General features: G+C 41.7%; 1 long non-coding RNA gene across 1 annotated transcript; it reads right to left on the bottom strand.

Moving 5' to 3' along the window:
• Positions 1–2,202: 2,202 nt before the first annotated feature.
• On the bottom strand, positions 2,203–26,302 carry LOC113612542 (uncharacterized). The gene is made up of 4 exons (XR_003429870.1): positions 26,150–26,302; positions 13,721–13,725; positions 3,344–3,349; positions 2,203–2,217 (listed from the first exon to the last, which is right to left on the bottom strand). It is a non-coding gene; the product is annotated as an uncharacterized LOC113612542 (long non-coding RNA).
• Positions 26,303–60,948: the final 34,646 nt, after the last annotated feature.

Genomic DNA, 60,948 nt, shown 5'->3' with positions numbered 1-60,948 from the left:
AGTGCGTGGGCTTCTCTTGTTGCGGAGCATGGGCTCTACGCACGTGGGCTTCAGTAGTTGTGGCACACGGGCTCAGTAGTTGTGGCACATGGGCTTAGTTGCTCTGCAGCATGTGAGATCTTCAAGGACCAGGGCCCGAACCCGTGTCCCCTGCATTGGCAGGCAGATTCTTAACCACTGCTCCACCAGGGGAGTCCATCCTGAGCAAATTTTAAACCACACCATTCTCTTCTCAATAATCTACATTCATATAAACATCTCAACCTAGCTTTTCTGAGGAAAACTGGCTTTGGGATAAGGATGGATCCCCTTCTGGCACTTTTATGGGGAGCAGGAACTTTGAACAGCAAATAGGTCTCTAACTACAGAGACTCTAAGAAATGATGTGGTCTCACTTTGGTAATAATACCTGGGGAAAATACCTACTTTCTCTTTGCATTTGGTGACTTTAAAAAAAAAAAACCAACAAAAATCTAAAGGTCAGATTAGCAACCTAGAAATGAAACTAGAACGGAGGTGAGGAAAGGAGGAGTAGTGTAACACTTTACTCCACGGCTGAGAAGAGGAAACAGATCTAGTTATCCAAGCCTCTGGGAGTGAAATGTGGGCCCTTCATTAAAAACAGAAGGAATCCCTTTGCAAATAAACTCTTGGAAAGAAACCTGGGCTAAGCCTTCTCAGAGACTTTGAGTTTTCATTGATTCCTTTGCATTCTATTCAAGTTCCTTGTTTGCAAGGCACAGAAGTTCTTCAAGCTAGTTCAGATCAAGGATGGTGGGGACATTGGATTAACTCAGAAATATTTACTGAGCATTCCTATGCTCAATGTGGATTGAGCATGTCTGTGATATAAGCAGACATTGCTCCACTATGTGCCGGGTCGTGAGCTAGTAGTCCCAGAAGCAGTGACCAAACTGGACACAGGGCCTGTCCTTATAGAGCGTATAGTCTAGCAGAAGAAAAGCACTACACTCACAATTACACGATTTGTTATCTAATTCTTAGTGTGATGTGCACTGTGAGGGAAAGGTACGAGAGACTGTGAGATTTACTGGGGTGGAAGAAATTTTCCTCTAGCCTTTTAGATTCTTCTAGGTTCTTCTGGCTGGTCTAAGAATTCAATTGACATGAGACAGATTAACAGGAGAAAATCAAACAAAGTTTAAGAACACGTATACATGGGAGAGACCCAGGAAAACTAACTCCCAAAATGGACTAAACCCTCACCTTTAATACCAAACTTCAGCTAAAGACAAAAGAAGATACTCACGGTAGTGGTTTGGGGCTTCAAAGGGGAGAAAGACAATTCACATGGAGGTGGAAAAGAACATATTTTGTAAAAAAAAAAAAGTTTGCTGCTTCGTGCAGAGACAATGGGACACAGAGAGTAATTATAACAGACTTTGCTGTGTTCCTCCCTGTCTACACACCTAGTTCTCACTATAGTTACCAATGATGGTAGCCTCCTGCCTGGAACTGGTCCTCTATCTACACTCTTTAGGCAGCCAGGGGGAAGGCCAAAGCTTCTTCCTGAGTCTTTTTTAGACCTTGATTGTTTTCAGCTCGAAATAATCCACATGCCAAAGAGACATCTTGAGGTGGTAAATATTTCTCTCCTACAGATCCCATAAGGCCCCAACCTAATGAGACTGGAGGAAAGGTCAGAGAAAGAAGTGATATTGAGAAGGGTGAGCTGTGACAGGGCGAGAGAGAGTCATGGGCATATACACACTAACAAACGTAGTAAGGTAGATAGCTAGTGGGAAGCAGCCGCATGGCACAGGGATATTGGCTCGGTGCTTTGTGACCGCCTGGAGGGGTGGGATAGGGAGGGTGGGAGGGAGGGAGACGCAAGAGGGAAGACATATGGGAACATATGTTTATGTATGACTGATTCACTTTGTTATAAAGCAGAAACTAACACACCATTGTAAAGCAATTATACCCCAATAAAGATGTTTAAAAAAAAAAAAAAAGAAGTGATATTGAAAAGACTCAGGAGGGGACTTCCCTGGTGGTCCAGTGGTTAAGACTCTGCGCTCCCAATGCAGGGGGCCTGGCTTCCATCCCTCGTCAGGGGACTAGATCCCGCATACCGCAACTAAGACCTGGCATAGCCAAGTAAATAAATAAATAAATAAAAAGTTTTAAAAACCACTCAAGAGTATGCCTTTAGCTGGGATGAGGGGGGCTTATCTGGTACCTTTGTTTTTCTTCCTAATTCCCTTATCAGGCAATGCATTCCAAAATCTGCATGGAAATTGAAAAATTAAAACTCAGAGACAATGTCAAAGAATAATTCTCCAAATGTATTTTATATTCCCAAGATCCTTCAACCAGAGTGCTCAGGTATTTTCCCTGAACAGATGTTCCTGGATCTTCCATTCACCCAGGGGTTTATTTCTTGGCTGCTCCAGACAAAATGCTGTTTAACCTAACATTTAAAATGTGGGCGTCTATAGCACTATACCCAGAAGGCACCCCAGAAAGGAATTTTCATTGGTAAATGCATTGCCTTAGTCATGGGAATGGTATGACTAACAGGTTGTGTGAGTGCTGATTACTTAAGTATGACATTATTGAATTTTCAAGTTTTAATTTTCTATCTTCACAAACAACTGTCTTAGTCTGTTCAGGCTGCTATAACAAATTACCATAGACTGGGTGGCTTAAACAACAGAAATTTATTTCTCAGATTTATGGAGGCTGGGAAGTTCAAAATCAAGACACCAGCAGATTCAGTGTCTGGTGAGAGCCTGATTCTTGGTTCATAGACATTCTTGGTTCACAGCGTCATCTTGCTGTGTCCTCACATGGTAGAAGGGGCAAGGGAGCTCTCTGGGTCTCTTTTAAAGGGCACTAATCCCACTCGTGAGGGCTCCACCTTCATGGACCTAGTCACCTTCCAAATGCCTCACCTCCAAATACCCTCACAGTGGGGGGTTAGGATTTCAATGTATGAATTTGGGGGAGACACATTCAGTCTATTGCAGCAATTATCTATTTCTATAGTACTGTAGAACTAGTTACACTGTTGGCCTATGTTTCACACTTTACATAGAAGGTATCATGTGCTTTTGACAGTTCTATTGTGTTTGCACAGTTACTTCTGTTGGGACTCAAGGCAGGCCAACCCCCAAAATGTCACAGTGGCATATTGATTATTTTGAATTAAAGTTAATTAAGAAATGGTCAACGTAAGAGGGACACTCTGACCTCCTTTCTGTCTCCTTGAAAGCAGGAAATAAATCTCATGTGAAAGGTGCACGCTTATCACCAGAGATGGGGAATTCAGGCCAAGAAGACTGTAGAAACAAACCTTGTTACTTCTTTCATTGACTACCTCAAGCTCATACTCTGTTTAAATTCTTCTCTAATTGAGCACCCAAAATCTACATTTCTTTGTCCTGTCAATTCCTTACAAATTTATTGTTTCCTTGTCTAAAAAGTATAAAAGTTGCCTGCTCTGGCCACTTCTCACGTTCCATTTCTATGAGACCTCTGTGCGCATGAACTGAAATTTGTTTCTCTTTCTCCTGTGAATTCGTCTTGTGTCAATTTTATTATTAGTCCAGCCACAAGAACTCAAGCGGGGGAGAGGAGGAAATTTCCCCCTCCCCGACACTTTCCATCTGGGAAGTTGGAGAGGAGGCCCTTGCATTGACCCCTGCCCACTGCAGCCTCAGTCAAACATTGCCTCTGACTAAGAGCAACTGCCTAAAGGTGACAAAGCATCAGCAGACACTGAGCCTCTGGACAGAGTCCCATTTTACCCTTCCTACAACCATCTCTCCGTTATATCCAGGATAACTACTGGATAGAGGAGGGGCCTCTTCTCTTCCCACAGCCGTTTCTCTCTTGCACGCTTATGGCGCCACCAGTACAGGCAGAGTTGTCTGGACTAAGAAAGCAAACTTACCTCAAATTTGCCCAAAACTCAGCACTTTCCATTTTGCAGAAACTTTTTTCAGTTATAGTTGCATAAAAGAATATTTCCTCTTTAAATTTCACTTTGAACTCTACCTTTGGCTGAATCTAAATATCAGAATGAAACTCAGTGAAAACCACAGTGTAGACCCCAAAGAAGTAAAGGTTTACTTGAAACCTGAAGATTTTCTCAAAAGTTTTTGAGAGGGTGCAGATAGAAAGAACCAGCCTCACTCAGAATTACAATAAGGAGTGACATCTAAAACCACAGGTTCTAGGTCTTGGCCACCACGAGAGGTGGGTGGTGAAATAAGAATCATAATAATGATAATAATAATAATTATCACTACTACAACTACTCCTGTGTATTAAGTTTTTACTGTATGCCAGAAGGTGTTATGCGAGCAATTTTTCAAAATCTCATTGGCTCATGCCAGCAACCATCTGGGTAATTGTGATTAAGACCTCACTTTACAGATGAGGAAATGAGGCTTAGCGAATTCAACACAAATGGCCCATATTCTCACAGCCTGTAAGTGTCAGAGCTGGGATTTAGACCTACATTTACCTTATGTCAGTGCCCGTGTTCTTAACTGAGGCCAGGTAAAGTGGGAAATATTTGAAGTCATAATAAGCTGATTTCCAAATCAGGGGAGCAGAGTGTCCTTATTATGTCTGGATTCCTATAAATTAATGACAAACATCACACCCGTTATACATATACAATTGTATACATATATACTCTCTGAAGTTGAGGATGCTGGTGCTCTGGTTAACTCTTATTCTGACTACACGTGAGGCTCACCCTTATTGAAGTGCTTCTTACTGTGTTAATTAAAACATGTTTTATGGCCTGACCAGAAATGCTCTGTCTTGGAGCAAAGAAGGACTAGGGGGAGGCAGCCTGATAGAGGACTGTAAGCTTCAGCTAGGTTAACAAAAGTATTTTGGTTTTCTGTGGAGTGACTACAACGCACAAAACTGCTTATTTTGACGATACACTTTGGGGCTGTTGTACATGGAGAAAAGCTGGGACCAGGAAGGTAGATGAGTAATAACAGCACTAATAATAGGCATGTATGCAGCCCTTCTCAGTTGACGAAGGACTTCATATATGGAATCTCTCACTTGGTACAAATGTTTTTCATAATGGTTTATGTTGAAATAATTATAAATTCACAGGAGGTTGCAAAGAAATACACAAGGAAGTCCTGAGCAGCCTTCCCCTAGCTTCCCCCAAAGTTAACATCTTACACAACTATAGTACAATATCAAAGTCAAGAAAATTGCTACTGGTAAAATCCAGAGATCGTATTCAAGTTCTACTTGTTACATACATACGCTCTTGTGTTTCTGTGTGTGTGTGTGTGTGTGTGTGTGTGTGTGTATGAGTGTGGGGGTAAGACTCCATGCAATTTTATCACATGTGAAGGTTTGTATAATCATCACCACAATCGAGACGCTCAACTATGCAATTACCACAAAACTCTCTTGTGTTACACTATTATAGCCACACCCATCCTCTCTCTCCATCCCTGGCAACCACAAGTCTGTTCTCTATAACTATCATTATAGTTTTGTCATTCTGAGAATGTTATATAAATGGACCTATACAGTATTTATTCTTTTTAGATTGGCTTTTGCTCCCTCAGCATAATTCCCTTGAGACTCATCCAAGTTGTTGCGTATATCAGTGGTGCATTCCTTTGTATTGCTGAGTTGTATTCCACAGTATGGTTGTACCACAGTTTTTTTAACCATTCACCCACTGAAGGACATATGGATAGTTTCCAGTTTGGGACTATTAGAAATAAAGGTGCTATGAACATTTGTGTACAAGTTCCTGCATGTGAATTTAGGACCATAAAGTGGTTTGTAGTATTCCTTTATTATCCTTTTCATGATTACAGGATCTGCTGTGATATTTTTATTTTACTCCTGATGCTGGCTATTTGTTTCTTCTCTCTCTCTCTCTCTCTCTCTCTTTTTTTTTTTTTTTTTTTTTTTTTTTTTGCTGTACGCAGGCCTCTCACTGTTGTGGCCTCTCCCGTTGCGGAGCACAGGCTCCGGACACGCAGGCTCAGCAGCCATGGCTCACGAGCCCAGCCGCTCTGTGGCATGTGGGATCTTCCCGGACCGGGGCACGAACCCGTGTCCCCTGCATCGGCAGGCGGACTCTCAACCACTGCGCCACCAGGGAAGCCCTGTGTCTTCTCTCTTTGTACCTTTTCAAATTTGCTAGAGGTTTATCAATTTTATTGAGTTTTTTCAAAGAACCAGCTTTTTGTTTCATTAATTTTCCCTATTGATTCCATTTTCAATGTCATTGATTTCTGCTCTTATTATTATGTGCTTCCTTCCACTTTCTTTGGATTTATCTTGCTCTTCTTTTTCTGGGTTCTTAAAAAGATTAGCTTATTGATTTGAGACTTTTTTCCTTTTCCAATGTAAGCATTTAGTGATGTAAATTTCCCTCTCACCACTGCTTTAGATCCATCCCATATATGTTGCTACGTTGTATTTTCATTTTCATTCAGTTTTATGTGTTTTTAAAATTTCCTTTGAGACTGTCTCTTTGACTCATGGATTATTAAGTGTGTTGCTTAGTTTCCAAGTGTTTGGAGATTTCACTTTTATCTTTGTTATTGATTTCTAGTTTGATTTTGGCCAAAGAACATATGCTGTATGATTTTAATTCTTTTAAGTTTGTTAAGGGTTTTTTGTTTTGTTTTTTATGACCCAGGATATAGTTATATTTTTGAATGTCCCATGAGTGCTTGAAAAAGAAAAAGCGTATTCTGCTGTTATTAGTTGTAATGTTCTATATATGTCAATTAGATCCTGTTGGTTAATTGACTTAACATTGTCTATATCCTTGCTGATTATCTGTCTAGCAGTTCTATCAATTGTTAAGAGTGGGTTATTGAAGTCTCCAACTATTATTATGGATTTGTCTAGTCCTCCTTCATATCTATAGATTTTGCTCACATACTTTTCAGCTGTGTTTTTTGCTGGTTTTCTCCATGGAATGACCCTTTTATCATAACGTAATATCCTTCTTTGTCTCTGGTAATTTTCCTTGCTCTGAAGTTTACTTTATCTGGTATTAATATTGCTACTTCTGCTTTCTCTTGATTAATATTTGCAAGGTATATCTTTTTCCATCCTTTTACTTTCAAATTGACTATATTGTTATATTTGTAGATTATTGCTTAGAGACAACATATAGTTAGGTCATTTAAAAAAATCTATTCTGCTAATCTTTGTCTTTTAATTGCTGAATTTAGGCTATTTACATTTAAAGTAATAATTGAATTGTTAAGACTTAAGTCTGTTTTTTCAATATTTGTTTTATGTTTGTTCCCTATTTCTTTTTTTTTTTTTTTTTTTGCGGTACGTGGGCCTCTCACTGCTGTGGCCTCTCCGGCTGCGGAGCACAGGCTCCGGACGCGCAGGCTCAGTGGCCATGGCTCACGGGCCCAGCCGCTCCACGGCATGTGGGATCCTCCTGGACCGGGGCACGAACCCGCGTCCCCTGCATCAGCAGGCGGACTCTCAACCACTGCACCACCAGGGAAGCCCAATTTCTTGTTCTTCTTTTTCTTTCTTCTTTTCTTCCTGTGGGTTACTTGAACAACTTTTTGAATTCCACTTTATTTATTTATAATGCTTTTGAGCATATTGCTTTGTACAGTTTTTTTAGTGGTTGCTATAGGTATTACCACACACATACATAAATTATCACCTACCAATATTGGTGATATTTTACTACTTTGTTGACATTTTACTACTTTGAGTGAAGTACAGAAATTTTAATTCCATTTAGGTCTCTTTACCCTCCTCACTTTTAAAATATAATTGTCTTAAATATTTCCTCTGCATGCATTGAGCTCCATATCAGGTAGTGTTATATCATTTGCTTCAGTCATAAAATATAATTAAAGAATCATGTGGTGAAGGATAGCCTACAATGTTTACTTCTAGTTTTACCCATTACATGTTATGTTTTCCTTCCTGAAGATTTCTGCCTTCTTCTGGTATTTCCTTTCTCTTTAGAGACTTTTATTTAGCTACTCTTTCAAGGAAGGTTTGCTAGTGGCAAATTCTCTTAGTTCTCCTTAATCTGAGAATGGCTTGATTTCTCCTTTGTTCCTGAAGGATAATTTCTCTGGATACAGAATTTTTGATTGACATGTATTTTCTGCACTTGAAAAATATTGTTTTATTTCCTTTTGGCCTCCAGGCTATCATATAAGAAGCCCACTGTGATTTAAATTGGTGGTCCCCTATAAGATTACCTATATTCCTGTGATCTTCTTTGGTTGCTTTCAAGACTTCATCTTAAGTTTTTAGGAGTTTCATGATGCTGTGTCTTGGTGTGGACTTTTTTGGGTTTTATCCTAACTGATATTGGCTCAGCTTCTTGAATCTGTAGGTTTATATCTTTTATCAGCTGGGGGGCATTTTCATTCATTACTACTTTGAATGTTTTTTCAGTCCCACTCTCTCTTTCCTCTCTTTTTGGAACTCATAATTTTTTTATTTGTTTCAAGAGAATTTGTAAATTCAAGAGAATTTGTTATAGATTGTTGAAGCATTTTTATGACATTTGGTTTACAATTTTTGTCAGATAATTCCAACATGAGATTCATTTCAGTATTAATGTCTATTGATTGTTTTTTTCATTCAGATTGTAGTTTTCCTGGGTTTTGGTATGACAGGTGATTTTTTAAATTGTACCCTGTATGTTTTGATTATTATGTTAGGAGACTCTTGATTTTATTTAAATCTTCTATTTTAGCATGTAGTTGCCCTGCTTAGTTTAGTGTGTAGGTTTTGGCCTACATGTATGGGCTTTAGTTCCAATGAAAGTTAGTTTTCTGAGCCCTTAGAAGCCATAATCCTGTGGTCATCTGCTCTGGGTTTAGGCCATCTCTCAAGATTTTAGAAACCCCTAAAGGAACCTGATTGCAGTGTTGCAAGCTTCTATGAAGTCCCAGACGTTTCTATTCAACTACAATTTTCCAAGACCAGAGACATAGCTCAAAACCCACTGTTCTACTACTATAGTTACTACTATTTTGGCAAATTATATTGACTAAAGAGAAATGTCCTCACAATGGTTGATGTTGACATTTTTATCCTTTCTGCCTAAAATGGGTCTATGCTGCAAATTATACCTTCCTAAACAGCATGCATATACCTTTTCCTTACTAATATATTTTCTTACAGAGTTTGCTTTGAAACAGTTTGTCAACTTCATGAAATGATGCTAGTTCATCTGAAATATTTATTATAACAAATACATTTTAACTTTAACCTTTACATTTAACTTTACATTTTAACTTTCTTTTAACTTTAAGAATTTTAGAGGATAATCTTTTTTATTATCTCTAAGAATTTTATAGGATAGTTTCATTGATGGACTAAGAGAAGTAGTATAACTTTCCCATACCATTTTCATTTTTAAAAAGTAATTTCCTCCCTGTCATAAACAAAATGGTGGGTGCAGTTTTAGATAGGGTAGTCAAGGAATGCCTTCTCAAAAGAAGGTAATATTTGAACTGAGATGATACAATGAGAATCTAGCTATACAAACATCTGGGGGAATAGCCTCTAAGACAAAGGAAACAGAAGTGCAAAAGCTCTGAGATGGGAACATGATAAGTGTATTTGAGAAACAACAAGGAAAGAAGTGTAGCAGCATGAGTAAGGAGGCAAGTAATAGTGGAAGAGATCAAAGAGAATGACAGGAGTCATTCCTGTAGGGCCCTATAGGCTATAGTGAGGACATTGGATTTTATTCCAAGGGATTCCACTTAGATAGGTAATAAGGCTTTGGAGGGCTTTGAAAGGATTTTAAATGACGTGATCAGATTTTCATTTTAGAATGATCACTCCGGCTGTGATGTAGAGAATAAATTGAAGTGGGGTCAAGAGTATAATCAGGGAGAGCAATGAGGATGCTATTACAGTGGTCCAGGCAAGGATGACTATTTTCTCTGGACCATGCTTAAACATATAGCCCATTGGTTTGGATGTAAGTGATGAAGAAAATGTGAAGGGTTAAGAATGACTCTTAGGTTTTTGCTTGAGCCACTGTTGAATGGGGAAGTCATTTACTGAGATGGGGAAAACTGTAAGAAAAACATGTTTGTGATGATAGGGAATCAAGTGTTCCACTCTGGCCATGTTAAATTTGAAATGTCTTTTAGACATATAAAGGAAGTGGTTAAACAAGAGGTAAGATATATGAATGTGGAGCTCAGAGAAGAGGTCTGGACTAAAGATGAAAATGTGGGAGTCATCAGCATGCATAGATAATATATAAAGCCATGGGACTGAATGAAATCATTTAGAGAGCACAGACAGATGAAAGAGCCCAACCTTCAAACTCTAGAACACTCCAACATTTAGAGGTGGGATAAAAGGGGGAAAAGTAGCAACAAAACTGAAAAAAGTAACCAGTTGGGTAGGAAAATATGGTTCACTGAAGTTAGGAGAGGAAATTATTTCAAAAAAGAAGAAGTGTTCTGGGACTTCCCTGATGGCGCAGTGGTTAAGGATCTGCCTGCCAATGCGGGGGACATGGGTTCAAGCCCTGGTTCAGGAAGATCCCACATGCCACGGAGCAACTAAACCCATGCACCACAACAACTGAGCCTGCGCCCTAGAGCCCACAAGCCACAACTACCCAGCCCGCGTGCCACAACTAATGAAGCCCGCATGCTCCGCAACAAGAGAAGCCACCGCAATGAGAAACCCATGCACTGCAATGAAGAGTAGCCCCTGCTTGCCGCAACTAGAGAAAGACCACACGCAGTCAAAAATTAAAATTAATTAATTAATTAATTAAAAAGAAAGAAGTGTTCAATCATGTTGAATGCTTAAGAGGTTGAATAATATGAAAATAGCAAAATGACTATGGAGTTCAGTAATGTAGAATTTATTAGTGACTTTGACAAATGTATTTTCAGTGGCGTCGTGGGGAATAAAAGTCCAACTGGGGAAGATTGAAGACTGAATGGGTTAACAGATGAATGGATAAAAAAAATATGGCATGTCTGCACAATGGAATATTATTCAGCCATAAAAAGGAATGAAGTACTGATACATGCTACAACATGGATGAACCTTGAAACATTACACTAAATGAAAGAAGCCAGTCACAAAAGACCACATATTATATGATTACATTTAAATTAAATGTCCAGAATTGGCAATTCTACAGAGACAAAAAGTAGATCAGTGGTTTCTTAAGGTGTGGTAGGATGAGGGATATGGGGGTGATAGAAAAAGGGTACAGAGTTTGTTTTTGAGGATGAAAATGTTCCAATTCTATGATTATACTAAAAACCATTAAATTGTACTTAAAATGGATGAACTGTATGATATGTGAATTATAGCTTCAATAAAGCTATATTTTTTAGAAAAAAGAGTGAATGGGAAATGAGAAAGTGGAGAGAGTATAGACAATCCTGTGCAAACATTTTTTTTGCAAAAATTTTGCTTTGAAAAACAAATTTTACTTTAACAGGTAATAGCTGGAGGAGTATATAGCATCAAAAGAGAATTTGTTTTAAGATAGGAATTATTAGAATGTGTTTGTATGTTTATGGAATTGATGCAATAGGAAGGGAGAAATGAGTGATGCATGAAAGAGCGGTGATCTCTGAAGGTATTTCCAACTACCCACAGGGTAGATCCACCTGGAGGTTCTATTGGCTTTAACTCAAAATTATATCCCAAATCCATCTAGCTCTTTTCACCTCCACCACTACTACCTTGGTCCAAGTCATCGTCATTTCTCAGTGGACTACTGTAACAGCCTCCTAACTTGGTCTCTTGGCTGCCACTCTAGGTGCTCTCAAATCCATTCTCTACCGTGCAGCCAAAGTGATCTTTCTAAATCTTGATTCCCCTGATTAAAACCCTTCAATGACTCACCATTTCCCTTACAATATAGTCCAAGCTCCTTAAGTTGGCCTACAAGAATCTCCAAGATCTGACCCCAAGTCTATGTCCTCATCTCTGACCTTTCTCCCCTTTACACATTAGGTTCAATCATTGTGACCTTCTTTCTGATCCTGAAATTCATGGATATCCTCTCCTCTCACAACCCACTTCCCACCTCATCACCCTGTAGCATGCCTTACTTCTCCTCATCTTTTAAGACATTTTTTCTAGGTTGTCTTCTTTGACCACCAATATTAAATTATGTCCCCTTCTATGTATTCCCATAACCCCCTGAGCTCTTGCTCTCACTGTGCACTGCATACATTTTTGTATCTGTTCAATGATCTCTCTTCCCCAGTAAAGTATAAGCTCCAGGGTTATGAGCAGGGTTAGTTTCTTCTGTGGGCTGTGAGGGTGAATCTGTTCCAGACTTTTGGTGTTTTGTGGGCAATCTTTGGTGTTCCTCGGCCTGTAGAGCCATCATTTTGATCTCTGCCTTCATGTTCACATGGCATTCTCCCTGTGTCCAGATTTTCCTCTTTTATAAGGACACCTGTCATGTTGGATCAGGACCCACTCTAATAACTTAATTTTAACTATTACCTTTTTAAAGATCCTGTTTCCAAATAAGGTCACATTCTGAGTTAGTGGAGGATAGGACTTCAGTGTATCTTTTTTTGGTCAGGGGTGGGGTGGGGAGAAGCACACAATTCAACACATAATACTGTTCTATCTCCAGTACCTAACCCAGGGCTTGGCTCCTGGCCTCTAATTCCCACAATGAATACTGAATGAATGAATGCATGCATGCCTGCATCCATGGACGAGGCTTAGGGCATCTGTGAAATGATAAGAAATGTGGTGTGTGTGTATGTGTGCATGCACACACATGTGCGTGTGTCCATGCGTTTTCCTGGGGAGAGGCCCCCTAGCCTTTGGTCCAATTCTCAGTAAGCTATGACCGTAGAAAGGCTGAGACCCACTAGCTAATAGGGAAAACATGGCACATTTGCTATGGTATGGGGGTCCTTCATCATATGGCCCCACCTTGCTCTGCAGCCTGGCCTCTTAAACCTCAAACCTCATGTCTCCAGTCACACTGAACTACCTGTGGTGCCCTCCATGGGTCATTCTCTTGTTCACCTCTGAGCCTTTGCATATGCCATTCTCACCTCTGCCTCATCCAGGATCCACCCTTGTTCATCTGGCAGATTCCTACTCATCTTTTCAAAAATCAGCTATGGGGTTAACCCCTCCAGGAGAGCTTCCCTGGCCTCTCTGGGAAGCATATCCGCTTCTGGGATCCCATGTTCACACCTTCACTAAAGCACCTACCGCTGACAGATATGTCTGTTTCCTCCACCGTTTCCTCCGAGATCCTGGAGGACAGGGACAAATGCTTACTCACCTCTGAATCCCTACACTTAGGTAGGTGTCAGTCACAGAACATACCTTCAAGAGTGAATTAAAAAAAAAAGAATCACTGCCTGGGGAAGATGAATTCCAATGTAAAGAATAACCTTCCCATTTCAATAATAAAATGTGTTGCTTAGTGAGCTAAATAGTGTTCATCTTCTAGACATTGCATGGCCACTCATGATGGATGATGATCTAGGAAAAGGATATGCACAGATTGGAGGTTAGGCTGCATCTGATCTCCTAGTCCTCTACCATATCTGAGAGTCTCTGATTCCATAAAAGCACTACCTTCCTCTTCTCTTTACTTTTGAGTGGAATAGTGCTTCTGGACTGGAGGGCATATCACCTTTGAACTGGCTGAGTAGGCCAGGGTTAGAAAAGGTACTTTCCAGAAGTTCACCATCCCAGGCAGACTTACAGTGCCTGGCTTTGCCTTCTCAGCACCTCTGACTTCCCATCTGAAAACTGACTAATACTTGCTAATTGTATGTTCTGAGATCCTTTGATGAAAATGCCATAGTATGTAAGTATCAAGTACTGTTATGAATAATAAAAATGGATGAAGTTTCTGTTGCTTACTCCTTGAGAGACATTATAGAAAATGGTTGTTTCTTGCCAAATCACAAGTCATATCTGCATTGCAGAAAGGAGACTGATAAAACACAATAAACCCCTCAGTCCTTTACATTCAAGGTAGCAATGTATTTGCTTTTCCAAGACTCTCCTTAGTCCGTTCTGGCTGCTATAACAAATTACCATGGAATAGGCGGCTTATAAACAACAGAAATTTATTTCTTACACTTCTGGAGGCTGGGAAGTCCAAGATCAAGGCAGCAGCAAATTTGATGACTGGTGAGAGTCCACTTCCTGGTTTACAGATGGTGTCTTCTAGGTGTGTCCTCACATGGCTGAAGGAAATGAGGGATCTCTATGGGGTCTCTTTATAAGGGCACTAATCCCATTCATGAGGGCTTCACCCTCTTGACCTAATCACATTAAGGGTTAGGATTTCAACATACAAATTTTGATGGGGACACATTCAGTCCAAAGCATTTCCTGATTATAAAAATGCCATAGAACCTTTTGGTGTTATTGTGGGTTGTGCTCAGCAGTCTTTCATCAAAGACAATGAAGCCTCACTGCAGCCGCTGTCTAGTGTTTTGTCTACCTAGAGCAGCACTCCCCTTCTGGAAAGTGCTCCTTTCTCCACTCCCACCATGCGGTTGAAGGACCACTGCTATGTTCTTTCAAAACTCTGTTGCCTGGACAGTGATTGGTAAAGATGCAGGCGCCTGATCCAAGCTAGGCCAATCAAAATCTCTCCTGGTACTTCTAATACATTAGAGCCAGTAGAAATTCCTCTCTGACATCAACTCTGGGAGGCGTGAGTACAGATCTGGCCAGCTACCATGTATCCAGCTGTGTGAAAGGAATTAGTCTGAGAGTATGAGGCTGACACTCAGAAAGGCAGAGATGGGAGTCAGAAAAAGAAAGGGAGGGGGAAGGGAGAAAGAGAATCCTGTCAGTTAACAGAGGCTTTTGTTCCAGTTGTCCTTGACTTGCCCATGGCTTGGTTACATTAACCAATAAGTCTCACTTTTTTGCATAAGCAAAATCCAGCTGGGTTTAAGTGTCTGGCAGCCACAAGAGTCATGACTAATATACATATGGAACATGCTATTCGCTCCAAAAATGAATGAAGAGCCTTATAGTCTCCAAGTACTTTCAACTCAAGACAGAGTATTTTCTTTTTTTTTAAACCACTTTATTAAGGTATGATTGACATACTAAAAGCTGTACATTAAATATCAACATATACAACTTGATGAGTTTAGAGATAAGTACACACCTGTGAAACTATCATCACAACCTTTGCCATAAGCATATCCAACACCTCCAAAATTTCTTCCCACCTCCTTCACTATTATTATTATTTTGTGATAAGAACACTTAAACATAAGATTTACTCTCTTAGCAAGTTTTCCAGTATAGAATAGAGTATTGGTAACTACAGGTACCATGCTGTACAATAGATCTCTAGGACTTATCTTTTTTTTTTTTTGGAAGTATAGTTGATTTACAGTGTTGTGTTAATTTCTGCTGTACAGCAAAGGGATTCAGTTATATATATATATATATATATATATATATATATATATATATTCTTTTTTATATTCCTTTCCATTATGGTTTATCTCAGGATTTTGAATATAGTTCCCTGTTAAGACTTATTCATCTTATAACTGAAACTTAGTACATTTTGACTAATATTTCCTTCTTTCTCCATTCCCCCAGCCCCTGACAACCACCCTTCCATTCTCTGCTTCTATGAGTTTGACTATTTTCAATTCCCCATAGACGTGATATCGGGTGGTATTTGTCCTTCTGTCACTGCCTTAGTTCACTTAGCATAATGTCCTCCAGGTTCATGAGACAGGATATTTGCTATCAAACGGGCTTTTCTCAAGATCGTCCACTCTCCCTCCTGCAGTAATGACCTGGAGAGTAAAAGGAAAGAGAATGGACTGACTTGGACATGAAAGGGACTTTACAGGTCACAAGGTCAAACCTTCATTGTACAGAAGGGGAAATGGAACTCCAGAGAGGGGAAGGGACAATGCTCCCAAAGTCACACAGTAAGTTAGCAACTGGGCCAGAACTGGATTCCATTTTCCTTCTCTCTAGTTTTCCACAGGCCCTCAGTCTGAAATTATATAAATGAAATTGCAGTGCATTTTTCTTAAAACACCAAAGTTTATTTTCTTCATGAAATACACATCAACTCCCACCCCCCATTCATTCTATCCCTTCAAGTTTATGAATATGTAAAATGTCAAGAATTTCAAGTTATATATCTTCTGGAAAGTTATGGCCATGACACTTAAGATTTTAGTTCTACAAACTATTTTGATTCAAATCCATTTCTTGACTTAAGCATGAAGGGCTAATGAAGAATCGTCTCTAGTCTTTTCATTTTTCCTCTTGTAAAGCCACTGCTGTATGTAGCCTTAAAAAAAAATGATGTGACCAGCTTTCCTTTTGACAATTGTATCCTTAAGACTTTCACAAACTGATGACATTGTCATTGTTGTGAAATTGTCCTGCAGCCATTGTGAAAATATAGCACATATCTTGGAATTCATGATGAGATTCACATCACTGTCAGGCCCTTAAATATTTCTTCAGAAGGAAATGTATGCAAGTAACAGATCATTGCTGGTTACCAACCTCTCAGTTGATCAACCAAGCAATCAATCCCTGAGTGCCCATTAGGTATCTAGTACTCTTCTAGTTGTTTGGGTAACAAAAGAAATGTAAAGGCCCTGAGACACTTAAGATATATTACTATAGATATACTTTCCATTTTAAACTTGCAGCAGCTTCCTTATGGCAGTTACTCTTGTTTACAATAGGAAGCTACGTGCTACAGTGGAAAGAACACAGGCTTTGGAATTGGGCTGTGTTGGAACTGAATGCCCATTACTAATTGTGCAAACCTGGAGAAGTTACAGCCCACCACCGCCCCTCACTCTCCTCATCTGTAAAGTTATTATAATAAGCAATATATCTAGGGCTTCCCTGGTGGCGCAGTGGTTGAGAGTCCGCCTGCCGATGCAGGGGACGTGGGTTCGTGCCCCGGTCCGGGAAGATCCCACATGCCGCGGAGCGGCTGGGCCCGTGAGCCATGGCCGCTGAGCCTGCGCGTCCAGAGCCTGTGCTCCGCAACGGGAGGGGCCACAATAGTGAGAGGTCCGCGTACCGCAAAAAAACCCAAAACAAAACAAATAAGCAATATATCTATTCATAATACTATTAATTAATAAATAATATAACTCTTCTTAATAACTTACAATGTATACCATCAATTCATAATCAGTGTTAATGTTATTAATTAATGCTAATATTATTAATCAGCATTGTTAATGAATGTTAACATTAATAACTATTACCGTTAATGTTGATATTAATTAATGTTGATGCTATTGATATTTATACTTATAATAAATAAAGTTATTATTATTGTTATTATAGCAATAATACATATCTTTCAGGGTTGTTCTGGTAATGAAATCTTTTACCTGGCATATAGTAGGTGCTCAATAAACGCTAACTAGTATTATGATGGATAACCGACATATATTTAAGTCCAGTTGTTCAAGAAAATGTGGTAACTCAGGGAAGTTTAGCAGGCATTTTAGGCATCTGTAAAGTATAGGAATTAAGAGCCTGGGCTCTCAAATCTAACAGAACTTGGGTCCAATCCCAGCTGTAGCACTTTAGCTGTGTGACCTTGGACAGATCACTGAACTTCTCAAGCCTCAGTCTTCTCATCCCTCAAATGGGGATAACATAATCCACCACATAGAGTTGTTGGCACTATTTAATGAGATAACAACTGGAAAGAATTGATCACAGTGCATTTGCTCACGTGTGATGTTGTTAGGACCTGCTCTGTAGAAACACTATGGCCACTTCATAAATTCCTGTTATTTTTTAAAATTTATTCATTTTATTTACTTTTATTTTTGGCTGTGTTGGGTCTTCATCGCTGCGTGCAGGCTTTCTCTAGTTTTGGCGAGCCAGGGCTACTGTTCATTGCGGTGTGCAGGCTTCTCATTGCGGTGGCTTCTCTTGCTGCAGAGCACGGGCTCTAGGCACGTGGGTTTCAGTAGTTGTGGCTCGCAGGCTCAGTAGTTGTGGCTTGTGAGTTTTAGAGCACAGGCCCAGTAGTTGTGGCCCACGGGCTTAGTTGCTCCACGGCATGTGGGATCTTCCTGGACCAGGGCTCAAACCCGTGTCCCCTGCATTGGCAGGTGGATTCTTAAACAGTGCACCACAGGGAAACCCAAATTACTCTTATTTAGACATCATTTTTCTCTCCAGTATTCACAGGTAGAAACAACTGAGCCACTCTTTATATTCATCTGCTTTTGTCATAGGTGTCTGAAAATAGCATAAAAAAACAGAGATTTAAGGATTACTTTTTTTTTTTTTTTTTGCGGTATGCGGCCCTCTCACTGTTGTGGCCTCTCCCATTGCGGAGCACAGGCTCCGGATGCACAGGCTCAGCGGCCATGGGTCACGGGCCCAGCTGCTCCGCGGCATGTGGGATCTTCCCGGACCGGGGCACGAACCCGTGTCCCCTGCATTGGCAGGCGGACTCTCAACCACTGCGCCACCAGGGAAGCCCCAGGATTACTTTTAAGAAGCACTTAAAGATTTTCAGGATGATGCATCAGATTTCAAGAGGTCTCTATTATTTTTCAGAGCAAGAGATATAGGCATTCAGCAGTAACTTTTCTGGATACTAATGTACTAAGCAGTCTACTGTTTGGGGGACTTTCCAAGAGGAGACACATTGTAAATATATTAAAATGTTTACAATGAAATAAAATTAATCCTCTAGGTACTGTGAGATCGTGTGCAGCTAATATTTTATCATGAAAATACAACTGCTAGTATAGTTCTAAAGGAAAGAAAAGACAAGGTTGAAAGATTGCACTGTTTCAAATACATTTTGTAAAAAATAAAAATAAGATTAATTTAAAAATTTTTACTGCATTAAAGTTCTAAAGTTAAGTTTCTTACAATAAATATGTTTTTTTAATTAAAAAAAAAGATTGCACTGGACGTGGTGTCAAGGAGGAAGCAGAACAAGCTGACATTCGTTGACTGTTGGCCACATTACATGATCTCATTTAAACCTCATGACACCCCCATGAGGTGGATGCTCATGTTAGTCCCATATTACAGAGGGAAAAAACAGGCCCAGAGAGATCAAATAACTTGTCCAAGAGCACACAGTGAATTAGTGATTCAAACACGGGTCTAATAGAGAACAGACGTGTGGTTGCCAAGGGGGAGGTGGGGTGGGGGAGGGATGAAGTGGGAGTTTGGGATTAGCAGATGAAAACTCTGATATACAGAATGTATAAACAATGGATAACACAGGGTACTATATTCCATATCCTGTGATAAACCATAATGGAAAAGAATAGGAAAAAGAATATATATATACGTATAACTGAATCATTCTGCTGTACAGCAGAAATCAACACAACATTGTAAATCAACTATACTTCAATAAAATGAATTTTAAAAAAAAGCATGGGTCTATTTAATTCCAAACTCCACACTCATTCCAGATCTAGCCCTTGTACTGACGCCAATGACCTGAGTGCTCTTGGACATGTCATTCAGTTTATTTGTGTCTTGAATCAAGTAGGTAGCTTTGGGCTTCAAGGAGTAGAGTAACTAACACCAGTTTAAACGACAAATACATTTAATTTTCTCACATAATAAAAAGTTTGGAAATAGTTCCAGTGAAGAGACCGCAGCTCAAGCCCCACCCCCTTCTCTCTGTCTTTGCACGCTGCTACCTTCAGTGGGTAAGCATGGTCTCCCACTCAGCAGTGCACTCAGCTGCTCCAAGCATCACACAATCAATCACCTGCCAACTTCCAAAAGCAGCAAGTGGGTGTAGGGAAGAGACTTTCTATTTCTATGCCTCTCTCTCTGATCAGAGAGGAAAACCTTTTCCAGAAACCCCCCCAGTGGACTTCCGCTTTGTCTCATGGACCCAAACTAGGCCACATGGCCACCCATAACATAATATGAGAGATGAGTTTACCATGCTTGGCTTGAACCAGTAATGACAGTGGCTGGGGACGTCTTCCCTGAGATCAAGGGCTCTTGGCTTGAAAGCCGGACACTATCAGGAAGACATGGAGCTGAGAAGGCCGTTGAGCAGGTACCCAACAGCGCCTGACTCGGGCCTCCGTTTCCTTAACAGCAAATGAGTAAGTTGCTCTGGGCAAACTCTCAGTGAGATGGAAGAGGAGGCTCTAGCTGCATTAAAAGACAAAACAAAAGAAAACCACACTTAATCACCAAATACACTTAATCAGCATATGTATGGCCAACTCAAGCTCCTTCCCCATCCTTCAAACTACACTGGCCTTTTAAAGTTCTTTCCTCCATCAAAGCTGACCTTGATATTCCTTCTAAACTAAATGTTATGGATGGTGGTCCTAGGGGTGAGAGGGCATATGAAGGGCCTTGTCCTTCCCTGCCCTTTCCTCTCTCCCCTCCCCCCTCCCCCCATCTGAACATCTGATCGCAATCAATCTGGGTTTGGGAAGTTGTCCTGTTCCTATGCTGCTCATAGAATGTAATAAGATACAGTGGAAATAGTCCACTGCAGTAGCGTAAGAGATCCAGAACGGATTGGTTTTCTGTTAGATTTCTAAGTGAATTATACTTGACCTCAAGTCCATCTCAGTCAGAAAATTTTTTTTATTTAATTAATTTATTTATTTTTGGCTGTGTTGGGTCTTCGTTGCTGTGCGCAGGCTTTCTCTAGTTGCGGCGAGTGGGGGCTACTCTTTGTTGAGGTGCACAGGCTTCTCATTGCAGTGGCTTCTCTTGTTGCAGAGCACAGGCTCTAGGCTCACAGGCTTCAGTAGCTGTGGCACGTGGGTTCATTAGTTGTGGCTTAGTTTCTTAGAGGAAACAGCAATGAACAAGACAAAGATCTTTGACCTCAAGAAGTTTATACACACTCTCTGTTGGGGGAAATGAACATCCTCCAGTGAAAGCACAGAGGATGAGAGCATGAAGGAATTTTAAAGAGCCTCCAGGTTGGTTCACCCTCCTCAATGGATTGATGAAATCTTGGACCCAGAGGAGGTATGTTATTTATTGTACCTGAAGATACACAGCTGGTCCGTGGAACTGGAATATGAACCCATATCTCTTGAGTAATCATTGCCTAAGTTGCCTACATGGGAGGCTCCTCAATGGAGAAAGAATGCTTGGTGGTCTGTAGAGGTATCATCAAAGGTATCATCAGGGACTTCCCTGGTGGTGCAGTGGTTAAGAATCCGCCTGCCAATGCAGGGGACATGGGTTCGATCCCTGGTCCAGGAAGATCCCATATGCCACAGAGCAACTAAGCCTGTGCGCCACAACTACTGAGCCTGTGCTCTAGAGCCTGCGAGCCAAACTACTGAGCCTGTGTGCCACAACTACTGAAGTCCATGCGCCTAGAGCCCATGCTCTGGAACAAGAGAAGCCACCGCAATGAGAAGCCTGTGCACCTCAACAAAGAGTAGCCCCCGCTCGCCGCATCTAGAGAAAGCCCGCGTGCAGCAACAAAGACCCAGCACAGCCAAAAATAAATAAGTAAATTTATTTTTTAAAAAAAGGTGTTGTCAGATGAGTGCAGAAAGGGGGGAGGGGAATGTTGAAGTGGCTTATTCATCAGACAGTAGTATTCTCCCCAAATATCTCAGCTTATGCATTAATTTCCTAGGGTTGCCGTAATAAATTTCCACAAAGTGGGGGACTTGAAATGACGGAAATGGATTCTCTTGCGGTTCCAGAGGCCGGAAGTCTGAAGTCAAAGTGTAAGCAGGGTAGGCCCCTTTTTGGAGGTGCTGAAGGAGAATCAGGTCCATGCTTGTCTCCTAGCTTCTAGTAGTTGCTGCTAACCCTTGGCAGTCCTGGCTGCTTCCTAGCCCCTGGTGGCCAGCAGTCCTTGGCTTGTGGCTGCATCACTCCAGTCTCTGCCTCCAGCTTCACATGGCTCTCTTCCCTGTGTGTGCCTGTGTCATCACACAACCTTCTTATAAGGACACCGGACTTCAGACTTAGGGCCTACCCTAATCCAGTATGACCTCATCTTAACTAATTGTATCTGCAAAGACTCTATTTCCAAATAAGGTCAAGTTCTGAGAGGACATGAATTGGGGGTGGGCACTATTTAACTCAGTACACCTTATATTAGGATTTAGTACCAGCAGAATTAGGGTGGATGTTTGAATGATGTCTAGACTCTCCTTTAAATTTTTCTTCCTAGGGCAAAACAAACAAAAACAAAACTCCAGGTTTGGAAGGAATGTATGCAATAGCAGAATCTGAATGGAATGCTTCTTGTTGTTATTTGTAACTCCTCTTTTCTTGGAAAGTACCTAAGTGGGGAACTTGTTGATAGCTTCCTATTAGAAGATCATTTTAATGATTGGCCTCTGATTCTTCCTGGAATCAACTAGTCCATTCTTGAGACATCTTGGTATTGCCCCCCTTGCCTTTCTTTTTTCTTTTAAAAATTTTATTTATTTATTTATTGGCTGCGTTGGGTCTTTGTTGCTGCACGCAGGCTTTCTTTAGTTGCGGCGAGCGGGAGCTACTCTTCATTGTGGTGCTCGGGCTTCTCGTTGTGGTGGTTTCTCTTGTTGCGGAGCACAAGCTCTAAGTACATGGGCTTCAGTAGTTGTGGCACGTGGGCTCAGTAGTTGTGGCTCGCGGGCTTAGTTGCTCCACGGCGTGTGGAATCTTCCCGGACCAGGGCTCAAACCTGTGTCCCCTGAATTGGCAGGCAGATTCTTAACCACTGTGCCACCAGGGAAGCACCCCCTTTGCCTTTCTGCCAAGTCACATATTAACATACCAACTAGCTTCCAGCAACATCAGCAGGTGATCATCACAATTTCACGGAAAAGATAGCTGATCTCATCAACTTGGGCAAAGATTCTTGCAAGCAGATACCATGAATGGTCTCTTTACCAATTATTGACACAATTCAAGTAGAATTTATGTCCATCTACTCTCATGGTCACTGTTTCCAATCCTGCAGATCAAAACCAGCTCACGTGGGATTCTCTGACTAGGGAGCAAATTCCAGGGCTTCCCCATCCTGTGGCTCCTCTGAATTCCCTGAGGCCAGTTGAAGGGACCTGCTGGGGAGATGGCAGGACCTCATTCACAGCGCAGCTTTCCAGCTGCAGAGTTGAGGAAGATTGCACAACTCTGCTACCAAAAGAGCAAAGCCGTCTTACCATTGATTTCATCTTTGAAATAGAAATCTCAAAAAAGAGACTGCTGCTTCTGGTGAGAAGTACAGCAAAGGCCCTTGTCTTAGGTAAAGTAGGGGTAATGCGAATTCAAAATCAGATCATGATGAAAGTTTGAGCCCCTTAGATGATCTGGAGAATTTTCTTCTTTCTGCTCAGGATTATCTATTTTGTTTGCTTCATGACAACAAAAAGCCTCTCACCATATGCCAGGGAGAAAGCTGAATGACATGAAACCAACTGTTGAAATCCTTAGGTTTGCTCAGGTTCTGGTATAGAGGAAAAATTCTATTGCCTCTCAGTATTTTTTTTTAAACCAAGCATGTCCAGTTTGTTCTTCCCAAATATGCCAACCAGATAGATCACGGCACCAAATAAGAAATAAAGCTTCCTAGTAATTCCTAGGTAAAGAGTTGCACTGACAGATATTGCAGATTGATTTCGTCCTTATCAGCAGGCAAGTCGTTGGATCAGGATTTGTGCAAAAATAAGCCAGGGTCTAAAAGGTCTTCAGAAGATCTGTTTGTTGCTGGTGGTTTGTAATTATTTCTTTCATTGAAAGAGGAGAAACTTTTCCCCCACTGTGGCACAAATCTGAATATCCTTTCTCCACTCTGCACTCCTTACCCGGCCGGTCCTCCTCAAACAACGAATAGAGCTCCAAAATGAGTCCCAGGCTCCACTCCGATTGGCCTGCAATGTCCTTGAAGTGCAGTCATACATAATGAACATAATGATGGAGGTCAGGGGAGGGGGTGTAGCTCATTCTCTCCCTTTCCATTGATCTTTAAATAAACAGATGTGTTTTTACTACCTTTCTCACTTTGGGCAATTTTTTCTCCCTGTCATTTGCTGTATGGGAAAAATGTAGCTTCATTAAGCTTTTTCTTACAAAGCATGAGCTTGCAAATATCAATAGACATTTGTGTGTGTATGTGTTTGCTTCTCTTTTTCCAGCTCTATTGAAGCTAAATTGACATATAAAATTGTAATATATTTAAAGTGTACGGTGTGGTGATTTGACATACATAAATTGTGAAAGGAGTCTGACAATCAAGTTAATTAAGACATCCATCACCTCGTATAGTGAACTTTTATTTCACTTATTTATTTTTTGGGGCAGCAAGAAAACTTAAGTCCTACTCTCTTAGCAAATTTCAATTATGCAATACAGTATTATCAACTAGAGTCACCATGTTATACATTAGATCCTCAGAACTTATTCATCTTATAACTGAAATCTTGTACCCTTTTACCAATCCCTCCCCATTTCCCCACTTCCCTGTTCCTGGCAACCACTATTCTACTATCTATTTCTATGAGTTCAACTTTTTTATTTTTAAGATTGCACGTATGAGTGATACCATGCAGTATTTGTCTTTCTGGCTTATTTCACTTAGCAGAATGCCCTCCAGTTTTATCCATGTTGCTGCAAATGGCAGATTTCCTTCTTTTTTTAAGGCTGAGTAATATTCTGTTGTATATAGATATCACTTTTCTGTATTCATTCATCTGTTGATGGACACTTAAGTCATTTCAATACCTTGGCCATTGTACGTAATACCACAATGAACATGGGAGTACAGATATCTCTTCTAGATAATGGTTTTGTTTCCTTCATATACCTCCATACTGTTTTCCATAGTAGCTATACCAATTTGCATTCCCACCAACAGTGTACAAGGGTTCCCTTTCCTCCATCACCTCACCAACATTTGTTATCTCTTGTCTCTTTGCCAATAGTCATCCTAACAGATGTGAAGTGATATCTCACTGTGGTTTTGATTTGTATTTCCCTGATAATTAGTGATGTTGAGCACCTTTTCACATACCTGTTAGCCATTTGTATGTCTTCTTTGGGAAAATGTCTATTCAGGTCCTTTGCCCATTTTAAAATTGGGTTATTGGTGGGTTGGGGGAGAGGGGTTGCTACTGAGTTGTATGAGTTACTTGCATATTTAACCCTTTAATACATATGTAGTTTGCAAATATTTTCTCTCATTCTGTGGGTTGCACTTTCATTTTTTTGATGGTTTCCTTTTCTGTGAGAAGCTTTTTGGTTTGATGTAGTCCCCCTTATTTATTTTTGCTTTTGGTGTCAAATCCAAAATATCATTGCCAAGATCAGTGTCAAGAAGCATACCCCCCCTAGGTTTTCTTCTAGGAGTTTTATGGTTTCAGGTCTTACATTCAAGTCCTTAATCCATTTTGAGTTGATTTTTATGTATGGTTTAAGATAAGGGTCCAATTTCATTCTTTTGCCTGTGGCTATCCAGTTTTTTCAACACCATTTATTGAAGAGATTATCCTTTCCCCATTGTTTTTTTTTTTTTTTTAGTCTGCCCTACCATCTGTTGTGCTGGATATTACCACCATCTTGGCCCAATATGACCTTCCCACTTTTCTCTGGGTCTCCCTACTTTCCACCTCCATCCTCTCATTATATCTTACCTACACTTGGAAACAACTCTAGTTTCTCCACTTACCTTTATCAACAAGTAATCCAAATATCAACTGCATATATAAATCCTTAGAAATCTCAGGTCTGACTCAGTAATCTATGACCTTTGAAGTCCAAAGTTTTCCTAATTCTCTTTATTATTTTTTTTTCTAATTTCGATGTACTTACACTCTCAGGACCTCCACTCTTCTCAAGTTCGTCTTCCCTGCAAAACCTGTCAACCTAGACATAGACTTAAGGGCCACCCTCTAATTATCTCATTGGGAATATAGTTTTTTAAAAAGCCTCAGCAAGCCTTATGGACTTTATTAAGGACTCTTTAAGATAACCCATCCCCATTGTATATTCTTAACTCCTTTGTCAAAAATTAATTGACCATACATGCATGGGTTTACTTCTGGGCTTTGTTCCATTAATCTATGTGTCTGTTTTTATGCCAATATCATATGGTTTTGATTACTACAGCTTTGTAACACAGTTTGAAATCAGGAAGTATGATGCCTCCAGCTTCTCTTCTTTTTTCTCAAAACACTTTAGATATTCGGGGTCTTTTGTGGTTCCAAATAAATTTTAGGATTGCTTTATCTATTCCTGTGAAAAACGTCATTGGAATTTTGATAGGGATTACATTGAATCTGTGGATTGCTTTGGATAGTATGGGCATTTTAACAATATTAATTTTTCCAATGCAAGAACATGGAATATCTTTCCATTTATTTGTGTGTCTCCTTGGACTTAAACTACACTTTAGATCAGTTGAACCTGACACACATATACAGAACATTCCATCCAAGCGCAGCAGAATACACATTCTTATCAACTGTACATGGAGCATTCTCCAAAAGTAGATCATGTTAAGTCATAAAATGTCTTAATTCATTTAAGAAGACTGAAAGCATATTAAGCATCTTTCTTCCATCAATGTCTTATAGTTTTGAGTGCACAGATCTTTTACCTCGTAGTGTCCTTTTCTAGCTTTGGTACCAGGGTAATGCTGGCCTTGCAAAATGAGTTTGGAAGTGTTCTCTCCTCTTCAATTTTTTGGGAAGAGTTTGAGAAGGATTGGTATTAATTCTTTTTTAAATGTTTGATAGAATTTACCAGTGAAGCCATCTGGTCCTGTACTTTTTTGTTTGGGGGAGTTTTTTTTTTTTCTGATTCAATGTCCTCACTAGTAATTAGCCTGTTTAGATTTTCTATTTTCTTATGATTTAGTCTTGGTAGGTTGCATATTTCTAGGAGTCTAACCATTTCTTATAGGTTATCTAATTTGTGGTATATAATTGTTCATAGTAGTTTCCTATGATCCTTAGTACTTCTGTGTTATCAGTTGTACTGTCTCCTCTTTCATTTCTGATTTTATTTATTTGAGTCTTTTTTTTCCTTAATTAGTCTATCTAAAGGTTTGTCAATTTTGTTTCTTTTCAAAAAGCCAGCTCTTAATTTCATTGATCTTTTCTATTATCTTTTTAGGCTCTATTTAATTCCTCTCTAATCTTTTTTATTTCCTTCCTTCTAATAACTTTGGGCTTAGTTTTTTCTTCTTTTTTTAGTTCCTCAAGGTGTAAAGTTAGATTGTTTATGAGATCTTTCTTTTTTTCTTAATGTAGGTGTTTTTCACTATAATTGCCTTTTAGAGCTGTTTTTGCTGTATCCCATAAGTTTTGGAAAGTTGTGTTTCCATTTTCATTTGTCTCAAGATATTTTTTATTTCCCTTTTGATTTCTTCTCTGACCCATTGGTTATTCAAGGGCGAGTTGTTTAATGTCCACATATTTGTGAATCTTCCAGGTTTCTTCTTATAATTGATTTCTAACTTCATACCATTGTGGTCCATAAAGATGCTGGATATGCTTTCAGTATTCTTAAAGGTGTTAAGACTTTTTTTTGTGTGTGTGTGTGTGTGGTTTGCAGGCCTCTCACTGTTGTGGCCTCTCCCTTTGCGGAGCACAGGCTCTGGACACGCAGGCTCAGCAGCCATGGCTCACGGGCCCAGCTGCTCCATGGCATGTGGGATCTTCCTGGACCGAGGCATGAACCCATGTCCCCTGCATCGGCAGGCAGACTCTCAACCACTGCGCTGCCAGGGAAGCCCCTGTATTAAGACATTTTATGACTTAACATGATCTACTTTTGGAGAATGCTCCATGTACAGTTGATAAAAATGTGTATTCTGCTGCTCTTGGATGGAATGCTCTGTATGTGTGTTAGGTTCAACTGGTCTAAAGTGTAGTTTAAGTCCAAGGTCTCCTTATTGATTTTTCTGTCTGGATACTCTATCCATTGTTGAAAGTGGGTATTGAAATCCTCTACTATTATCATATTACTGTCTATTTCTGCCTTCAGATCTGTTAATATTGCCTTATATATTTATTTAGGTGCTCCAATGCTGGGTGCATAAATAATTACAATTGTTATATGCTCCTGATAATTTATCAATAGATATTTGGATAAATAAATTATGGTGGATCTTTCAAAGGAAGATTTTTTTTGGCTAAAAAGCCAATAAAAAGCAGGAAGACCTCTATGTATCCACATGGAAAAATCTTTTTTAATACAATTTTTAAAAAATATTTATATATTTATTTATTTGTCTGTGCTGGATCGTAGTTGTGGTATGCAGGATCTTCATTGCCGTGTGTGGAGTCTTCATTGCGGCATGCAGGATCTTTAGTTATGGCATGTGGGATCTTTAGTTGCAGCATGTGGGATTTAGTTCCCTGGCCAGGGATTGAACCCAGGCGCTCTGCATTGGGAGTGCGGAGTCTTAACCACTAGACCAGCAGGGAAGTCTCTTTTAATACAATTTTTAAAGGTTACTTCCCATTTACAGTTATTACAAAATATTGGCTATATTCCCTGCATGGTACAATACGTCCTTGAGCCTATCTTAACACATGTAGAGATCTTTGAGATATAATATTAAGTGAAGAAAAAAGGGGGACACAGAACAATATGCATACTATAATCCCATTTGTGTAAAAAGAAAAAAAAGGAAAGAAAGTCAAAGATATGTATATGTGAACAAGTAAAGTCTGTAAGAAAACACAAGAAGCCATTGACAGTGGGTATGACCTCTGGGGAGGTTGAGGGGATAGAGATGTTCTCATTTTGTACTTCTTTAATGTTTGAGGGGTTTTTATTCCTTACAGCTACTAGGTATTACTTTTGTAATCTTCATAAGCCTTTTAAACAGTTAAATATATACAAATATTTGCAATAATACGCAAGTGGAAAAAAGGGAAAGAGAGTTGAAGGATCCCAGAAATCTGTATTTTCAAGAAATATCCCAGAGAATTCTGATGCAGATGACCCAAGACATTTTGACACATTTGGTCTACCTCTTTATGTATGTGGGTGCGTGTGGGTGTAAATTGTGGGACACTTGAAAGTAAATTGCAGACATTTTACCAGCACTTCACTCTTATATACATCAGCATGTATCTTCTAAGAACAAAGATATTCTCCTACATAAGCACAGTGCTATAATTACACCTGAAACATTTAACATTGATGAAATATTAATAACAAACAGTCCAAACTAAGATTTCCTAAACTGTCTCATAATACTTTTTCTTATCTTTTCATTCTGATCTCCAGTCGAGAATCATGTATTGCATTTAGTTGTCTCTTTTGTCTCCTGTAAAACAGTCCTCCACCCCCTTTCATTCCCTACCTTTTGAGTTCCATATTTGGGGAAGAACTACCTGCTCTACAGGTGGAGTTCTTGTTACATTTTTCCCTCTCATTCTACTCTTTTTCTAGTGTTTGCAAAAATAAGTCTCCAATTTCTGCCATGATTCTCTATTGAACCCACCAAGATCAGGCTTTTGCTCCCACATTCCATATTCGTATCAAGGTCATCAATGACCTCCATGCTCTCCCACGGCCTCCACATTCCCCAGTGACCTCCATGTTTCCAAATCCAATCGTCAGTTTTCAAGTCTTATCTTCCTTGACCCATCAGTGGCATTTGATACAGTGAATTACTCCACTTCCTTGATAGACTTTCTTCCCTTAGCTTCCAAATCAACATTCCGCCCCCCTCCCCTTGGCTTTTTTTTCCCTACCTCACTGGCCATGCCTTAGTCTCCTTAGCTGGCTCCTCCTCACCTTCTCACCTTTAAACATTGGAGTGCCCCCAGCCTCAGACCTCTGTTTCTACCTTTACTCACTTGTCTGCTTCTACTCTAACCTCATACAGTCTATTCTCAAAACAGTAGCTGGAGTGAGCCTTTAAAACGCTTAAGTTAGACCATGTTCCTCCTCTTTTCTCCTCAAAACCCTCCAGTGGCTGTTATCACAGGGTCCTTCCTCCATAGTTCCAGCTCTCTTGGGGTTCCTGTAATGCTGTTTCCTCTCTTTGCTTCTTCAGGCCTAGGGTCACCTGCCCCTACCCCATCCCTGTGATCTCTGTGGCCTTGTCTCCTATTACCCTTCCCCTCGGGTCACTCCATTCCGGCCAGTAAGTCCCCTTGATGTTTCTCAAGTCTGTTTCTGCTTCAGGTCTTCACTCTTGCCCCAGATAACCACATCGGTTGCCTCCACTTAATTAAGGGCCCTTCCCAAGTGTCACCTTCTCTGAGAACCTTGCTTCTCCACCGTCTGTAAACTAGCGACCCGCCTCCACCCTGCTGGGCACTCCCCAGCTCTCTTATCCTGTCTTACTTTCTCCATATCATCACCTTGCATATTATGAATTTTTTGTTAATTTGTTTACTGCCTGTCTGTCTGCACTAAAATGCAAGTTCCAAAAAGGAAGAGGTTTTGTTTTTTTCACAGCTCCAAGCCCAGCGTCTAACCCGGCATATAGGAGGCCCTAAAGAAACATTTTTCTGAATGATGGAATGAATGAATCATGTATGTATATAAAGGCATAGAAGAAAATCTGTGTGAATACACACTGAACTGATCATAGCGGTACCTCTGGGGAGTAGGATTGTGGAAGGGGGACTTTCACGTCTGACTTCATACGCTTCTCTATTGTTTGAATTTTTATAGCCAGGACATATTATCTTTGTAATTAGAAAAATACAAACAATAGGCATTTTAAAAAGAACAAGAGCTTTAAAAAGCCAAAAAGCTGCTTAGGAGAACGGGTCGGGCAGCAGGTGGCAGAGTTGTTTCAACTTTTTCTTCTCTCTGCCATGCTTTTGTGCATCAGAGCCCACAGACGTGCCGGGCTGCTCCTGGCAGAATGCCAGTAAGAGTGGTGCGAATATAGGGGAAAAAGGCTGCAATTACCATACAGCATAATGTGACCAGTGGCTATATCTGTGTGTGGGGTTACCACAGATTTTTTTTTTAAATCTTCTTTACATTTTTGTGTATGTTTTGATTTTTTTCCATATGGACATGTAGTACTTGTGGAATATGAAAAAGAAAAGCACTTCGTTTTTTGGTTTGTTTGTTTGTTTAATTAATTAATTTATTTTTGGCTGCGTTGGGTCTTTGTTGCTGCGTGTGGGCTTTCTCTAGTTGTAGCGAGTGGGGGCTACTCTTCGTTGCAGTGTACGGGCTTCTCATTGCGGTGGCTTCTATTGTTGTGGAGCATGGACTCTAAGCGTGCAGGCTTCAGTAGTTGTGGCATGTGGACTCAGTAGTTGTGGCTTGTGGGCTCTAGAGCACAGGCTCATATGACGCACGAGCTTAGTTGCTCTGTGGCATGTGGGATCTTCCCGGACCAGGGCTCAAACCCATGTCCCCTGCATTGGCAGATGGATTCTTAACAACTGTGCCACCAGGGAAGCCCTAGCACTTCGTTTTTTTTTTTTTTTTTTTTTTTGTTTGTTTGTTTGTTTTTGCGGTACGCGGGCCTCTCGCTGCTGTGGCCTCTCCCACTGCGGAGCACAGGCTCCGGACGTGCAGGCCCAGCGGCCATGGCTCACGGGCCCAGCCGCTCCGCGGCATGCGGGATCCTCCCGGACCGGGACACGAACCCGTGTCCCCTGCATCGGCAGGCGGACCCTCAACCACTGCGCCACCAGGGAAGCCCAGCACTTCGTTTTTTAAAAGAAAAAATTTAACGGATGTCAAGTCCTGCCTCCACAAGCAGGAGGCTTCCCCAGGCCCAGATTTTCGACTCTTCTACTGCATTGCCCTGCCCATGAGAGCACCAAGGATGTGTCTTCAGCTAACTTCAGAACAATAAGCTGGGCGTTCAAACTTATCAATGTCAGTAGACTGAGGAATCACCTCTGCTTCCAGTTACTAAAAATTTCCCAGGACTTAGCTGAGGAGTTTGGAGTTATTGTTCTGAAGCCTTAATAGGTTCACAACTACAGCCTGTGTACACTTCCATAGATACATATCTAAAGAAGAAAATCTAGGAAAATGTTTTCATCAGACACTTTTCCCTTACCCTTCTCCCCAAGCTTTTCTCTGCTTTAGAACAGCTGTTCTCACCAGAGGCAGTTCTAAGCAGCATGGTTTTGTCCCTGCTAACATCAACCAATGATTAAATGAAGTGTGCAGCTCTACGTGGCTGAGACGAGAGGCAGGAGGGCCAGGCAGTGCTCATGCTGCCAGCTGAGTGTGACCGTCACTTGTATCACTGGACCTCCAGGGTCTACATGCTTATTTCACCTTCGGTTTAAGATTTTGTTGTTAGTGCCCCACCCCAGCCCTGTACACATTAATGTTCACCAACAGAGGAATGGATAAAGAAGATGTGGTGCATATATACAATGGAATACTACTCAGCCATAAAAAAGAATGAAATAATGCCATTTACAGCAACGTGGATGGACCTAGAGACTGTCATACTGAGTGAAGTAAGTCAGACAGAGAAAGACAAGTATCATATGATATCACTTATATGTGGAATCTAAAATATGACACAAATGAATCTGTCTATGAAACAGAAACAGACTCATAGATATGGAGAACAGACTAAGTAGAATTTAATCCAAGAACACAAAGTTGATTCAAATTCAAAGACCAATGGATAAAGAAGATATGGTGTATATATATATACAATGGAATATTACTCAGCCATAAAAAAGAACGAACTAATGCCATTTGCAGCAACACGGATGGACTTAGAGATTATCATACTAAGTGAAGTAAGTCAGGCAGAGAAAGACAAATATCATATGATATCACTTATATGTGTAATCTAAAAAAATGATACAAGTGAACTTATTTACAAAACAGAAATATTGTTAAAGATGTAGAAAGTAAATTTATGGTTACCGGGGAATGATGGGGTGGGGAGGGACAAATTGGAAGATGGGATTGACACATACACACTACTATATATAAAATAGATAACTAATAAGGACCTACTGTATAGCACAGGGAACTTTACTCAATACTCTGTAATGACCAATATGGGAAAAGAATCTAAAAAAGAGTGGATATATGTATACGTATAACTGATTCACTTTGCTGTACACCTGAAACTAACACAGCATTGTAAATCAGCTATACTCCAACATAAAATAAAAATTAAATTAAAAAAAAGATTTTGCTGTTAGTGTCCTACCCCTGTACACCTACCACACACAGACATGCACACATGTGTACACACGTGCAAGTGCACAAACACGTAGCTCTGGACAGGAAGCACATGAGGCACCTCTGCCCCTCTGTATTTTCACCTGTTACCAGGCACCTCTTCCATCTCCCAACTCATGCTGCCGGATCCCCCCAGGGCTGCCTGGCTAATGTCCATCATCCTATTGAACTTCCAGGGCCCCAACTCTCCTCCATTCCCACTCCCAGCCCCTCACGCTATCCATACCATTCTTCACGTATTAATATTTCAGTCAGAGCTCCTTTGGATGCAAGGAACAGAGACCCACTCAAGCTGGTTTAACAACAAAGTGTGTGAGGGAACAGAAAGGTGGGCACAATTATTGTGAGGAGACACAGATCTCATGGCACTCCCAAGAGAGCTGCCACAGTGGGACCTGGGATAGGAAATGAGGCAGCTGCAATTTTTGACTTTCCTTCCAGAGGCCTACGTTGTCTCTCTTGGTGTCTCTGCTCCTCTCCGCATATCTGTTCCATTCTTCTCTTTCTCTTGACTTGTTTCCTCCTAACTTTTGCTCAGGGATGGTCCCTCACATTTGGTCCAGCTCCAAGTCTGTCTTACAGCCTTTAGGTACCATCTTAGATGATAGCCCAGACTCTCGGCTCCCCAATACCATATTCCCAAGAGGGGAATCTGATTGCTCAAGTTCATCTTCTTCAGCCAGACCACAGGAGTCCTGCATAGGGCACTAACCTGCCTATGAAGAGGCCATCATTGCTCAAATGCCCACCAATCCAGCTGCAATCAGACAAGACTGGAAAGGGTGTGGTCTCATGGACATTTAGGGTCACAGGAGCCATGGGCTGGGCAGATTCCCTGTGGGTGGGCAGGCAAATTATTAGCATCTCTAGTACAGCAAGCCTGGAAACTGTGCTCTGATGATAACCTAGACCAAAGGGCTCTGTCTATCTGCAAGGACTTGCAAATCCTGCATGATATTCTTGTGCACAGTCTATTTTCAGAGACTCTTACAATTGTCCTAAGGTCCATCAGGTCTACTAATACCTGTCCTAGCCCCTGTCACCAGTCCCACACCTCCTCTATTTAAGCATCTTTGTTGAAACAAAATGTGGTATATTCATACAATGGAATATAATTCAGCCATACAAAGGAATGAAGTAATGACCTGTACAAAAACAGGGAGGAACCTTGAAAACATTATGCTAAGGAAAAGACACCCATCACAAATGACCACATACTATATGATTCCATTCATATGGAAGTCCAGAATAGAGACATCTATAGAGACAGAAAGATTAGTGGTGGCCCAGGACTGGGAGCGGGGGTGGGGTAGGGGAGTGAGAGCTAAACGGTACCGAGTTTCTTTTTGAGGTCTTGAAACTTCTAAAATTCTAGAATTTACTGTGGTGATAGTGGCCCATATCTGTGAATCTACTAAAAGTCACATTTCCCCAAAACTCAAAGTGGCAGAACTGCAGAAAGACTTTTTCTTGGACTAGTGAGAAATTGTTCAAATGAGGGAAAAATATTAGACACCCTAACTTCCAGTTAACTTTGCCTCATCACAAGATGAGTCATGAAATACACAAAGATACAAATCCCAGCAAAAGATAGTCAAGCGTGGTAGTGAAATTCCATCCCAGAGCGCTCGGTCTTCCCACACGAGTGTGAAGAATGAAAGCATAAGGGGATACATGCGTGGATGATGGCGTTAGATTCTGCCAAGGAGTCATTAGAGTTTAACAGAGCAATTTCTGTCGTTTGTGGGAAGTGGCACATTTAGATGTGGGACAGGCTGTGGCCAGTAAGTCAGAACTAGTTTTGGAAACTCGAAAGTGGCCCAGCTTGTTTGACGGGCCCACAAGTGATGTTCCGTATCACAGCTGCATTTGTAGAACTTGTAGGGTATTATCTCAAAGTATTTTTAAGGATAAACAGAGCAGTAAAATGTTTCCAAAACTAATAGCGTAAAGAAACATAGGGAAAAGACCAGTGCAGCCGTATAGGAAAGAACCAACGGTAGGGCAAGCTTTTTCAAGGCTGACCTTCATAGAAGCTAATTTATATTATTCAGCTCTCCTTTTGAAAGTTCAGTGTCTCCTTTAGAAGTTTTCAAACGTATTTAACCATTAAATATTTTGAAAATGATAACCTATAGCTAGCACTCCAACATGGGCTTACGGATCACTCATGCAAATAGTAGAAAACATTACGTGGTTTTCACAATTAGTTGGTGCTAAAAAAACTGATTTATATGAAAAATATGATTTATATGGTTTATATGCTGATTTAGCCATTATTACAAAATTTGAAAATGGAGAAACTAAATCACTCTACTTGCCACTAAAAAGTACAACATATAACAAGAAAAAGCAATACTTATTTACATTTTTGTACAAAATATGATACATATCACAAGATATTTAAACATGAGAACAGTGAGGTATTCTTTTAAAGCATTCCCCACAACACTCACTTTATATTAGGAATGAAGTCCCATGATCCCTGTGTTAAGTATATTAATGTTAATAATAAAATATTAAGTTTCTTCTTGAACTTGTTTTCTTGCCTGGTGATGTGAAAATCCTGTTTTACAAAGGTCTGCCTGGCAAAAGAAAGTACACAAATTGGCAGCATTTGGAAACGCTTAGAATAGACTGCTCTGACATTCATGAATTGTTTGGTATGCTATAGTTGTTTCCCTCCGATTTTTAGAAATTGGGTTGGGATGGGCCATCCTCACTTTGAAGTATTCTGGCTTCTTATTTGCTTGATGCAGGTACAGTTTGAAGACATAAATCTCTGCTTCTGGTGTCAAACTTCCTTCTTTCTGTCACAAGCTCACAGGAAATGAGCGGATGAAATAGACACACCGAATAGATAAGATATAATAAATAATAATATCACAAATACATGCCACCGGAAGGACAGACACTGCCCGTTCTGTCACCTCTACACCCCAGAAGAATTAGTAAATCCTCACCCAGCTTCCCTTTTCAGAGACTGTAGGAGGTAGTCCTGCCCTGGAATTTGACCCAGCCTCGAAAATAAAGAAAAAAACTTTCCATTTCCAAGCTTCTACCAGCTCTTGGAGTAGGTGGCTCTGTGATAGGTTTGCACAGTCTGAAAGCAGAAGGGGAAACAAAACACAGGCACTCGCTTTGGGTGACAGTGGAAGTTGGCGGGGCCAGCTGGACAGGTTTCGAGAACCTTTGGAAAATGTTCCTCTTCCTCAGTTTGAATTAGACTGGACCGTCCTTGATAATTAATGGGGACCTATGTTGATCCCAAGAGGGGCAGATCACGTCCTAAAGGTATAGGCTTTTGAACCCGCCTGCCTAGGTTCACAATTACCATTCACTAGCTGTGTGACTTGGAGCCTCAAATACGTCACCTGTATAATGTTGATAAAAATAGTCCTTACGTGATGCAGTCGTTGTGAGGATTAAATTTCCATGTCTCACTGAGACTAAGACATCATCATCTGTAGGATAGACCGTTATTTTATGTGCTATAAAAGAGAAAAAACCAAACTACCCCTTAAACTCCATACGTCACTGATTTTGAGACATCCTGGTGGCAGAAATGTTAAAGTGTGAAATGTGCACATTTCCTAATTGTTGAAGTCCACAGTTAATACTGATAAGGTGCTTACAGCAGTGCTTGGCCTATAGGAGGTGCTCAAAGTTTGCTATCACGGGGTGGAATCTCCAGGAAGATAGTCATTCCCGTCTTGAAAATGGGGGCCTTATTTAGAAAGGAAGCCCACAGCCTTCAATAGGGCAGAGTGAGACTAGGAACCGGGACGTGTCCACAAAGGACCCTTATGGAGGGGTTAATTCTTTCATGCTTTTCTGTTGAACACCACAAAGGCCAAAGCCACTTTTAGTGTACAGTTTTGCATCCTCTCTCCGTCATTGTAATCTGTCTAGTCACCCTCATCCCCAACCCTCCAATACTCCTACAGAACTCTGCGTGGTGGAGCTCGTGAGGACTAGAAGGGGAACAGGGCCTGCTCCATTTTCAGCTCTGAGCTCGGGCCCAGGCAGAAGAGTGGCAGCACACTGGGAAGGACCATTGTCCAAGAGCCCCACGTGGTGACAGGCTCAGCCGTGAGCAGTGGCCTATGTGGGAGAATGGCTGACCCACACCCAGAGAAGTGGCTGATCAATGGACATCCGACTGAAGAGCAAACGTGAGGGGGCAAAGCTTCTTCCTCGGACTTTAGGAAAAAAGTGATCCTGGGGGTGGCAGAAGTGACTAATGCTTAGGACACAGAGCTGATGAAATTAGAAGACATCTTACACAATCCATGGCAGCAGTCATTGAATCAGATCATATCTTCTCTATTTTGTCACTTTTAAAAAGTACGTTTCCACGTTTCATCATTTCTGAAATCAGAATGTGTGATTATGATGATGGTGAGATGTGATGACGATGATGATGATAATAACGATGGCTAACACTTATATACAACTTAATGTGTGCCAGGTGTCATTCTGAGCGCTTTATCTATATTAACTCATTTATAACCCTAGGGATTAGATTATCCCCTCTTTGACAGTTGAGGAATCTGAGGCACAAAAAGGTGAAGTCAGTTCTCCAAGATGTCTCACGGGCACACCTACTAAGTGGTGGAGTCACGACCCTAACCTTGACACTGTCATGCAATTTACCAAAACCATGGGATTTATGTTCTTTCCCCAGAGCTCTTTCTAAACCAATGGTGCCTCTTAAGCTACCCAATAGTACCTTAGAATCGAGGAAATCCAAGTGGTGGTTAAATGGTGCCTACAGTCCGATTCCAGCCCCACCTTCATGCACTGGGGACCGCTGAGGGACAGTGTAGGACAGTGCCAGAAGACACAGCCAGGGGCCTCTCCGTGCATTTGAGCCCCGTATGCCCTCTGATCCTCGGCTTCTTATAAAATGAGGACATTCATAACATTTTCTACCTCACAGAGCTGCTGTGATGATAAAAAGAGCTAATCCATGGGAAGTTCCTAGAACACAGCAAGTGCTCCTTAAATGGAGACCATTTCCATCTTTCATTTGACCTCCTGGTGTGCTCAGATGATGGGCCTTCCCCTCAGTGTTCAGTGAAGGGAGTGGTTCTTACTCAGTGAAGACTAGCATCTTTAACTAGTGCCACCCTTCAGTCAGCCCAGGCTCTATAGACTCTTCCAGTAGTTTAGAGAGTGCAGCACTAGTGGAAAGCACTAGTGCAGCGAAGGCCACGAGGCACCCGGGGAACCATCGCTACCCCATGCCAGGCGCAACTTCGTTCCAGATGGGAATGTATGACATTTGCTTACTTAAACTCGAAAACAACTCCTCTAGATTTTTGTTTCACGTCGTTCACCTTTTTCGAATGTTTCAAACCTGACTTAGGTCTGTGAGACGCCCCAAAGGGCTTTGTTAGGAAACACAAATACTCAGGTCAATGGAAAACAGACACTGCCATCTTGAAGCAATGGGTGACCATGCCAAGAAACACACTCGAAATTAATGATCAACGTGCTGAAGTGGACCGGAGGGGATGTTGGGCGTGAGCCCATGGTAAGCAGACAAAGCCCCTTCTCCCAAGCTTATTTCCTCCCGTTCTCTCCGTGGAATAGAAGACAAGGTTTTAATCCTCCCCAAGGTAAAAACCCTTTGTTATGGGTTACTATCATGGAATCAGTGAATTTTAAGAAGGGGTTGGAGAAAAAAAGTGTGGTCAAGAAGGGAGAGAAAAAGGTGCCGGACGACCCTAGTGGTAGGACATCTCTGTGGAGGAAGGGGAAATAGAATTCGAGGTTGCACTGTTGTTGCGTTTTCTTTTATAGGAGACATCTTTTTTTTTTTTTTTTTTTTTTTTTTTGCGGTACGCGGGCCTCTCACTGTTGTGGCCTCTCCCATTGCAGAGCACAGGCTCCGGACGTGCAGGCCCAGTGGCCATGGCTCACGGGCCCAGCTGCTCCGCGGCATGTGGGATCTTCCCGGACCAGGGCATGAACCCGTGGCCCCTGCATCGGCAGGCGGACTCTCAACCACTGCGCCACCAGGGAAACCGCTATGGGAGACATCTTGAAATTGACCTGCGGATTATTGTAAATAAGTACAAGTTTGGCACCTAGCTCCCAGAGACTATCTCATCCCATTTTGCTACAAAGGTCAGTTAGGATGTGCCTCGCTGGTTTCTATTTTCACTTTGACCTACTCCTCTGGGAATGTACATGGATCTTTGGTTTGAAGATTTCAGATTCTCCCCCTCAGCAAGTGTCTCTAGGAGCAAGACCCAAACCACACCCAGCCATCATATTTTTGCCCCTAGTAGCAAACTCATGACCCTGTCATTATAAGCACACTGCTTCAACCAGCTAACCAGGTACAACTAAGCCAGCTAAGGCGTCAAGTCCTGCCTAAGAGCCCCAGGTAGGATTTCTTCCTCTATATAATAGCCGAACTCTGGGATCTCATCCCAGTATTCAGCAAAATTTTGCTTTGGCTCAGCTTTTCTGAAAATGAAATCAGTCATCTCTGAAAGGTAAAGTGTCTGCTAGGGCCACCTCTGGGCATGGTGCCCACCCAACTCATAGTTTCCAGATAGTACTATGGTGCTCATTTGGCCTTCAGAAGTTGACAGCCTTGATTCTCTGAGGGAGAGGCAGGTATGAAAAACACTTGGGGGAAATGTGTGGGTGGGTAACAAATAATTATAAGCCAGACATTTGGTGAACTATTGTTCTAGGTGTGTTGAATCCTTAGAGGCTAAGTCACCACCTCCAATCTTTTCTGGAAGTAGCTGGGGAGAAGATAAATAATACGTGAAATGAGCGTCACAGGTAGAGTTTAACAAAAACACACAAGAGCAGCTAGAAACACTGAGAGCTGGGTAACAGTCGTCACAGACAGTGGGAGAAACAAGAATAGCATAATGATTAAGAGATAGGCAGTGGAAGGGCGCTGCCTAGGTTTAGATCCTGCCTTGCTATCCATAGGTCAGTAAGTTAATTAACCTCCTTGGGCCTCAGTTTCCCAATCTGTAAAATGGGTATAGTAAGAGGAGAGCTACCTTAAGGAATTATTGGAAGATTAAATGTGTTATTATATAGAAAATGATTCCAACACAGCTAAGCATATGATAAGTGCTCTATATCATTGTTTCTGAGTTCCAAATGTTTCTAGAATGTTCAACTGACTTTGGCTGCTATGCCAGTTTAGTGAGCAGCCATTACAAACAGAGCAATTCAAAGGCGGATGAGAGGAGAGCTGCTGTGAGTAAAACTTCCAAATTCAGGTCACCGATTACCGCCCGCAAAGTCTTATTCTACACACCCACATTTTGGGGGCAGGGGAGAGTGGGGAGTGTTTCCGCATGGAAATTAAAGATTGAAATTGCTTATTTCAGGAAAAGCAAAATTAAACAACATGGAGATACAACTGGGGCCGTCCCCCACCTACTTCCTAGGCAGCTTCATAGGAAGCTGGCATTGGCCCTTTGAGCAGTGCGGGGTCATCTGGGTCTGGTTCTGTCACACACCTACTCTTTTCTATTCCACCATGTAACAAAGAACCAAGTCACCATTCTTCGGTTGCCGATCACTTTGATGAGTGCAACTCTTCATTTCCTAGTAACCGTTTCCTTCCTCATTACTAAGCCCTACCACCCGAAGGCCTCTGAGCTCTTCCACTCTGACTCAGAACAAGAAGCCCGCATGGCAAGCCCGACGCCATGAATCAGAGCTTTTCCAGTGTTTGTTGATAGGAAGGGAAGAATGCAGATATGGCAACAGTGATCACAATGTCGACGGCTTTGGAAACCTCTCAAACCAATTTCTAGTTGCTCGTCATCTAAAGATTGTTCCTGAGGGGTAAAGCACCTTGATGTGAAGGCGGAAACGATGATGCAGAGACTACGAAGGGCTCCCTCTCTACCCCACCTCATCCTATGCCCCCACTCACTCCCCTGGCCCATGTGTTCTTCGTCCCTCTGGACAGGAGGAAAGGAGTCAACACCAAATTCGCGTGAAGGTATTGGTGGTCCTAAGTGTGATTCCCTTAGGTAGGATTTACAAATTATTTTTGGCCTCACCACGTAGCTTGTGGGATCTTAGTTCCCCAACCAGGGATTGAACCCGGCCCCCAGCAGTGGAAGCATGGAGTCCTAACCACTGGACCGCCAGGGAATTTGCTGTATTTACAATTTGAAGGGAATCCCAGCTAGGCTAAGGAATATATAGTGGTGGACACCCAAACCTCTGTGACCTCTAGTTCCCAAACCCCAGAATGACATGAGCTAGTCTAGATGAGACCTTTCTCAATGATCCCAACTAAACCATTTCCCCCACCCTGGTCGTTCTCTAACCAATGACCCCTCTTCATTTTCTTCATAAGTCTCATTACTATCTAAAATCGTCTTAATAATTTATCTATTTATTTGATTACCGTTTGCCTATCCTGTCAAGTATGGTTTGTTCATTCCTGTATCCTTTAGGGCCCAAAACAGTGTCTGTCACATAATAGGTGCTCAGTAAATATTTGGAAAGCGAGTGAAAGAATAATGAACTGAAATGATTTTTTTAAAAGTTCTCCTGAAAATAAATTGTTCACCTCCCCATAGCCTTTGATAATTCAGACTCCATACATTTTTTTACGGGGCAAACAAGACTACCCTCTGTCCCACCTGTACATTAAATTGCATATGGCTGTGGCTATGATAAGGAGCACCCATTATATTGTCACCATCGTCACTCAAGGTACTTTTGGCGAGAGGTAAGCTGGAGTACCGGCCGCCAGAGGCCAGAACGCTCTCCTGGATCTGTACACACCAGCTTGGGGCTGGAAGGTAACACTTCACTTCTAACGTAATTGAAAGGCTGAAGAGGAGTTTGAAAGATGAAGATAACAGGTCTCCACACGACAACCCCACAGAGCTGAAAGTTCAAAGGTTTCCACTTTGTTAGATGTACATCTTCTAATGATCCCCCGCTCTCTATGGCCTTTGCGTACAATAACCCTCACAACAGCAATAAAGTGTGTAGGTGGCGAGTATTATTAGGCACATGTGCAGGTGGAGAAAGTGAGGCACGGCCAAGGCAGGGTGAGGTGAATCAACAAGCTGGCTTCTTGCGTACTCCGTTCAAGTCACCGCTCATTGAGTGCCTGCCTTGTACAAGGCATGATTCTCCAGCCATGTTAACCAATAACCCATGTTATTGCTCCCTTTCAGACAGACCCGGGCTTGCTTGGCTCAGGACTGGAAGAGGCTTTTCTGACAACCTACGAGCTGAGCATACGGCCAGAAACGAACAGAGCCGGGAAGACCAGAGCCCCTGAGATGACACACAGTGCTTAAGAGTGGTGGGTTTCCTGTGTAGAATGAAAGGAAGCTTCTGATTGGTTCATGAACACAAGGCTCACTCTGGAGCCAGGCACTGTGCTTCCCCTGCATTATCTCACTGGGTTCTCATAACCCTGAAGATATAAAGTATCTTTATCCCCCTTTTACAGATGAGGAAACTGAAGTTTACTGACTTGCCCGAGATCACAGAGCTAGTAAGTGGCAGAGCCACTTGAACATGAATCACCGTGTCTCCCTGATTCTGGAGTCATCCTTAAGGCATCTGTGTTTCCAGCTGAAGACATGCCAACCGGTTTGCTACAGCATTCGGGCAGGGCACTGGGAATCTGTCATCCTACACAGACCAGAAATCTCATTCAGCTGGAGCTCCACCATCACTGTTGGCTTCAATGGCCGCATGAACAGCACAAGCGCTCAAATGAGGAACGAACGCATGAATCATGTCGGTCTTGAATTTAATCTTTGAGAAGATGGAACCACGTGTTTAGAGTCTTCTGCTGGAAATTAACATTTTATGACGATTTCTAGCCAACAGCAGGTATAATTTGTAAGTTCCCACACATAAAGGGCTGGCCTTCAGCTGTGCGATAAATGAGCCTCTCTAGGAAAGTTTTCCCCCAATGGTTCTGGAAAGTTGGGATTGCTTGCCTCCACTGTCTTCTCTTGTATGCAGTGACTAAGCAGGAGTAAGTTGCAGCGATCATGAGCAAAGTCTCTGCAGTCAGGCTGCCTGGATTCTGTTCTTGGCTCTGATTCTCGTTAGCACTATAATCTTAGGCAAGTTACTTCATCTTTGGGTACCTCCATTTCCTCCTCTGTCTCGTGGATTAACTGAGTTATTGTTTGTAAAGCACTTAGAACCTGGCCTGTAGCAACACTCCATAAGTTACCATGCTGCTTCAAGTAAGGAATGATCCTGTGATGAACTGGCCTGCCGACAGACCACCACATAAAAGAAGCAGAAGCGCCAAGTTGAAGGTTAAGCCTACGAGTTAAAACTTCCGTGCACCAAGTATTTCTCTTTCGCCTTTCCAGTGTTTGTTGTTGAATTCCAGAGTATTAGTTAGATTGTGCCCCACCAGAAGCCATACTCTGTGACACCAAAACTCAGAATTGCCCACCTCCGTCTTCTAGCAACTCTGCCTAGGTGACTCAGCACTCACTTTCTAATTCCCCCATAGAACTCTAAACCCGAGGCTGGCCTGAACCACAACAGTGGGTGACATTGGCAGTGTACTTTGGGTGGCCCCTCTCACTCCTTCCTTCAGCATCTCCCTCCTCCGATTCTCCCTGATACTCTGTGCCCTTGTAATGACCCTGCCTGGGCAGGGCTCCTTGCAAAGAGACACCCATCAGGCTATTGGTCTAGGGCTCCAGACCTTCCCCAAATGGGATTCTCGTTGAGCAAAGCCTACATCCCCAGTAGCTAGTTGGATTCAAATAGCCTAACCCCGCATTCACGAAACAAATGGGCTCCACCTAAAATTGCTTCCTAGGGACTTCCCTGGTGGTCCAGTGGGTAAAACTCCACGCTCCCAATGCAGGGGGCCAGGGTTCGATCCCTGGTTGGGGAAGTAGGTCCCACATGCATGCCACAACTAAGGAGTCCGAAAGCTGCAACTAAGGATCCTGCAGGCCACAACTAAGACCCAGCACATCCTAAATAAATAAATATTTAAAAAAATAGCTTCCTAATCTTTGTGAACTGCAGGACTGATCCAAGACAATTTTGTCATCACCAAGTTGTTTTTCTCCATCCCCCCCTCATGATGGACTCCTTCCTCTTGCCAGTCCACCCTTGATAGGTAAGACCTCTATTTTTTCAAGGTCAGCCATAGCAAACCACATCTTAGGAGCATCTGAATAGGAGGTCTATAACATCTCTATTATGTTCTCAGTGGTGAAATATTTGCTGCCATTATATCTTTTTTTTAATTTCTGAGATAATCTGTTACCATTTTTTCCCTGAAAGTTAAGAGCTTTGGGGAATTTTATATTGGAAAGCTCCAAAAGATTGAAAAAAAAAAAGGCATGGTTATCTTTTCATGGATTCAGAAGAGCACATATTTTCAGTAAAATATAATATCAATTCATGCATGTGGAGAGTTTTCATGAAACATTCATCTATTCTTATGAAATGTTGGGTTTTGTGCAAATAGAACTATATGGTGCATGATTTTAGTATTGAATTGATGGATCTCCTCCCTGAGATCTGAGTTCTCTTACTTAACAAACACTTTTCCCTTCACTCGGCAGCCCTATACTTGGATTTGTTTGCACTCTTCCGCTCCTCTACACTGCTCCCATCCCACTCCAATATCAGTTGCTCATTCCTGTTTATTGTAGAAACAAAGAAAGACGGGACTTCCCTGGTGGTCCAGTGGGTAAGACACCACGCTCCCAATGCAGGGGCTCCGGGGTTCGATCCCTGGTCGGGGAACTAGATCCTGCATGCATGCCACAACTAAGGTCCGGAGCAGCCAGAATAAATAAATAACTATTTTTTAAACAAAGAAATAACGACAACATGCTATGGGGTAAATTATGTCCCTCAAAATTCATATGTTGAAGTCCTAACCCCCAGTACTTATGACTGTATTTGGAGATGGGGGTCTTTAAAGAAGTAGTTAAGTTAAAAAAGGTCATGGGTGTGGCCCTGATCCAATATGACTGGTGTTCCCTATGAGAAGAGATTAGGACACAGAGGCACACAGAGGGAAGACTATGTGGAGACATGAGAGGAGATGGTCATCTACAAGCCACGAGGATAATCCTCAGAAGAAACCAACCCTGCAGACACCTTGATTTTGTATGTCTAGCCTCCAGAACTGTTAGATAATAAATTTATGTTGTTTAATCACCCAGTCTGTGGTACTTTGTTACGGCAGTCTACAGTCAATTAATATTATTCTTTTTGGATAGGAAAGGTGATCAAATATCCAAGTCTTTAATGACCTGTATATGCCAAGGGGCCAGGTATCCTGGGGCAAGTCCTCAAGAGGACAGATATATTCCAGGGCTCAGGGTCACTGATGTGAAATAGCTGTGGTTCAACCAATGGTGACTACACAGCTCAGCACTTTGTCCTCACAGCCTGGGACTCTGGCCCCAGGAAAGTCTATGTTGTGATCCACTCAGTTTATGGGGAACAGTGAAGCTCAGGGGGGCACATCCATTTTGTGGATGCCCCTCCCTTCCCAGCACAGCCCACCTAGTCTGAGGCATGTAGTGAAAAGAGGTACCAGCTGCAACTGGAAACAATAGGCCTGATTGCCTTGGCCATTGACACAGACTCAGGTGAAGAGCCCAGAATAAAGGAAAAGAACTCTCTCTAGGACCACAGCAGAGAGACAAGGCCCTGGACTGAGAAACCTGGCTTCTTAATCTTGTTCTCAAGGACCTTGAGCAAATTACCCAACCTCTCAGGGCCTCTTTTTCCTTATCTGTAAAAATGAATGGGTTGTACCCCCTTCCTGCTAAGGCAGGATTTCTCAAGGTGGGATCAGCATGAACCAGCTGCAGCCCAATCATCTGGGATACCTGTTCCCAATAGCATCCTGGGCCCTAACACGGACAAACCAAATCAGAATCTCCTGTGTTGGAATCTGCATTTTAGCCCATTGCTCCAAGGTCTCTTTCAACCCAGTATCTCACGAGTCTATGACCTGTTACCTACTCCACCATCCCCATCATCCCTTTAGAAACAGGATGACTTTCTCCCTGGACCCTTCGCTGCTCTTAGCTTCCGGTTTGATCCTTAGTGCAGCTAGTATTGTGCTTTCTGGCTCTAAAAGCCATATTTCTCCTTCCAGCAAAGGATGGCCCAGAGCAAGGAGAAAAGCAAAAATAAAAGTTTGGTGGGAAATAATTTCGAAACTTCTAAGTTAACATAAACTTTTGATATTGTCTGGCTTTTAATTTTCCAGAACTTGTTTGTCCTTCATGAACACAAATAATCAGTAGGTAGCCTCACTAAAAATTTCCTTGAACTGGTTCCTTTGACTGAAAAAACAACGGAGAGAAGGGTAGGTTCGCTAATCATTTGAGTTCTACCTCGCATAATTGTTTTGCATATCAGTATTTTGGCCTTTCCTGCTAAAGGTCTTTCCTTGGGTTTGCAAACAGGAGTTTGAGAAGAGTCCTGGTACTGACTGAGCTTTCTTGGTAATGTCACATAATTTCCAACCACAAAGTCAATTTTCATTTGAGTCAGAGCAATTAGAGGAAGACAATGGCTGTGGACAAAACGACTGAAATATTTTATCGAGGAAGCCAAATAGGTAATTCGAATGGGAAAAGGTCTTTTTTACAATGATGGGGTACAAGCTGCCACCTTTTAGCAGCGAGAGGCCCAGACGATGTTCTTAAAGAAGAGGAGAAAATATGAGTATTCAAGACTCCCTCTCCACAGGTTATAGGGAATGGCATTGAAGGCTGCTTCCCTGGGTCCTTCTGTAACATCTGTTTCTATAATTCAAAGTTGAAACCTTGATTTCCAGTTGATTTAGCACTGCCCGTATTCCAGTGCCTGGGTTGGTGCCTCAGGGAAAGATGTTTATTTCAACTGGTCCAGCTACTATTGATCACAAGATCACAAATACACATGATCTTGGCCTCAGTATAAAAACATACTGTAGAGTTAGCTAGAAGAGTGCAGAACACTCATTTTTAGCCAAGCTGAGCTTTAACTAAAGGCGTGGTACGCTGTTTAGAGGACAGAACAGCTAAAGCCACCAAATGTTTAAATGGCTCTTTTCACTGAGAATACTGTCGCTGGAAGCTTTGTTACTTCCTGAATCTGGGCAGCCAGCGATGAAGAATTCTTTGGATGAAGGTCATGCTTTATTCATGAAATTCAGGATACTTTAGAGGGTCCATACTTTTTCCAAGAGGACCACAATGCAAATGATTTGGATTGATAATGCTTGTGGAAATCAACAAACACAAATTATAGATCACAAGAACGTCTAAACGTTTACTGGTCTCGAAGTAAAAGGTAGGGTTGGAAGTTTTCAACGACGTGACAAAATGCAGTAACCCTTATCAGAACTACAGAGTCTGGATGACACCTCCATCAGCTGAGCCACTTAGAGTCAGAGAGTTTCCGCTTCTCACCTTAAGGTGTAATGTGATACCCTTCAAGAGGCTAGCATCTTCTCACTTGGTTACCACAGAGGAGGTAGGGTATAAACCCATCAGGTCACCTTCTCCATCAAACCCACCAACCAGATTAAAAGGTGTGGGAGAAGCGTCCACATATACAAGCCCCACATCAAGGCCATCGAAACAGCTCTTTAGCTGGGAGTAGGTCATATAGGTGCCAATACAGAGGATGGCAGATGTGGGTCACTGAAAATGACTCGTCCCTTGGCACTCACATGCATCCCATTGCTCATGGAGGGGTACCTGTGTAGACAATCCTGAACCTGACGCTACTCAGGCCTTGGAGCTCCAACTTAAGGGTCTTTGAAGAAATAACTATCTCCACCAGAAAGAATAGAAGCGCTTTGAGAGCAGCAGCCATGTCTTAAACCTCTTAACTCTGCACTTACTGCAGAGCAATAGGAGAAAAACCACAGTCTCACAGTGGTGTGATGTTACTAAAGGAAGCATTCTATCATGTTGCCTTTTAAAACGGTGGTTATTAAAATGTGGGGTAACATAGAAAAATGCTTATTAGGAAAGGGTAAGTAAAGATAAACACATGAGGTGATGGAGGTGTTAATTAACTAGCTGGGGGAATCCTTTCACAAGGTATACGTATATCAAATCATCACAACATATACGCTAAATATCGTACAACATTGTCACTGATACCTCAAAAAAGCTTAAAAAACAAAGGTAAGTTTAAAAAGCAGGATACAAACATGTGGGTTCTATAATTACAAGGAACATTTTTATGTGAAGAAAAGATGAAGGAACTATGACAACAATGGCGATGCTAGAAAGGTAGGTTTGTGATTCATTTATTCCTTTTCTCTTTCTTTTCTTTGGCAATATCATTAAAGAATGTGTTTTCAGCATTTTATTTAAGAGAAGGGTTTCTGTCCAGTTATTGTAAAGCTAAGTCCCCAGGCTGGCAGCATGAGTTGATTTTTTCTCTTGCCTAACTCAGTCTTCCAGAAATGGAGAATCTCAGCGAGGTGAGCAATGCTTCATCCTAAAAAGGTTGCCTAGGAGAGGGGCTCCGCTGGGCTCTTGGCTGGCGATGAGTAGGCTCAGAGAAACTCTGAATCACCCCAGAATGAGACGATCAGCCTCAGTCCCGTCAGTTGCTCTAAATTGAGGTCACGGTGCAGCCCATTCTTCCGTGTGCCTGTCAGTGCAGTCTCAGCTGAGCCAAAGGAGGAGGATAAGGTCCAGACGGAGGCCCCTGATTTCAGCGCCAAGGGCATGGGCCTGAGGTAGGGAAAAGGGACGTGGAGGCTGCTGGGTGCGAGCTGGTACCTCCATTTCTCGGGAAGGAATATGACCTTCGTGGCTAGGACTTGCCGCTTAGAGCTTTCCCCGGTCCCCACAGGTCATCCAGTGAATCTAGGTTGACCAAAATATTTTGTGAGGGCTGCTTACTACATTGACAAAAAAAAAAAATCTCGAAAATACATTTGAATCAATCCAGCAATTGTTTATTGCAAAAAATGAGGGGTGGAGGAACAGGGCACCCAAGAAGCTTAATACCTAGTACTTGCTGAGGACAAAAGAAACAGGTAAGTACCAGTGCCTGGTGCTACAGAGTGAAGTGCCACATGAATGGAAGAGAACTCCAAGGCTACCATGACAACCTCCAAATTTCTCTGCCACCCGCAGGGCACTGGAGTTGATTTCATTTGATTATTAGGCTTTGGTATGTGATAGTTATGGAATTTGCCTCTGAGAGCCAGGGCCCTCTACATATGATTTACAGAATCAGTTCCTCATAGGGACAAATTGGGAAACAGCTTAAGTAGAAAGATGCTCACACAGTGTTCAGGGAAAAAAGGGGTCATAAACTTACACATTCAGTTGGAGTCCAGTGATGCCTTATGTATGCATATTTATTTCTTTATTGAGAGAGAGAGCATGCAAGCTGGCGAGCCTGGAAGGAAACACTCCAAAATGTTATCAGTGGTTATCTTTGGGTTGTGGGTGCTTCTTGTTTCCTCCTTTATATTTTTCTGCATTTTAAAGTTTCCCACAATGAGCACTTATCACTTTTCTCATCAGAAAACCAGAGCTCCATCAGGCATCGGTGGGTGAAGCATTCTAAAATGTAGAGGTGTCTGTGAAAAATAATAAAATGGGTTTAAGAACAATTTTAAAGAAATCCCTGGCTAACTGAAAATGAATTCTTAACAGCAATTAAGCCTCTTGGGGTAAACTTTTTTCCACTGAGATCCAGGGCGGCAGCCACACCCTCCCATAAAGCTGCTCTAGTATCTGAGCATCTTGACAGAGGGCCCAGGGCCTGAGCAAACAGGAGCTGAGGGCCTACTGTGTGCCCAGCAGTGCATGGGGAGGGCTGGGGCTGCCGTTTCTGCTCTCCATTGTCAGTGAACCCAACGCCCACTACTTAGAGGAGTAATTTGCATTTTATCTGACTACATCCCTTTCAGCATCTTCTACTGTAGTGAGAGCCACCGTAGCACAGAGGTTAAAAGCACAAACCCAGGAATCAGACAGATTTGGATTTTCGTCTGCTTTGGGCTGCTTACTAGCTTGGCCAGTTAACTGGACCCTTCCCGGCTTGGATTCTTTTCACAAGTGGCTGCTGGGAGCTTCTAATGAGGTAAAGCACATCAACTCCTCAGCATGGACTGGGCATGTAGTAAGTAGTCAGCCCATGTTCGTCCCATCCTATTTCCTTCCCACTCTCACCCCAGGTTCTGAAGTATTGCGGTATCTTGTCAAGGGTCAAAGAGGAAAGAATCTCAAAAACATAGCCATACAAGGCACCGGGTGAAGAAGGAGGATGGCAATGTGGGATGCAGTGAAAATATTTGATACCGTTTCCTGGCCATCCACAAGAAGCACAGATTTTCTCTGTGTAAGGGAGGGCCATGTTGTGTGGTAGATGATTCCGTTGCCATGGAGTTTAGAGAAAAGAGAGCTTCTGGAGGAGCTAATGCTGGGGCTGGCTCTTGGAGGGAGGGGTATGAAGGAGGTGTGAAAGGAGAGGGGGATATGGCAGGTAAGGTGAATGAGAGTGAAGGCACAATGGGGCAAGAGGGATGCTGGGCTGTCGGCCTAAATAAACAGCTTACTTACAGCAGCAGTTGGTGGGTAGAATATAGGAACAGCAGAGACCCTCGGGGAACATTCTGTGGTCCAAACTTCTCATTTTACATCAAGAAAAACTGAGACCCAGAAAGGGAAGGCCACGCGGCGACACAACTGGTCAGGAGCACAGCCAGGACGAGAAGCTTGGACTGGGACAGCCTTGGGGGCAGGGCTCCCGCCTTAGTCAAAATTGAGTGGGGGGGAATAGAGGGAAAATGGGGCATGACTGCTAAAGGGAATGTTCTAGAATTTGAGGGTGGTGATGGTTGCACAATTTGTGAATATACCAGAAAGCCCTGAACTACACACGTTAAATGCACCCAATTATATGCTATGGGAATTATATCTGAATCAAGGTGTTATAAAAATACTGAAACCCCAGGGCCCATCCTGGGTCGTGGCCCAGGACGGGGGTTCAGCGGCTGGGAGAGGAATGGGGCAGGTGAACGGCAGGACAGCAGAGTGCGGTACCGTTCAGACCATTTCGCCACTGCGAAACCACTCACACCAAGCAGAAAAGCCTGGGTGCCTCCTAGGTGAGGTATTGAATTCATTCTCTGAAGTTCTCAGGTCTGGCCTTAGATGCCATTTCTCCCCCTCCTTCCCTTGCTCAGGATGCCCTTGATCTCTTCATAAACACTTGAGATCAGAGGGTGCCCTGATCGTAGGGGCACCAGGTGTTAGGTTCCGGGTGCTGGCAGGGCGCTAGCTGGGGCTGTGGAGACCCTGGGGTTTGGGAACTACTTGGGCCAACAGAAGCCCCAGGCAGCTCCCCCATGGCCTCTGGCAACACAACAAACCCCAAAGAGGGGTTCAGCCTTGATGTTCACCTGGGTTATACAACTTTGCAACTTTCCACAACTTTTTGTGAAGTTATAAGGGCTCCCTCTTGACTATAGTGGTAAAGTTTTTGGTGAATCAAATCACATATCCCCACAACTATTTTTCCTTAGTTCTCTTTCATTTTTCATTCACTCACTCATCCCCCCAAACAGAAATGGCCCTTGCCCTTGTGGACTTTAGGATCTAGTGGAAGAAAGATCAATCAAATCATCACGGTGGTAGGCAGAATTCTAAGATGGCCCCCCAAGATTCCCATGCCCTGGTGTACATGCCTTCTGTAAATCCCCTGCCCTTGCACGTCAGCAGGACCTGTGACTACGATGGGACATCACTCCTGTGATTAGGTTACATTATACTGCAGAGGTGAAGGGATTTTGCAAATGTAATTAAAGTCCCAAATCAGTTGGCTTTGAGTTATTCAAAAGAGAGTTTATCCTGGTGGACCTGACAATGCATCACCAAAAGAAATTGTAAGATGACAATTCGGACAAATGCTACAGCAGGGGAACGCATGGTGCTATGAGGGTCTGCAATGGGGATCTTTGAAACAACAATCTAATACTCAGCACATTATGTTCTGTTTTCCAGGTGCTGTTCTTGGTGCCCTGTTTAGGGCTCACAATAGCCCTAGGAGCAGAGACCCATTGTTGGCCCATTTCACAGGTGATGAGATGACGGCATAGAGAGTTTAGTAACTTGTCCAATGTGGTGTGCTTAGAGAATAATGGAGTTGGGATTTGAAGCCAGGAAGTGTGGCTCTTGTTCTGAGGGTCCAACCAAGCTGCTTAGCCCAGAAAAACATTCCTTGGGTGGGCAGGTGGGCAGTGCTTGAGGGCAAACAAGAAGTTTGAGCTTAATCTTTCTTGCATCTTTCCCCCTCTTTGGTTTCTATGGTACTGCCCAATCCTGAGTCTCTATTCTTTGACCCTGCCTTGCTTCTCTTCTTTCTTGTACCTAATTGTGAGATTCCTCCAAGTTATGGTTACTTGCTCTCCGCCCTCTCTTTTTTTAAGTTGTCTTTCTTTCTGAAAGTGCATTCACTCTAATGAATGATCTTTTAGGTACTGTGAGTCACTCAGTTAATTTTTAGTCATGAATCAAAGCTGATTTCAGAATCAAATGATGTACAGTCGACCCTCTGTATCCTCATCTGTGGAATCCGCAGGGTTCTACACCTGCGGATTCAACTAACCACTGACCGAATATTGACCCTCTCTATCCACAGATGCAGAGCCACAGAGCATCCACGGATACAGAGGGGGATCACTGTAAAGGACTTGAGCATCTGTGGGTTTTGGTATCCGAGGGGAGTTCTGGAACAAATACCCTGTGGATACTGAGGAGTGACTGTATATGTCAATTTGTGTAGAGGTAGTAAAAGTAACTTGAGTGAAGTGACTACTACACCAGTTTGCAATTCTAGCTACTCAGTAGCATCACGTGGGGAAGCTGCCCAGGTGATTCTAATGTGCAAATGGGGCTGGGAACCAATGGTTAATACAACCAGTGAAGCCAATCAGTACAATCTTCCTAAAGACCTTCTTAAAAGAGGGTCTAGGAGTTAGCATAGAGGGGTAGTCAGGAAGTGTTACTTTGTTTACAAGACCATGCATGAACAAACAAGCTAGAGCGGCAGTAAAAACATTCTACATCCACTGGTGCAAATGAAGAAACCAGGAAAACTGAAAATTGACAGTATATCACTTACCCTAGTGTGCTGCACACAGTGTTAATGAGTGTTACACAGGTGAGAAAAAAGGCAGTAAGAGGTGGAGGGGGAGCTGAGTGTACTGTGATAGCACTTCATATATATATATATATATATATATAAAACTGAATCGTCAGACACTGAGAAGTATATATTATTATCACTATTTAAAATATTAGGAAACTGAAGCACATAAATGTATGACATGCCCGAAGTTAGAGATAGTAAGGCTGAACTATAAATTAACTTATGAATGAAGACTGTCACTATTCTTTCTCTTCTAAAAGCATTATCAGGGGGACTTCCCTGGAGGTCCAGTGGTTAGGACTCCACGCTCCCAATGCAGGGGGCGCGGGTTCAGTCCCTGGTTGGGGAAATAAGATCTGGCATGCCGCATGGTGAGGCATAAAAATAAATAAATAAAATAAAAGCATTATCAGAAATTGATGTTGAATTGTTTTGCTTCTTCACCATTTATCACAATAGTGTTCTGTTACTAAAGGGAATTCAAATAATAGATTTTCTAATATTAAGCGATTTTTGCATCTTGAATGAGTCCCTCTTGGTGAAGGTATGAGTATATTAACATACTGCTAGATTCCATTTACTAGTATTTTACTTAGCATAGTTTCAGAAAATATTTATGTGTGAAACTGATAGGCAGTTCAATTTTCCATGTTCTTTGTGAGGTTTTTAAAATTTTATTTTAACACAACACTGTTAATCAACTGTGCTCCAATATAAAATAAAAATTTTTTAAATTAATTAAAAATTTTTTATTTTATTGTGGTAAGAACACCTAACATGAGATTTACCCTCTTAACAATTTTTTAAGTGTACACAATTTTTAAAGCGTACCTATTGTCAGTATAGGTACAATATTGTACAGCAGATCTCTAGAGCTCATTCATCTTGCTTAACTGAAACTTTTGCCCATTGATTAGTAACTCCCCATTTCCCCCATCCCAACCGCTGGCAAACACCATTCCACTCTTTGATTCTATGATTTTAACTATTTTAGATACCTTATATAAGTGGAGTCATGCAGTATTTGTCTGTCTTTCTGTGACTGACTTACTTCCACTTAGCATAATTTCCTCAAGGTTCATCTATGTTGTCCCATACTGCAGAAGTTCCTTCTTTTTTAAGGCTGCATAGTATTCCGTTATATGTCTATACCACATTTTCTTTATCCAGTTGTCTGTCAATGGACATTTAAGTTGTCTGCACATCTTGGCTATTGCTGCAATGAACATAGGAGTGCTAATATCTCCCTGAGATCCTTATTTCAATTCTTTTGGTTATATACCCAGAAGTGGAATTGCTGGATCATATGGTAGTTCTATTTTTAGTTTTTTGAGGAAGTTTCATACTGTTTTCCATAATGGCTGCACCATTTTGTATTCCCATCAACATGTGCAAGGGTTCCATTTTCTCCACATCCTCATCAACACTTGTTGCCTTTTATTTTTTTTGAGAATAGCAATTGTGACAGGTGTGAAGTGATGGCTCATTGTGGTTTTGATTTGCATTTCCCTGATGATTAGTGACATTGAGCATTTTTTATGTATCTGTTGGCTTTTGTATGTCCTCTTTGGAGAAATGTCTATTTAAGTCTTTAGCCCTTTTTAAGATTGAGTTGTTACTTTTTGTTTTCTTTTTTGGTAATAATTCCTTATATATTTTGGCGAATAACCCCTTATCAGATATATGGTTTGAAAATATTTTATGCCTTTTCACTCTTTTGAATGTTTTCTTTACTGTACAGAAGATTTTTAGTTTGACATAGTCCCACTTGTCTATTTTTGTATTTGTTGCCTGTGCTTTTGATGTCATATCCATGAAATCATTACCAAGACCAATGTTGTGAAGATTTTCCCCTATGTGTTCTTCTAGGAGTTTTATAGTTTCAGGTCTTCTGTTTAAGTTCTGAATTCATCTTGAGTTGATTTTTGTGTATGGTGTAAGATAAGGGTCCAATTTCATTCTTTTGCTTGTGGCTATCCAGTTTTCCCAACATCATTTGTTGAAAAGACTATCCTTTCACTGTTGTGTATTCTTGGCACCCTTGTCAAAGATAGTAGACAGTATATATGTGGATTTACGTCTGGGCTCTCTGGTCAGTTCCATTTATCTATATGTCTGTTTTTAGGCCAGTGCCATACTGTTTTGATTATTGTAGCTCTGTAATATATTTTGAAATCAGGAAGTATGAGGCCTCCAGCTTTGTTCTTCTTTCTCAAGATTATTTTGTCTATTCAGGGTCCTTTGCAGTTCCTTATGATATTTAGGGGTTTTTTTTTCTACTTCTGTAAATAAATCCATCAGGATTTTGATAAGGTTGCATTAGATCTGTTGATCACTTTCGGTACATGGACATTTTAATATTAAGTCTTTCAATCCCTGAACATGCAATGTCTTTCCATTTGTTTGTGTCTTGTTTAATTTTTTATTAATGTTTTCTAGTTTCAATAGACAGGTCTTTTACCTCCTTAGTTAAGGGTATTTTACTCTTTTCAGTGCTATTATAAATGGGATTGTTTTCCTAATTTCCTTTTCCAATAGTTTCTTGTTAGTGTTTAGAAATACAACTGATTTTTTTGTGTTATGGGTTGTGAAACTTTACTGAATTTGTTTATTAGTTCTAACAGTTATTTTTTTTTTTTTTTTTTTTTTTTTGTGGTACGCGGGCCTCTCACTGCCGCGGCCTCCTCCGCTGCAGAGCACAGGCTCCGGACGCGCAGGCTCAGCGGCCATGGCTCACAGGCCCAGCCGCTCCGCGGCATGTGGGATCCTCCCGGACCGGGGCACAAACCCGTGTCCCCTGCATCGGCAGGCGGACTCTCAACCACTGCGCCACCAGGGAAGCCCTAACAGTTATTTTTTAAAAACATCTTTATTGGAGGATAATTGCTTTACAATGGTGTGTTAGTTTCTGCTTTATAACAAAGTGAATCATCAGCTATACATATACATATATCCCCATATCTCTTCCCTTTTACATCTCCCTCCCCCCCACCCTCCCTATCCCACCCCTCTAGGTGGTCACAAAGCACTGAGCTGGGGCTTCCCTGGTGGCACAATGGTTGAGAGTCTGCCTGCCGATGCAGGGGACACGGGTTCATGCCCCAGTCTGGGAGGATACCACATGCCGCGGAGCGGCTGGGCCCGTGAGCCATGGTCGCTGAGCCTGCGCGTCCGGAGCCTGTGCTCCGCAACGGGAGAGGCCACAGCAGTGGGAGGCCCGCGTACCGCAAAAAAGAAAAGAAAAGAAAAGAAAAGCACCGAGCTGATCTGCCTGTGCTATGTGGCTGCTTCCCACTAGCTATCTATTTTACATTTAGTAGTGTATATATGTCCATGCCACTCTCTCACTTCATCCCAGCTTACCCTTCCCCCTCCCTGTGTCCTCAAGTCCATTTTCTATGTCTGCATCTTTATTCCTGTCCTGCCCCTAGGTTCTACATAACCTTTTCTTTTTTTTAGATTCCATATATATATGTTAGCATACGGTATTTGTTTTTCTCTTTCTGACTTACTTCACTCGTATGACAGACTCTAGCTCCATCCACCTCACTACAAATAAGTGAATTTCATTTCTTTTTTATGGCTGAGTAATATTCCATTGTATATATGTGCCACATCTTCTTTATCCATTCATCTGTCAATGGACACTTAGGTTGCTTCCATGTCCTGGCTATTGTAAATAGAGCTGCAATGTACATTGTGGTACATGACTCTTTGAAGTATGGTTTTCTCAGTGTATATGCCTAGTAGTGGGATTGCTGTGTTGTATGGTAGTTCTATTTTTAGTTTTTTAAGGAACCTCCATACTGTTCTCCATAGTAGCTGTATCAATTTACATTCCCACCAACAGTGCAAGAGGGTTCCCTTTTCTCCACACCCTCTCCAGCATTTATTGTTTGTAGATTTTTTGATGATGGCCATTCTGACTGGTGTGAGGTGATACCTCATTGTAGTTTTTTTTTGTTGTTGTTGTTGTTGTATGCGGGCCTCTCACTGCTGTGGCCTCTCCCGTTGCGGAGCACAGGCTCCAGACACGCAGGCCCAGCGGCCATGGCTCACGGGCCCAGCCACTCCGCAGCATGTGAGATCTTCCTGGACCGGGGCACGAGCCTGTGTCCCTTGCATCGGCAGGCGGACTCTCAGCCACTGCGCCACCACGGAAGCCTCTCATTGTAGTTTTGATTTGCATTTCTCTAATGATTAGAGATGTTGAGCATCCTTTCATGTGTTTGTTGGCAGTCTGTGTATCTTCTTTGGAGAAATGTCTATTTAGGTCTTCTGCCCATGTTTGGATTGGGTTGCTTCTAACAGTTTGTTTTTTTTTGTTTTTTTTGTTTTTTTTTTGCGGTATGTGGACCTCTCACTGTTGTGGCCTCTCCCGTTGCGGAGCACAGGCTCTGGACGCGCAGGCCCAGTGGCCATGGCTCACGGGCCCAGCCTCTCCACGGCATGTGGGATCTTCCCAGACTGGGGCATGAACCCGCGTCCCCTGCATCGGCAGGTGGACTCTCAACCAGTGCGCCACCAGGGAAGCCCCTAACAGTTATTTTTAATGGAATTTTTAGGGTTTTCTATATATGAGATTATGTCATCTGCAAACAGGGATAATTTTACTTCTTTTCTGATTTGGATGCTTTTTATTTGTTTTCCTTTATTTGTTTTCCTAATCTGGCTACTTCCAGTTCTATGTCGAATAGAAGTGGCAATAGTGGGTTCCCTTGTTTTGTTCCTGATCTTAGAGGAAATGCTTTCAGCTTTCCAGCATTGAGTATGGTGTTAGCTTTGGGCTTATCTTGTATGGCCTTTATTATGGTGAGGTACTTTTCTTCTATTCCTAGTTTGTTGAGAGTTTTTAATCATGAACAGGTGTTGAATGTTGTCAAATATTTTTTTCTGCATCTATTGAGATGATCATGTGATTTTTTTCCTTTCTTCTTCACTGATTGATTTGTCTTTGTTCAACCATTTTTGCATCCTGGGTATAAAGCTCACTTGGTCATGGTGTTTGATCCTTTTAATGTGCTGTTGGATTTGGTTTGCTAATTTTTTTGTTCTTTTTTTAAATTTTTATTTTAACAATGTTGTGTTAGTTTCAGGTGTACAGCAGAGTGATTCAGTTATATATACACATATATCTCTTCTTTTTCAAATTCTTTTCCCATTTAGGTTACAGAACATTGCGCAGAGTTCCCTGTTTTACATGGTAGGTCCATTTTGGTTATCTATTTTAAATATAGCAGTGTGTACATGTCAACCCCAAACTCCTAATCTATCCCTCCCTCCCCCATCCTTCCCCCACTAATATGTTTTTTGAGGATTTTTGCATCTATGTTCATTAGGGACATTGGCCTGTAGTTCCCTTTTCTTGTGGTGTCTTTGGCTTTAGTATCAGGTATCATTATCCTGGCCTCATAAAATGAGTTTGGAAGTATTTCTTTATCTTCAATTTTTTGAAAGAGTTTGAGAATGAATGGTATTTACCAGTGAAGCCATCTGGTTCTGGGCTTTTCTTTTTGGGGAGATTTATCACATCTTCTTTACCCATTCATCGATCAACAGACCCTTAAGTTGTTTCCATATCTTGGCTATTGTAAATAATGTTGCAATGAACATGAGGGTGCATATATCTTTTGGAATTATTGTTTTTGTTTTCTTTGGATAAACACCCAGAAGTGGAATTGCTGGATCATATGATAGTTCTATTTTTAACTTTCTGAGGAACCTCCATACTGTTTTCCATGGTGGCTGCACCATTTACATTCTAACCAACAGTGCACAAGGGTCCCCTTTTCTCTACATCCTCACCAACCCTTATTATTTCTTGTTTTTTGATAACAGCCATTCTAACAATTGTGAGATGATGGCTTATCGTGGTTTTGATTTACATTTCCCTGATGGTTAGTGATGTTGACCATCTTTCATGTGCTTGTTGGACATCTTTGGGAAAATATCTATTCAGATCCTCTGCCCATTTTTTTAATCAGATTGTTCCTTTTTTTTCTTTATTGAGAGGTTTTTGATTATCAATTCAATCTCCTTATTCATATTGGTCTATTCAGATTTTCTGTTTCTTAATGATTCAGTCTTAGTAGGTTGTATGCGTCTAAGAATGTACCCATTTTTCTAGGTTATCCAGTTTGTTGATGTATAATTCTTCATACTAGTCTCTTGTGATCCTTTTTATTTCTGTAGCATCAGTTGTAATGTCCTTTCTTTCTTTTCTGACTTTATTTATTTGAGTCTTACCTTTTCTTTTCCTTCGTCTAGCTAAGAGTCAGTCAATTTTGTTTCTTGTTTCAAAAAACAACTTAGTTTTGTTGATATTTTTCTATTTATTTTAAATTTCATTTATATCATCTCTAACCTTTGTTATTTCCTTCATTCTGCTAACTTTGGACTTAGTTTTTCTTCTTTTTCTAATTCCTTGAAGTGTGAAATTAGGCTTTTCTTTTGTCAGAACTCAATATTAATATTATGCTGGCTTTGGTTTAAAAATGGAGATCTTATTTTTCACTGTTCTAGAACATTTTTTTTAAAGTAACAAGATTGCCTGTTCTGGGCTTCCCTGGTGGCAAAGTGGTTAAGAATCTGCCTGCTAATGCAGGGGACACGGGTTTGAGCCCTGGTCTGGGAAGATCCCACATGCCATGGAGCAGCTAAGCCCATGTGCCACAACTACTGAGCCTGTGCTCTAGAGCCACAACTATTGAGCCCGTGTGCCACAACTACTGAAGCCTGCATGCCTAGAGCCCGTGCTCCACAACAAGAGAAGCCACCACAATGAGAAGCCCGGACACTGCAACAAAGAGTAGCCTCTGCTCACTGCAACTAGAGAAAGCCCGCGCACAGCAATGAAGACCCAATGCAGCCAAAAATAAATAAATAAAATAAATGTATTTAAAAAAGAGAAAAGATTACCTGCTCCTTGAAAGTTTGAAAGAATTCATTTATGAAGCTGTCTGGGCCTAATGCTGTTTTTTTTTTTTTTTTGAATTTATTTATTTATTTATGGCTGCATTGGGTCTTCATTGCTGCACGTGGGCTTTCTCTAGTTGTGGCGAGTGGGGGTTACTCTTCACTGTGGTGTGCAGGCTTCTGTCATTGTGGTGGCTTTTCTTGTGGCAAAGCACAGGCTCTAGGCGTGAGGGCTTCTGTAGTTGTAGCACATGGGCTCAGTAGTTGTGGCTTGCAGGCTATAGAGCGCAGGCTCAGCAGTTGTGGTGCACGGGCTTAGTTGCTCTGCGGCATGTGGGATCTTCCCGGACCAGGGTTCAAACCCATGTCCCCTGCATTGGCAGGTGGATTCTTAACCACTATGCCACCAGGGAAGCCCTCTAATGCTGTTTAGAAGAGTTAGCTATTTAAAACATTCCTTGTTCTTCCCTGGAGGTCCAGTGGTTAAGACTCTGTCCTTCCACTGCAAGGAGCAATGGCCAAAACCCCCCAAAACGTTCCTAGTTTATCCTATAGGGGCTTAAGTCAGCCCAGGGAACCCCATGAGGGACAGAAGAAATTTATTCTACTCTATCAGGCCAATTCTTTGCTCTTCCTGTTCACTTATTTACTCATTAGTGATATCCTTCTGTTCACCTGGTAAAACTTCTCTCTTCTTCTTATCCAAATATAGATTAGTTCTAAAATAATATTTACTGT

This window comes from Aethalodelphis obliquidens, unplaced genomic scaffold (assembly GCF_003676395.1).
Source record: "Aethalodelphis obliquidens isolate GAN/ISIS:26980383/991018 unplaced genomic scaffold, ASM367639v1 scaffold78, whole genome shotgun sequence".
NCBI classification, from domain to species: Eukaryota; Metazoa; Chordata; class Mammalia; order Artiodactyla; family Delphinidae; genus Aethalodelphis; species Aethalodelphis obliquidens.
The sequence above is the reverse complement of the archived record's forward strand: the minus strand, read 5'-3'. Positions and strand labels throughout refer to the sequence as shown.